The sequence below is a fragment of the Lonchura striata genome, chromosome W (assembly GCF_050655825.1).
Source record: "Lonchura striata isolate lonStrDom1 chromosome W, ASM5065582v1, whole genome shotgun sequence".
NCBI classification, from domain to species: domain Eukaryota; kingdom Metazoa; phylum Chordata; class Aves; order Passeriformes; family Estrildidae; genus Lonchura; species Lonchura striata.
Genome location: NC_140743.1, coordinates 38,488,889 through 38,560,829, shown reverse-complemented (window position 1 = coordinate 38,560,829; position 71,941 = coordinate 38,488,889).

Genomic DNA, 71,941 nt, shown 5'->3' with positions numbered 1-71,941 from the left:
GGGTTTTTCTGGGGAATCAAGTGTTGTTTGGATGTTGCTGCATTGCGGGGTTTCTCACAGAGGTTGGGGACATGGACATGGGGTTCAAACAGATAGTGTTCATGTGCTTCATTCCTTTGCTTGTTGCCTTGGGCAATGGGACAGGCTTTCCCATGAGACAACCAAGGGAAAAGGCGTGGGAGACTTTGGCAAAGGCAGCGGGTCTGGACAGCATTTGCCTGACCCATTCAGAACTGGGGAAACAATTTTTGACATGCTTGGTAGGTGTGCCAGTGAAGGAATGTCCAATTACAGGGGACACCCTTCCAAAAAGGTTCTGAAGTCCTTTTCGGATCCTATGGAGGGATGGCGTGTCTGGACACAGTTCCTTCCTGTGGCTCACTTTGAACCTCCAGAGTTGGAAATTTTTTGGATCGACAAAAATGGGATTTGGTACCGAATTCAATCCACTGAGAGTGGCAAAGATAGATAATCAGATAGTAGATATCATTCCAAATCAGTTCTTTCATAGAAATGCCTGGTGCAATCACACCAAAGTGATGAGCAAACTATCCCTTCAACACCCAGCCACTTTACCGAAGGGAGTGTTTTTTCATTTGCGGGGACAGAATTTGGCCTGCTATCCCTGCAAAAGTCAAAAGCAGTCCATGCAGCATTGAGGAGCTCTCATTGATAACACCTGATTTGAGAACTTTAAAGGAGCAGACACACAGGAAAGAGAAAAGGTCCTTTGAACAATATAGCCAAATTGTGATAATGATGTCTGTACTTGGGACAAGGCTCGGAGAATTGCAGTAGCAATTTTCTCACCCCAAAAACAGCATTGGGGGTGACCTTGACACAATTGGACCACATAGCATGCTGGATTGAGTAAACATAATCGTGCCATTTCGTCTGCACTGAGTGACATGTTAACAGATATCAGCAGTGCAAGACAAGCGGTACTTCAGAACAAGGCAGCAGTTGGTTATTTGCTGCTGTCACATGGGCACAGACGTGAAAAATTTGAGGGGACATGCTGCATGAACTTGCTTGATCATTCAAAATCTATTCATAAGAATATGAAACAAATGCAAAGTAGTATCAGCAAATAGAGAAAAAATAAACTTACAAGATTCTGGTGAAATGATTTCATTGGCTTTTTTAATCTTTCAACATTGTGGAAAAACTTTTTAAAATAGTGTTATATATTCTTATAGGGTTTGTAGTTCTACTTGTTCTGCCATGCATTTTCATGTGCATTCAAAGAGCCTTGAACAACATGGCAAAGCAGGTGTTTCTGGTTCAAACAGGGAGGGGAGATGTGGGAACTAAAAATGTCTCTCAGACATTTTTAGAGGTTCCAGGCCTTGGTCAGAAGCATTCTAGACCCTGGCAGACAGCTGAAAAACAACTGTGATTTTGAGTTTGAGCCATGGAATGAGTTACCAACTTTGGAGGTGGAACAAGCAATCACAAAAGATTAGATAGTATAGTATAAGTAGTTACGAAGTAGAGGGGAAATTTTTTTAGTATTGTACAGGGGGGTTTTAGCACATGTACAGGGGGGTTTTCACATTGTACATGGGGGTCAGAAGTTCTAAGATGGAGGAAAGTGGGCTGATCCTGTTCTTCCTCCTTCTTTTTCCTTGCCTCCATGTTCTTGGTGATGTTGGCACTCACAGATTGGTTTAGAGTAGAAAAACACTTGGCAACGTAGGTAGTAGGTATTGGGGAATAATTGCAAACATGTTATACGTAATATATATCTTATAAAAGATAGCAGCAACCCTGGGCGGAGGGAGAGACGAAGAAGACGGCAGATAGAGAGGATGACAGGGTATGTGTGTGCTTCTACCCAGGCCACTGATCAACTAGCCGCAGTCCAAGAACATAATCTGTTAGATTACTAGCAATAAACTGCCTTGAGACCGAACAGCTAAGCCTGCGGAGTTTTTCTTTGGAAGAATGGGTTGGAGGAGGAATTTCACCACGACATGAGGACCCAAAGCATGGCTGGGGTTCTCACAACCTAGAACTCCGGCCAAGTCCCTTTGCCTGACTCGTACTAGGCTTAGGAAGCTTGGTCTGCCTGCCGAGGTAAGGTCAAACATGTGCCGAGCCTTACACTCGAACTCCGGCCAAGTCCCCTCGCCTAACTCTCCTACCAGGATTAGGAAGCTTGGTCTCCCTGCCGAGGTAAGGTCGAACGTCCTGCCGAGCCTTACGGTCGAACTCTGGCCAAGTCCCTTTGCCTGACTCCTACTAGGATTCGGAAGCTTGGACTCCCTGCCAGGGTAAGGTCGAACGTTGTGCCGAGCCTTACACTCTAACTCCGGCCAAGTCCCTTCCCCTAATTCCTACTAGGCTTAGGAAGCTTGGTCTCCCTGCCGAGGTAAGGTCAAACGTCCTGCCGAGCCTTACACTCGAACTCTGGCCAAGTCCCTTGGCCTGACCCCTACTAGGCTTAGGAAGCTTGGTTTCCCTGCCGAGGTAAGGTCGAACAGGTGCCGAGCCTTACACTCGAACTCCTGCCAAGTCCCCTCGCCTGACTCTCCTCCTAGGATTAGGAAGCTTGGTCTCCCTGCCGAGGTAAGGTCGAACGTCCTGCCGAGCCTTACACTCAAACTAACGCCAAGTCCCTTTCTCTGCCTCCTACTAGGCTTTTGAAGCTTGGTCTCCCTGCCGAGGTATGGTCGAACGTCCTGCCGAGACTTACACTCGAACTCCTGCCAAGTCCCCTCGCCTGACTCTCCTGCTAGGCTTTTGAAGCATGGTCTCCCTGCCGAGGTAAGGTCGAACGTCCTGCCGAGACTTACACTCGAAGTCCGGCAAGTCCGTTCGCCTAACTTTCCTACTAGGCTTAGGAAGCTTGGTCTCCCTGCCGAGGTAAGGTCGAACATGTGCCGAACCTTACACTCGAACTCCGGCCAAGTCCCCTCGCCTGACTCTCCTGCTAGGCTTTTGAAGCTTGGTTTCCCTGCCGAGGTAAGGTCAAATGTCCTGCCGAGGCTTACACTCAAACTAAGGCCAAGTCTCTCTCTCTGTCTACTACTAGGCTTTTGACGCTTGGTCTCCCTGCCGAAGTAAGGTCAAACGTCCTGCCGGGCCTTACACTCGAACTCCAGCTAATTCGCTTCGCCTGACTCCTACTAGTATTAAGAAGCTTGGTCTCACTGCCGGGGTAAGGTCGAACGTCCTGCCGAGCCTTACACTCGAACTCCGGCCAAGTCTCTTCACCTAACTCTCCTACTAGGCTTAGGAAGCTTGGTCTCCCTGCCGAGGTAAGTTTGAACGTCCTGCCGAGGCTTACACTCAAACTCCAGGGAAGTCCCTTCACCTAACTCTCCTACTAGGCTTAGGAAGCTTGGTCTCCCTGCCGAGGTAAGGTTGAACGTCCTGCCAAGACTTACACTCAAACTAAGGCCAAGTCTCTTTCTCTGTCTTCTACTAGGCTTTTGAAGCTTGGTCTCCCTGCCGAGGTAAGGTCAAATGTCCTGCTGAGCCTTACACTCAAACTCGGGCCAAGTCCCTTTGCCTGACTCCTACTAGGCTTAGGAAGCTTGCTCTCCCTGCCGAGGTAAGGTCGAACGTCCTGCCGAGCCTTACACTCGAACTCCGTCCGAGTCCCTTTGCCTGACTCCTACTAGGCATGGTGAGCTTGGTCTCCCTGCTGAGGTAAGGTCGAACATGTGCCGAGCCTTACACTCGAACTCCTGCCAAGTCCCCGCGCGTGACTCTCCTACTAGGACTAGGAAGCTTGGTCTCCCTGCCAAGGTAAGGTCGAACGTCCTGCCGAGCCTTACACTCGAACTCCGGCCAAGTCCCTTCGCCTAACTCCTACTAGGCTTAGGAAGCTTGGTCTCCCTGCCGAGGTAAGGTCAAACGTCCTGCCGAGCCTTACACTCGAAGTCCGGCAAGTCCGTTCGCCTAACTTTCCTACTAGGCTTAGGAAGCTTGGTCTCCCTGCCGAGGTAAGGTCGAACGTCCTGACGAGACTTACACTCGAACTCCGGCAAGTCCCCTCGCTTGACTCTCCTGCTAGGCTTTTGACGCTTGGTCTCCCTGCCGAGGTAAGGTCAAACGTCCTGCCGAGCCTTACACTCGAACTCCGGCCAAGTCCTTTTCTCTTTCTCCTACTAGGGTTTTGAAGCTTGGTCTCCCTGTCGAGGTAAGGTTGAACGTCCTACCGAGCCTTACACTCAAACTCCGGTCAAGTCCCTTTACCTAATTCTCCTACTAGGCTTAGGAAGCTTGGTCGCCCTGCTGAGGTAAGGTCAAACGTCCTGCCAAGCCTTACACTCGAACGACGGCCAAGTCGCTTTGCCTGACTCCTACTAGTATTAAGAAGCTTGGTTTCCCTGCAGAGGTAAGGTCGAACAGGTGCCGAGCCTAACACTCGAAATCCTGCCAAGTCCCCTCGCCTGACTCTCCTACTAGGATTAGGAAGCTTGGTCTCCCTTCCAAGGTAAGGTCGAACGTCCTGCCGAACCTTACACTCGAACTCCTGCCAAGTCCCCTCTCCTGACTCGCCTGCTAGGCTTTTGAAGCTTGGTTTCCCTGCCGAGGTAAGGTCAAACTTCCTGCCGAGCCTTACACTCAAACTAAGGCCAAGTCTCTTTCTCTGTCTCCTACTAGGCTTTTGACGTTTGGTCTCCCTGCCGAGGTAAGGTCAAACGTCCTGCCGAGCCTTACACTCAAACTCCGGCCAAGTCCCTTCACCTAACTTTCCTACTAGGCTTAGGAAGCTTGGGCTCCCTGCCGAGGTAAGGTCGAACGTCCTGCCGAGCCTTACACTCGAACTCAAGCCAAGTCCCTTTGCCTGACTCCCAATAGGATTAGGAAGCTTGGCCTCCGTGATGGGGTAAGGTCGAACGTCCTGCCGAGCCTTACACTCAAAATCCGGCCAAGTCCCTTTGCCTGACTCCTACTAGGCTTAGGAAGCTTGGTCTCCCTACCGAGGTAAGGTCGAACGTCCTGCCGAGCCTTACACTCGAACTCCGGCCAAGTCCCTTTGCCTGACTCCTACTAGGCTTAGGAAGCATGGTTTCCCTGGAGAGGTAAGGTCGAACGGGTGCCGAGCCTTACACTCGAACTCCTGCCAAGTCCCCTCGCCTGACTCTCCTACTAGGCTTAGGAAGCTTGGTCTCCCTGCCGAGGTAAGGTCGAACGTCCTGCCGAGCCTTACACTCGAACTCCTGCCAAGTCCCTTCGCCTGACTCCTACTGAGCTTAGGATGCTTGGTCTCCCTGCCGAGGTATGGTCGAACGTCCTGCCGAGCCTTACACTCGAACTCCGGCCAAGTACCCTCGCCTGACTCTCCTACGAGGCTTAGGAAGCTTGGTCTCCCTGCCAAGGTAAGGTCGAACGTCCTGCCGAGCCTTACACTCGAACTCCGGCCAAGTCCCTTTGCCTGACTCCTACTAGGCTTAGGAAGCATGGTTTCCCTGCAGAGGTAAGGTCGAACGGGTGCCGAGCCTTACACTCGAACTCCTGCCAAGTCCCCTCGCCTGACTCTCCTACTAGGATTAGGAAGCTTGGTTTCCCTGCCGAGGTAAGGTCGAACGTCCTGCCGAGACTTACACTCGAAGTCCGGCAAGTCCGTTCGCCTAACTTTCCTACTAGGCTTAGGAAGCTTGGTCTCCGTGCCGAGGTAAGGTCGAACGTCCTGCCGAGCCTTACACTCAAACTAAGGCCAAGTCTCTCTCTCTGTCTACTACTAGGCTTTTGACGCTTGGTCTCCCTGTCGAAGTAAGGCCAAACGTCCTGCCGAGCCTTACACTCGAACTCCAGCTAAGTCGCTTTGCCTGACTCCTACTAGTATTAAGAAGCTTGGTCTCACTGCCGGGGTAAGGTCGAACGTCCTGCCGAGCCTTACACTCGAACTCCGGCCAAGTCTCTTCGCCTAACTCTCCTACTAGGCTTAGGAAGCTTGGTCTCCCTGCCGAGGTAAGTTTGAACGTCCTGCCGAGCCTTACACTCAAACTCCGGCCAAGTCCCTTCACCTAACTCTCCTACTAGGCTTAGGAAGCTTGGTCTCCCTGCCGAGGTAAGGTTGAACGTCCTGCCGAGACTTACACTCAAACTAAGGCCAAGTCTCTTTCTCTGTCTTCTACTAGGCTTTTGAAGCTTGGTCTCCCTGCCGAGGTAAGGTCAAATGTCCTGCCGAGACTTACACTCAAACTCCGGCCAAGTCTCTTTGCCTGACTCCTACTAGGCTTAGGAAGCTTGGTCTCCCTGCCGAGGTAAGGTCGAATGTCCTGCCGAGCCTTACACTCGAACGCCGGCCAAGTCCCTTTGCCTGACTCCTACTAGGCATGGTGAGCTTGGTCTCCCTGCCGAGGTAAGGTCGAACAGGTGCCGAGCCTTACACTCGAACTCCTGCCAAGTCCCCGCGCGTGACTCTCCTACTAGGATTAGGAAGCTTGGTCTCCCTGCCAAGGTAAGGTCGAACGTCCTGCCGAGCCTTACACTCGAACTCCGGCCAAGTCCCTTCGCCTAACTCCTACTAGGCTTAGGAAGCTTGGTCTCCCTGCCGAGGTAAGGTCAAACGTCCTGCCGAGCCTTACACTCGAAGTCCGGCAAGTCCGTTCGCCTAACTTTTCTACTAGGCTTAGGAAACTTGGTCTCCCTGCCGAGGTAAGGTCGAACGTCCGGCCGAGCCTTACACTCGAACTCTGGCCAAGTCCCTTCACCTAAGACTCCCACTAGGCTTAGGGAGCTTGGTCTCCCTGCCGAGGTAAGGTCGAACGTCCTGCCGAGACTTACACTCGAACTCCGGCAAGTCCCCTCGCTTGGCTCTCCTGCTAGGCTTTTGACGCTTGGTCTCCCTGCCGAGGTAAGGTCGAACGTCCTGCCGAGCCTTACGCTCGAACTCCTGCCAAGTCCTCTCGCCTGACTCTCCTACTAGGATTAGGAAGCTTGGTTTCCCTGCCGAGGTAAGGTCGAACATGTGCCGAGCCTTACACTCGATCTCCTGCCAAGTCCCCTCGCCTGACTCTCCTACTAGGCTAAGGAAGCTTGGTCTCCCTGCCGAGGTAAGGTCGAACGTCCTGCCGAGACTTACACTCGAACTCCGGCAAGTCCCCTCGCTTGACTCTCCTGCTAGGCTTTTGACGCTTGGTCTCCCTGCCGAGGTAAGGTCAAACGTCCTGCCGAGCCTTACACTCGAACTCCGGCCAAGTCCTTTTCTCTGTCTCCTACTAGGGTTTGGAAGCTTGGTCTCCCTGTCGAGGTAAGGTTGAACGTCCTACCGAGCCTTACACTCAAACTCCGGTCAAGTCCCTTTACCTAACTCTCCTACTAGGCTTAGGAAGCTTGGTCGCCCTGCTGAGGTAAGGTCAAACGTCCTGCCAAGCCTTACACTCGAACGACGGCCAAGTCGCTTTGCCTGACTCCTACTAGTATTAAGAAGCTTGGTTTCCCTGCAGAGGTAAGGTCGAACAGGTGCCGAGCCTTACACTCGAAATCCTGCCAAGTCCCCTCGCCTGACTCTCCTACTAGGATTAGGAAGCTTGGTCTCCCTTCCAAGGTAAGGTCGAACGTCCTGCCGAGCCTTACACTCGAACTCCGGCCAGGTCCCTTCGCCTAACTCCTACTAGGCTTAGGAAGCTTGGTCTCCCTGCCGAGGTAAGGTCGAACATGTGCCGAGCCTTACACTCGAACTCCTGCCAAATCCCCTCGCCTAACTCTTCTACTAGGCTTAGGAAGCTTGGTCTCCCTGCCGAGGTAAGGTCAAACGTCCTGCCGAACTTTACACTCGAACTCTGGCCAACTCCCTTCACCTAACTCTCCTACTAGGCTTAGGAAGCTTGGTCTCCCTGCCGAGGTAAGGTCGAACGTTCTGCCGAGCCTTACACTCAAACTTCGGCCAAGACCCTTTACCTAACTTTCCTACTAGGCTTAGGAAGATTGGTCTCCCTGACGAGGTAAGGTCGAACGTCCTGCCGAACCTTACACTCGAACTCCGGCCAAGTCCCTTTGCCTGACTCCTACTAGGATTAGGAAGCTTGGCCTTCGTACTGGGGTAAGGTTGAAACTCCTGCCGAGCCTTACACTCTGTGGGAACTCAAAATGTCTCTCAGACATTTTTAGAGGTTCCAGGCCTTGGTCAGAAGCATTCTAGACCCTGGCAGACAGCTGAAAAACAACTGTGATTTTGAGTTTGAGCCATGGAATGAGTTACCAACTTTGGAGGTGGAACAAGCAATCACAAAAGGTTAGATAGTATAGTATAAGTAGTTACGAAGTAGAGGGGAAATTTTTTTAGTATTGTACAGGGGGGTTTTAGCACATGTACAACGGGGTTTTAGCACATGTACAGGGGGGTTTTCACATTGTACATGGGGGTCAGAAGTTCTAAGATGGAGGAAAGTGGGCTGATTCTGTCCTTCTTCCTTCTTCTTCCTTACCTCCATGTTCTTGGTGATGTTGGCACTCACAGATTGGTTTAGAGTAGAAAAACACTTGGCAACGTAGGTAGTAGGTATTCGGGAATAATTGTAAACATGTTATACGTAATATATCTTATAAAAGATAGCAGCAACCCTGGGCGGAGGGAGAGACGAAGAAGACAGCAGATAGAGAGGATGTCATGGTGTGTGTGTGCCTCTACCCAGGCCACTGATCAAATAGCCGCAGTCCAAGAACATAATCTGTTAGATTACTAGCAATAAACTGCCTTGAGACCGAACAGCTAAGCCTGCGGAGTTTTTCTTTGGAAGCACGGGTTGGAGGAGGAATTTCACCACCACATGAGGACCCAAAGCAAGGCTGGGGTTCTCACATCTGGCGTCCCTGGGTGGGCATCAACAAAAAGAAGAAAAAGAAACATCAAACAACCTCCAACCTTCATTGGCAGAAAAAGAAAGAAGAAAAAAAAGAGAAAAAAAAAAGAAGAGCAGTACACACTCTCCGCATTTTCAAGAAGATAGGGAGCGGAAAGCTGAAGATAAGAACTTGACCTTCACCAAGGCATTTCGTCTGGAGGACAGCCAGGAGGAGAGAAACCAGAAGTGCACCTGGGATTTCTCGCCTGTGGCCTGCTGGACGATGAACAGTGCCATCTCCGGACTGACTTCATGCTGACTCAGCTTTTAGTGAGAATGGTTGAAATTAAGAACATGGGGAGGGAAGGCATTCTCCCAAGGACACACCAAAGATTTTTTTTTTTTAGCCCTATAGGGCGAAACTTCTACCCATCAGGTAGAGACAGACCAAATGAAATGAAAGCTTTGTTATCATAGGTGTGGTGTAGTCACTCGCACACAGATGTATATTTTTTCTTGGGATTGAATTTTTGGCAAAGGATCAATAAGTAACTTTATTACTGAGCCACAAAAGGACAAAAAGATAAGACTGCCGCAAAACTTTTGCTTTTAACAAGGACAATATTATAGCCAGCTCTACAGCACGGCACGTCCAGCCGGACAGCTGGGGTTTCTATGGGAGCACAAAGGGGGAAGATCGCCCAGCCAGCAGCTTGGGGCAGTTTTCCTCACCACAGATCCAGGGGAAGCAGGACTGCCTCCCATGGACAATCAGGGGATGGTCTGTCATCATGCCCTGTGTGTCCGGGTTCCCACTGTTCCTCAGTTTCCCTCGAACCTCAATCCCTGAGCTCCTCCAATGCAAATCCCCCAGACAGAGAGATAAGCCAAGCACAGCCGCAGCCCCTGGTGGGGGAAGGGACCAAGCGCTGCTCGAGTCCAAACCCGCGGTGAGAGGGGCAGCGGCGGCGGCGTCTCCACGGGGGAGGGTGCAGAGGGAGTGCAGAGCAGAGAGGGAAGAGGAGGGGAGAGGAGAAATCTTTCGTGGCTGCTCGGGCTGGGAGTTCAAAACAGCCCGCGGTGCGGGAGAGAGTTGGGGCAGCGGGGCGCGGGTGCAGCGGCCAGGCTTCCTGAGCGTCCCGTGGCGCGTTCGGTGTCGAGAATCCGTGAAGCCGCAAGATCGGCCACCCAAGAGGCGGGGGGGCAGCTCCCGGACCGCGGCAGCCAGTCCCGCTGAGGAAATAGCAGAGGGACAGCGAGAGGCGTCCCTTGCTGCAGCTCAGGCGGCGGGCACGCGCGTGAAGGTCGAGCAAAGCCCGAGAGCCATGGGTGCAGGGAATTCTCGCATCTGGAACGCATGGGACGGGCGCAGGCTGGGCGGGGCCGGTGCACGCGGGCTGTGGGTGCTGGGACAGTCAGGAGAGGGGCAAAGCGAGATGGGAAACATCGGGGCCGGAATGGGAACAGAGAGTGTGATTGCGTCAGCCCGGGGGGGACGGCGGTGGCTCTGAACCAGGCGCTGCGAGCCGGAGTTAGGCAAAAGCACGGCCGGGACCAGAGCAGGAACGTCCGCACCCCCGGGGTGACAAAGGCAGGGACGGGGCGTGGCCAGGATGACTCAGGGCACGGTCCGTCGCAGGTCCCATGGCAACAGCCAGCACAAACCCACAGCCACCCCTGTGAGTTTCAGACGGCCAGAACAGAATAGTTATTGCATCAAAAATTAGTTACATATGAATCAGTTGTTAGAAGAAATGTTAGACTGAAAGTTTATCAGGAATTAGTACGGGGTTTGCGAATGTAAATCAATTGTCGGAAGTACATATTGGAGAGCGGAGTGCATGGAACCATGGCGCGGGGTCTTTCGCATCTCGAGTGTGGCACAGGCACTGAGACCGTCAGCGGCGGCGGCGGCCGCCAGCCAAGTGCCCACAGGCTGTGCGGTGACCGCGCGGGGGGGGGAATCCCGAGCGCGGGACGCGGCGCGGGGCGCGGCGGCGGCGGGGAGCGGCGGTCGCGCGCTGATGACGTCAACAGAGCGCCTAACCACGCTGAGATGGGGACAGCCACCGGGGCCGGGCGGGACAACCCGAGCGAGACCGGAATGGTGCCAGGTTCAGTCGGGCGTGAGAGGGGACATTCCCGAGCCCACGGCCGTGGCCGGGGCCGGCGCGGCGGGGTGCAGTCGGGGCTGGTGTTCCTTCTCTCGTTCCCATGGCGACACAGACAGAGAGGGGTGAATCCAGAATGCACACTGCGTTTGTAGAAGTTAAAGCGAACGCAGAAGTGTCTGAGTGACAGGTTTCAGGCACGGGTCCAGTGCAGCCGACACTGGGTGTGAGCGAGGGCTGAGAGCAGGAGAGAGACACAGTCACCCCAATGCGGGCAGAAGCGGGGTGTGACTGTGCCAGAACTGCTCCCCTCCACACCACTCAGGCTCGTGCAAGCGGGGATTGGGCAGAGCCAAGGCAGGGATTTCCTCAGTCACTGCCTCTCCACAGCGGAGCTGCGGTGTGACAGATGCTGAGGCTTTTTCCACTGCAGTGCACATCCAAACATTAACAACAAATACACGGCACAGCCCAGAAACCACAGCAGCCAAAGTAAACAACTTTTTGCAATCACATCTATTACACCAAATGTCCCACAGCAATGATGAGATGGAATTCCAACATTCACCCAAAAAATAAGATACAGCTAAGTCGCCACTTGAAATCAAGGGTCTCCTTCGAACTTCTCCAATGTTTCTAAATGCTAACCCCAGATTTTTTAGTTAGGTGACAGAATTGATCAGCACATGCACCCATCCGGTGTGGTGAAGTGATATTGTTTATAGAACATAATGTGAAAAAGAGATAGTCTAATGAGAATTGAGATAGAGAATTGAATAGCATGAAACTTTAGTAATTTATTATGTTAAGGTTTAAGTTAAGTTGTATTTTAGCATTTTATTAATAATAGAATTGAACTTTATATATAGTTTAATTTAAGTTTAAGTTAAGTATTGTTTAATTAGAGTGTATCACTTTAAGTTTATCTTAGTTTGGGCCCTGAAAAAGTTAAGTTTATAAGCGTTTAATTGATAATGGATTTATATATTGTTAATTTGATATATATATGTAGGTTTCATAAAATTAATATAATTTAGGGATTTTTTTACCAATATTTTATATGTTAAGTTTAAGTAATGTTTAATTCAAAAAATTATTTTAAGTTTTTCAAAGGTTAAGTTTGTTCAATTAACAAAGTTTAGTTATTTTTCTTTAAGGATAATAAGGTTTTGATTGAAAGAGTTTATGAGATGATAATGAATATTAAGTTAAAGGGAAAATAGTCTATTGGATTCTTGGTTTTATTTTAGTCTTTTCTGTTTTATTGTAAGTTTATCAGTGTATAAGAGTCTTGGAGAAATTTATTCTGAGTTTTTCTGAGATCGATTTAATTGTTTAATGATCACTTGTTTATTTTGTTATTTCTTTGTGTAATGATACAAAGAGTGTTTGTTTCCAAATTCTTTCCTTTGAGTCTAACTATTTAAGTGTTTTATAAATGTTATTGTTACGAAATTTTATCATGTTATCAGGTGAAGCTCTGTGCTTTGTTCTTTCATAGCGAATTTTTGTATGTTTTATTGTTGTTTTTGTAATCTCATCCAGGTTACATGTCATTCTGAGGTTTAATTTTGGACTTTAACTATGTTGTGCATTTTTCTAGGTGAACTCTCTGGTTTGTTTTTATATTTCTTGTGAGTGGAATCATTGCATTTCTATGTTTTAACATTCTTGAATGTTTTTCAGAAAATCTCTGAGACAGATGCCTGAAGCATTTGACAGTCTTTTGTTAATTTTATGGTTTCTTTCAAATGAAAAAACATCTGTTTCCTTCAAAGGAGTTTCAAGAAGAATGAATCCTCGTGTCATTTGATCAATTTATTAGTTTGAACTTTGAGTGTTTATTTTATATGAAAATGTTATAATAAGTTGTTATGTTTTAGGTATCATATATGTAATGTTAGTATAAGCTTTATTTAAGATAGTATGTTAAAGAGCATCACTCCAATTTAAAGTTTGGGTTTTGGCCAGGCCCTGATTTTAACTTGGACGGATGAGTTTGCCAGCAAAATTCAGAGGTTTTTGCACAAAAATGAATGTTATATAGATCATTTTGATCCATCAATTCGATCCTACAAATTTGACAGCTGACACAGCTTTGGGGTGAGACTTGTCAGCCCTGCCCGGGAAGGGATGCCAATTTTCACTGGAAACAAGTGTTTCAGCTGTTTGCAGACTCTGAACCACTGGCACAATGTTTCTGATAATTATGCTTTGTTCAATTTTATATATGTTATTTAGAATCTTTCTTTTGAACTCTTTTGAATTGTTATTGATTTTGATAAGTTTTCTGCATTTTATTATTAAGATATTTTGTCTTGTTCTATATTATGTTTTATATTTTAACCTTCTTGTTTCAAAAGAGAAGAAGAGAAGGAGAGAAAAAAGAAAAAAGGTGTAAAGAGAGATGTCTTGGTTAGACAAGACAGGAGTCTGTGAAAGAGGGCAAAGCCTCCTGTGCAATGGAGAACGGCAAACCCCCCTCCCTCTGAATTACGAGGATCTTTAAATTAAAAGGCTCTCAGGCAAAGATATGGGAGTGGGAGTAACAATTCTTTACTAGGAGAAAACTAGACAACAATTTAAAAAGGAAAATGCAATCGGTACAAACAAAACTAGTGAAAGAAAAAGTCTAGAACCTGAGGAATGCCAGTATCAGGTTTTGCTGGGACAATTGCTTTCCCTTGCAATAGTTGATGAGTTGCAGCTGAAGTGGTGATCTTTAGAAGGGTATAATTTTCCTCTGAAGATCTGGTGGCAGTGGGGGCCGGTCTTCCTCTGCGCCGGGGTTGCCTCTGAGCTCCGCTGCCGTCGCCTCTGCGCGCGCCGGCTGCTTCGCTGCGGGTGCCGCCGAGGAGAGAGAGAGCGAGAGCTGCTTTCCCCGGGAATCCCGCGCAGAGAGAGAGAGCTGCTTCTCTCGGAGTCCCGCGAAGAAGAGGGAGAGCTGCTTCTCTCGGAATCCCGCGAAGAGAGAGTGAGAGAGCTGCTTCCCCCTTCTGGGTGGGACCCCTCACGGCGTTACATTTTTTCAGCCTTTCATTGAATCAGTCAAAGGTGTATACACAAACCATTGTCTCTGAGAGAGATAACAAAAAACCTGTCCAACCGGTTCGCCTTCGACAGATGGCAAATGGAATACAAGCTTATCTTACAACCCAGGACATTATCCACCCCTTATTCTATTTCCATCTGCACACCATGAAATCTTACACCCAGTTCTCTCTTAAGACTAAGTTTCCTTGTGGTACACAGCGGGTCTCCCCATCTTCCTGCATTACCCACCAAGTGTAACCAGGTCCTTGAGCAAAGACAATCCCACGAATGGGTTGGTCTTTGCCTGAGGTGGGATTAATCCAAACAGTTTTCCCTAAAATACCTTTCATATGTACTACAGGGACCTTATCTCCATCTACTGCGTGTAAGGGTTCTGACTGAGCAGGGCCAGCTCGATTGACAGACCCCCGGGTGTTGACCATCCAGGTTGCTTTTGCCAGGTTAATTTCTCAGTTTCTAAATGTTCCCCCACCGAGTGCCTTTAGGGTAGTCTTAAGGAGTCCGTTGCACCGTTCAACTTTGCCGGCAGCTGGAGCATGATAGGGAATATGATATATCTATTCGATACCATGTTCTCTGGCCCAGGTGTTGATAAGGCTGTTCTTGAAATGGGTGCCGTTGTCAGACTCAATTCTCTCAGGGGTGCCGTGTCTCCACAGGACTTGTTTTTCCAAGCCTAAGATGGTGTTCCGGGCAGTGGCATGAGGTACAGGGAAAGTCTCCAGCCATCCAGTGGTGGCTTCTACCATGGTCAGCACGTAGCGCTTGCCTTGGCGTGTCTGGGGCAGTGTGATGTAGTCAATCTGCCAGGCCTCCCCATACTTGTACTTGGACCACCGCCCACCATACCATAGGGGCTTCACCCTCTTGGCCTGTTTGATGGCAGCACACGTCTCACAGTCATGGATAACCTGGGAAACACTGTCCATGGTTAGATCCACCCTTCGGTCTCGTGCCCACTTGTAGGTGGCATTTCTGCCCTGATGACCGGAGGCATCATGAGCCCATCGAGCCAGGAACAACTCCCCCTTATGGTGCCAATCTAAGTCTATCTTTGACACCTCTATTTTTGCTGCCTGATCTACCTGCTCGTTGTTCCGGTGCTCCTCATTAGCCCGACTTTTGGGGACATGGGCATTTACATGACGGACTTTCACCGTCAGCTTTTCCACCCGAGAGGCAATGTCTTTCCATATATCAGCAGCCCAGATTGGCTTTCCTCTACGTTGCCAGTTGGCCTTTCTCCACCTTCCCAGCCAGCCTCACAGAGCATTGGCTACCATCCATGAATCAGTATAAAGGTAGAGCTTTGGCCACTTTTCCCTTTCAGCAATGTCCAGAGCCAGCTGAACGGCCTTGAGTTCAGCGAGTTGGCTCGATCCACCTTCTCCTTCGGTAGCTTGTGCAACTTGGCGTGTGGGGCTCCATACGGCTGCTTTCCACTTCCGGTTCATCCCTACGATGCGACAGGAACCGTCAGTGAAAAGAGCGTAGCAGGTCTCCTCTGCTGGTAGTTGGTTGTATGGTGGAGCTTCTTCAGCCCTTGCTACTTGTACCTGCTCCTCATCATCAGTGAGACCAAAGTTTTCACCTTCTGGCCAGTTCGTAATTATCTCCAAAATCCCAGGGCGATTCAGGTTTCCAATACGGGCGCGTTGAGTGATGAGGGCAATCCATTTGCTCCATGTGGCGTCAGTGGCATGGTGGGTAGTAGGAACCTTTCCTTTAAACATCCACCCCAGCACCGGTAGTCGGGGTGCCAGGAGGAGTTGTGTTTCTGTGCCAATTACTTCCGAGGCTGCTTGAACTCCTTCAAAGGCAGCCAAGATTTCCTTCTCTGTGGGAGTGTAGTTGGCTTCAGACCCTCTGTAACTTCGGCTCCAGAATCCCAGTGGTCGGCCTCGAGTCTCCCCAGGCACTTTCTGCCAAAGGCTCCAAGACAACCCATGGTTCCCGGCTGCAGAGTAGAGCACATTCTTGACCTCTGGTCCCGTTCTGACTGGGCCAAGGGCTACAGCATGAGCGATCTCCTGCTTGATCTGGGTGAAGGCTTGTTGCTGCTCAGGGCCCCAGTGGAAATCATTCTTCTTTCGGGTAACCAGATAAAGAGGGCTCACAATCTGGCTATACTCAGGAATGTGCATTCTCCAGAAACTTATGGCACCCAGGAAAGCTTGTGTTTTCTTTTTGCTGGTTGGTGGGGACATAGCTGTGATCTTGTTGATGACCTCAGTGGGAATCTGGCGCCGTCCATCTTGCCATTTCACTCCCAGGAACTGGATCTCTCGGGCAGGTCCCTTGACTTTGCTCTTCTTGACGGCAAAGCCAGCTTCTAGTAGTATCTGGATGATCCTCTCACCTTTCTCAAACACTTTTGCCGCTGTGCTCCCCCACACAATGATGTCATCAATGTATTGCAGGTGTTCTGGAGCCTCACCCTTTTCTAGTGCAGCCTGGATCAGTCCATGGCAGATGGTGGGGCTGTGTTTCCACCCCTGGGGCAGTCGGTTCCAGGTGTACTGCACGCCCCTCCAGGTGAAAGCAAACTGAGGCTTGCATTCTGCTGCCAGAGGAATGGAGAAAAACGCATTAGCAATATCAATGGTGGCATACCACTTTGCTGCCTTGGACTCCAGCTCGTACTGGAGTTCCAGCATGTCCGGCACAGCAGCGCTCAGCGGTGGAGTCACTTCATTTAAGCCACGATAGTCCACAGTCAATCTCCATTCTTTGTCAGATTTGCGCACAGGCCAGATGGGGCTGTTGAAGGGTGAGTGGGTTTTGCTGACCACCCCTTGGCTCTCCAGCTCCCGAATCATTTTGTGGATGGGGATCACGGCATCTCGATCCGTCCGATACTGCCGGCGGTGCACTGTCGAGGTCGCAATTGGCACGCGTTGTTCTTCCACCCTTAGGAGTCCTACTGCAGAGGGGTTTTCTGACAGTCCAGGCAAGGTGTTCAATTGCTTAATGTCTTCTGCCTCTACAGCGGCTATTCCAAAAGCCCACCTGAGTCCCTTTGGGTCTTTGTAATATCCGTTCCGGAGGAAGTCTATACCTAGGATACACGGAGCATCTGGGCCAGTCACTATAGGGTGTTTCTTCCACTCCTTCCCAGTCAGGCTCACCTCAGCTTCCACCAGAGTCAATTGTTGTGATCCCCCTGTCACACCAGCAATGGAAACAGGCTCTGCCCCCACATGTCCCGATGGTATCAGAGTACACTGTGCACCAGTATTAACTAAAGCATCATATTTTTGTGGCTCTGATGTGCCAGGCCATCGGATCCACACTGTCCAGAAGATCCGGTTTTCCCGTGCCTCTCCCTGGCTAGAGACAGGGCCCCTCTAACACTGGTTATCATTCCTTCTCTGGGCATACATACTAGAGGTCCCTTCAAGGGGGTCTGACAGATCGTACCCACAAGCTTGGTCACGGGAGGTTGAGGCTACCTTCACTTTGGTGGAACTCCCCCGGTTAGAGTTTCCCTCCTTGAGTTGACGGACCCGTGCTGCCAGGACAGAGGTGGGTTTCCCATCCCACCTCCCCATGTCTTCCCCATGGTCACGCAGGAAGAACCACAGATTAGCCCTTGGGGTGTACCCTCTCTCTCTAGCTGGGGATTGTTGGGTGCTGATTCTGGGGCCTGTGACTCTCACGGGTGCTGTATTAACCTTCCTTATCTCTTCCCTCATCTCCTCTTTAAACTCCTTAATCACAGCTGAGATATGAGCCTGCATTGGGCCATTAATCATACTCTCATAATTCCTAAGTTTGTTGGCAACAGAACCTATTGTCTCCCGGTGGGTGTCAGCATTGATCGTTGCAATGAAGGTGGCGTATTGAGATGGCCCAAGATTTGCCAGACTCCACAGCATTTGTCCCGTACACCTGACCTTGTCAGGGTCATTATTGTGTCGTCCATCCCTCCCAAAGAGTACCTCCAATACTGCCACTTCTCTCAGCTGTTGGATCCCTTCCTCGAGGGTCTTCCAGCGCATTCTATGATGGTGCTCTTGCATTCTCTCTCTGTGGATAAACCTCTCCCTGACACTCATTAAGAGCCGCTCCCAGAGAGAAAGGGACCCTGGTTCCCTTACAAAAACCTGATTTATACCCGAGTCCTGGGTTAAGGGTCCCAAGTTCCTTGCCTCACCACCGTCCAGCTGCACGCCTGTACCCATAAGATCCCAAACCCGGAGTAGCCAGGTAGCATAAGCCTCACGCCCTCGTCGCACAATGTCTTTATGCAGATTGCGAAGACTTTCGTACGTCAGGGACTCGGTGATGATAGCAATCTCTGGCTCCCCTGTGGGTTGTGAGGTTCCTCCATTCCTGTCCCTATCTGCAGGGTGCTCTGCTTTCACCTTAGACTTCCTTGTTTCTACCGGGGCCACTGCTGCTGACCGTGACTGCCCTTGTGGTTCAGCTGGAACCTGGACAGTTGTAACATCTGTGGGTTCCACAGCTGTACTATTAGACTGTCCCTCCTCAAGGCAGAGGGCCGGTTTCTCACCAGCTGGGGAAATGCACTCCTTCAGCATCTCTCGTATCTCCTTAACCAGAACCCTCACCCAATCTGGGCGGTTCATTTCTGAGGTGGGCTGTGGGGCAGGGTCAGGCTCTGGAGCAGCAGCATCTCGAGTCTGTGGTGTAGGTGTGAGGGTAGTTATCCAGGTTAATCTTCCCTTATCTCTGAATGCTAAATATAACAGGACTATCAGCAACACCACCCATTGTATGGTATCATTAGCACTTAAAAAGGATCTTAACCCTTTGAGAACTGGTGGAACAGACCCAAAAAGATGGTTAAAAGGTTGAGAGAAAGTTTGCCCAGGTGCTATTTCCTCGCAGTAGGTACCGTTATTAAAGTAACCCCAAAAACATACAGTTAACGTGTGATAGCTATGAATCCATGTACCTGCCTTCCAGAGGAAATTAAAGATCTATGAATTCCTCACCCAATTAACCCAGAAGCCAAACTTGATAACAGACACCGTAGCCTTAGTCATAGGACCCATTTTTAGATAAGGGTCTGCAAATGGGAAAAGTATAGCTACGATCACATGCCACCCAAACCAAGGTAAACTAGACCACATGGTGATGCTGAAGATGTTTTTACACACAACAAAACCAAATTACTTAAGAACTGTTAATCCTTTTTCCCTCTCAATGCCCTCGGGCCCCACGTTGGGCGCCAAATTCTGTCTTGGTTAGACAAGACAGGAGTCTGTGAAAGAGGGCAAAGCCTCCTGTGCAATGGAGAACGGCAAACCCCCCTCCCTCTGAATTACGAGGATCTTTAAATTAAAAGGCTCTCAGGCAAAGATATGGGAGTGGGAGTAACAATTCTTTACTAGGAGAAAACTAGACAACAATTTAAAAAGGAAAATGCAATCGGTACAAACAAAACTAGTGAAAGAAAAAGTCTAGAACCTGAGGAATGCCAGTATCAGGTTTTGCTGGGACAATTGCTTTCCCTTGCAATAGTTGATGAGTTGCAGCTGAAGTGGTGATCTTTAGAAGGGTATAATTTTCCTCTGAAGATCTGGTGGCAGTGGGGGCCGGTCTTCCTCTGCGCCGGGGTTGCCTCTGAGCTCCGCTGCCGTCGCCTCTGCGCGCGCCGGCTGCTTCGCTGCGGGTGCCGCCGAGGAGAGAGAGAGCGAGAGCTGCTTTCCCCGGGAATCCCGCGCAGAGAGAGAGAGCTGCTTCTCTCGGAGTCCCGCGAAGAAGAGGGAGAGCTGCTTCTCTCGGAATCCCGCGAAGAGAGAGTGAGAGAGCTGCTTCCCCCCTCTGGGTGGGACCCCTCACGGCGTTACATTTTTTCAGCCTTTCATTGAATCAGTCAAAGGTGTATACACAAACCATTGTCTCTGAGAGAGATAACAAAAAACCTGTCCAACCGGTTCGCCTTCGACAGATGGCAAATGGAATACAAGCTTATCTTACAACCCAGGACAAGAGAAAAGAAAAGAAGTGAAGAAGTGCCTGAAATAAGGCTGGAATAAGCAATGAAAATTTTGTATATTTTAATCTTTTGAGATTGTTCTTTTGTAGATTTGATTTCACTGATTGTCGAGGAAAATATGAGGAGAGTGCCAGACATTGGACGGATCAAATTGAAAAAATCAGTCAAGTTAATAACTTTGAGCAAGGATCGTGGTAATGTTTTCATGAAGTTTAAAATAGATCTTTGTTTTTATCTTACAGGCCCTCAAAAAGTGTTCTTATAGAGATAATGGCTCAGATCATTGCTAAGGCAAACACCGGATTGCTGACAATGTCAGGCAGAGATTTCTTAATCATTCATTTACATTTAAAGAAAGAAAAAATGTTTTGAGTGGACAATCCAAAGTCACAAGATTTTTCAATCACATTATTAGAATACCCAGAAGTTTGCACAGTTCATTTTTTAGCTCACAATACGTTAAATGCAAAAATAAGTTTTAGAGAAAAATCAAAAATAAGTTAAGAATTAATAGAAAAGATGACAGTGTTTACTGATAGTTCAAGGAAAACTCACAAATCACATGGAAAATTACAAAAATAGAGAAATGGGAATCAGATGCAAAAAATGGTAAAAGACTCACCATAAATTGTAAAATTAGTAGTAATAGTCAGGGTTTTTCAGTTATTTCAGAAGCCATCAATCTGATCACAGATTCAGTGTATATTGCAAATGTGGCCAAACAATTAGAGGAATCACTTTTAAAACATACGGACAATGAAGTTTTATATTCATATCTATTATGTATGAAAATAATCCTAAAAGACAGAGAACATAAATATTTTGTTATGCACATCAGAATGCATTCTTCATTTCTGAGGTTTTTAGTAAAAGTAAATGTTCAATAGACAGATTCACAGTGTCCATCTCACAAACACTGCCAGACATTTTTGAGCAAGAAAAATTGAGCCATGCATTTTTTCACAAAAGTATACAAACATTGATGGAATCCTTTCGCTTTCTAAAGGTCAGGCAAAGGAAATCATCAACGCTTGTCAGAGTGTCAGTTTGTACAGCGTCCTGTATTTACAGGAGTGACCAATTTGAGAGGTTTGAAAAAAGTCTTCAGCTGTGGCAAACTGATGTCACAAAATATGCATTTTTTGAGAAGCTTGAAAACATTTGTGTTTCAATTGATATGTTTTCACATTTATGTTTCAGTTCACACATTTTCAAGAGCAATTTTTGGATCATGACATACAGGAGAAACCACAGAATATATCATACCTTGAAATCCATTTGGATAAACAGACAAGGAGGAGGCAGGAGCAACATCTCACATGCAGTTGAACAAAGTTTTGTATGTGAATTGTCAGACATTTTACAAACAGTGCACGAGCAGTGCTAAAGGAAAATTCTTCAGTTTTGGTCAAAAACCCAGAGTCAGGACAAATTGAAAGTTCATTTACATTAATAACTTGGGGCAAGGGTTTTGTTTATGTTTCTATAGAACGAGGATCGAAGTGGGTGTCGGCAAGGCACGTGAAACCTTATCGGGTGCAGATGCCAGTGAACATGGACCAGAGAAGCAGAGAAGCAAGCACGCAGACAAAGATGGACAGCAACGCTGCAGACGTCTCGTCAGACAACGATTGGGAACTCAGAGACTTGGGGTTTTTCTGGGGAATCAAGTGTTGTTTGGATGTTGCTGCATTGCGGGGTTTCTCACAGAGGTTGGGGACATGGACATGGGGTTCAAACAGATAGTGTTCATGTGCTTCATTCCTTTGCTTGTTGCCTTGGGCAATGGGACAGGCTTTCCCATGAGACAACCAAGGGAAAAGGCGTGGGAGACTTTGGCAAAGGCAGCGGGTCTGGACAGCATTTGCCTGACCCATTCAGAACTGGGGAAACAATTTTTGACATGCTTGGTAGGTGTGCCAGTGAAGGAATGTCCAATTACAGGGGACACCCTTCCAAAAAGGTTCTGAAGTCCTTTTCGGATCCTATGGAGGGATGGCGTGTCTGGACACAGTTCCTTCCTGTGGCTCACTTTGAACCTCCAGAGTTGGAAATTTTTTGGATCGACAAAAATGGGATTTGGTACCGAATTCAATCCACTGAGAGTGGCAAAGATAGATAATCAGATAGTAGATATCATTCCAAATCAGTTCTTTCATAGAAATGCCTGGTGCAATCACACCAAAGTGATGAGCAAACTATCCCTTCAACACCCAGCCACTTTACCGAAGGGAGTGTTTTTTCATTTGCGGGGACAGAATTTGGCCTGCTATCCCTGCAAAAGTCAAAAGCAGTCCATGCAGCATTGAGGAGCTCTCATTGATAACACCTGATTTGAGAACTTTAAAGGAGCAGACACACAGGAAAGAGAAAAGGTCCTTTGAACAATATAGCCAAATTGTGATAATGATGTCTGTACTTGGGACAAGGCTCGGAGAATTGCAGTAGCAATTTTCTCACCCCAAAAACAGCATTGGGGGTGACCTTGACACAATTGGACCACATAGCATGCTGGATTGAGTAAACATAATCGTGCCATTTCGTCTGCACTGAGTGACATGTTAACAGATATCAGCAGTGCAAGACAAGCGGTACTTCAGAACAAGGCAGCAGTTGGTTATTTGCTGCTGTCACATGGGCACAGACGTGAAAAATTTGAGGGGACATGCTGCATGAACTTGCTTGATCATTCAAAATCTATTCATAAGAATATGAAACAAATGCAAAGTAGTATCAGCAAATAGAGAAAAAATAAACTTACAAGATTCTGGTGAAATGATTTCATTGGCTTTTTTAATCTTTCAACATTGTGGAAAAACTTTTTAAAATAGTGTTATATATTCTTATAGGGTTTGTAGTTCTACTTGTTCTGCCATGCATTTTCATGTGCATTCAAAGAGCCTTGAACAACATGGCAAAGCAGGTGTTTCTGGTTCAAACAGGGAGGGGAGATGTGGGAACTAAAAATGTCTCTCAGACATTTTTAGAGGTTCCAGGCCTTGGTCAGAAGCATTCTAGACCCTGGCAGACAGCTGAAAAACAACTGTGATTTTGAGTTTGAGCCATGGAATGAGTTACCAACTTTGGAGGTGGAACAAGCAATCACAAAAGATTAGATAGTATAGTATAAGTAGTTACGAAGTAGAGGGGAAATTTTTTTAGTATTGTACAGGGGGGTTTTAGCACATGTACAGGGGGGTTTTCACATTGTACATGGGGGTCAGAAGTTCTAAGATGGAGGAAAGTGGGCTGATCCTGTTCTTCCTCCTTCTTTTTCCTTGCCTCCATGTTCTTGGTGATGTTGGCACTCACAGATTGGTTTAGAGTAGAAAAACACTTGGCAACGTAGGTAGTAGGTATTGGGGAATAATTGCAAACATGTTATACGTAATATATATCTTATAAAAGATAGCAGCAACCCTGGGCGGAGGGAGAGACGAAGAAGACGGCAGATAGAGAGGATGACAGGGTATGTGTGTGCTTCTACCCAGGCCACTGATCAACTAGCCGCAGTCCAAGAACATAATCTGTTAGATTACTAGCAATAAACTGCCTTGAGACCGAACAGCTAAGCCTGCGGAGTTTTTCTTTGGAAGAATGGGTTGGAGGAGGAATTTCACCACGACATGAGGACCCAAAGCATGGCTGGGGTTCTCACAACACTAGAACTCCGGCCAAGTCCCTTTGCCTGACTCGTACTAGGCTTAGGAAGCTTGGTCTGCCTGCCGAGGTAAGGTCAAACATGTGCCGAGCCTTACACTCGAACTCCGGCCAAGTCCCCTCGCCTAACTCTCCTACCAGGATTAGGAAGCTTGGTCTCCCTGCCGAGGTAAGGTCGAACGTCCTGCCGAGCCTTACGGTCGAACTCTGGCCAAGTCCCTTTGCCTGACTCCTACTAGGATTCGGAAGCTTGGACTCCCTGCCAGGGTAAGGTCGAACGTTGTGCCGAGCCTTACACTCTAACTCCGGCCAAGTCCCTTCCCCTAATTCCTACTAGGCTTAGGAAGCTTGGTCTCCCTGCCGAGGTAAGGTCAAACGTCCTGCCGAGCCTTACACTCAAACTCTGGCCAAGTCCCTTGGCCTGACCCCTACTAGGCTTAGGAAGCTTGGTTTCCCTGCCGAGGTAAGGTCGAACAGGTGCCGAGCCTTACACTCGAACTCCTGCCAAGTCCCCTCGCCTGACTCTCCTCCTAGGATTAGGAAGCTTGGTCTCCCTGCCGAGGTAAGGTCGAACGTCCTGCCGAGCCTTACACTCAAACTAACGCCAAGTCCCTTTCTCTGCCTCCTACTAGGCTTTTGAAGCTTGGTCTCCCTGCCGAGGTATGGTCGAACGTCCTGCCGAGACTTACACTCGAACTCCTGCCAAGTCCCCTCGCCTGACTCTCCTGCTAGGCTTTTGAAGCATGGTCTCCCTGCCGAGGTAAGGTCGAACGTCCTGCCGAGACTTACACTCGAAGTCCGGCAAGTCCGTTCGCCTAACTTTCCTACTAGGCTTAGGAAGCTTGGTCTCCCTGCCGAGGTAAGGTCGAACATGTGCCGAACCTTACACTCGAACTCCGGCCAAGTCCCCTCGCCTGACTCTCCTGCTAGGCTTTTGAAGCTTGGTTTCCCTGCCGAGGTAAGGTCAAATGTCCTGCCGAGGCTTACACTCAAACTAAGGCCAAGTCTCTCTCTCTGTCTACTACTAGGCTTTTGACGCTTGGTCTCCCTGCCGAAGTAAGGTCAAACGTCCTGCCGGGCCTTACACTCGAACTCCAGCTAATTCGCTTCGCCTGACTCCTACTAGTATTAAGAAGCTTGGTCTCACTGCCGGGGTAAGGTCGAACGTCCTGCCGAGCCTTACACTCGAACTCCGGCCAAGTCTCTTCACCTAACTCTCCTACTAGGCTTAGGAAGCTTGGTCTCCCTGCCGAGGTAAGTTTGAACGTCCTGCCGAGGCTTACACTCAAACTCCAGGGAAGTCCCTTCACCTAACTCTCCTACTAGGCTTAGGAAGCTTGGTCTCCCTGCCGAGGTAAGGTTGAACGTCCTGCCAAGACTTACACTCAAACTAAGGCCAAGTCTCTTTCTCTGTCTTCTACTAGGCTTTTGAAGCTTGGTCTCCCTGCCGAGGTAAGGTCAAATGTCCTGCTGAGCCTTACACTCAAACTCGGGCCAAGTCCCTTTGCCTGACTCCTACTAGGCTTAGGAAGCTTGCTCTCCCTGCCGAGGTAAGGTCGAACGTCCTGCCGAGCCTTACACTCGAACTCCGTCCGAGTCCCTTTGCCTGACTCCTACTAGGCATGGTGAGCTTGGTCTCCCTGCTGAGGTAAGGTCGAACATGTGCCGAGCCTTACACTCGAACTCCTGCCAAGTCCCCGCGCGTGACTCTCCTACTAGGACTAGGAAGCTTGGTCTCCCTGCCAAGGTAAGGTCGAACGTCCTGCCGAGCCTTACACTCGAACTCCGGCCAAGTCCCTTCGCCTAACTCCTACTAGGCTTAGGAAGCTTGGTCTCCCTGCCGAGGTAAGGTCAAACGTCCTGCCGAGCCTTACACTCGAAGTCCGGCAAGTCCGTTCGCCTAACTTTCCTACTAGGCTTAGGAAGCTTGGTCTCCCTGCCGAGGTAAGGTCGAACGTCCTGACGAGACTTACACTCGAACTCCGGCAAGTCCCCTCGCTTGACTCTCCTGCTAGGCTTTTGACGCTTGGTCTCCCTGCCGAGGTAAGGTCAAACGTCCTGCCGAGCCTTACACTCGAACTCCGGCCAAGTCCTTTTCTCTTTCTCCTACTAGGGTTTTGAAGCTTGGTCTCCCTGTCGAGGTAAGGTTGAACGTCCTACCGAGCCTTACACTCAAACTCCGGTCAAGTCCCTTTACCTAATTCTCCTACTAGGCTTAGGAAGCTTGGTCGCCCTGCTGAGGTAAGGTCAAACGTCCTGCCAAGCCTTACACTCGAACGACGGCCAAGTCGCTTTGCCTGACTCCTACTAGTATTAAGAAGCTTGGTTTCCCTGCAGAGGTAAGGTCGAACAGGTGCCGAGCCTAACACTCGAAATCCTGCCAAGTCCCCTCGCCTGACTCTCCTACTAGGATTAGGAAGCTTGGTCTCCCTTCCAAGGTAAGGTCGAACGTCCTGCCGAACCTTACACTCGAACTCCTGCCAAGTCCCCTCTCCTGACTCGCCTGCTAGGCTTTTGAAGCTTGGTTTCCCTGCCGAGGTAAGGTCAAACTTCCTGCCGAGCCTTACACTCAAACTAAGGCCAAGTCTCTTTCTCTGTCTCCTACTAGGCTTTTGACGTTTGGTCTCCCTGCCGAGGTAAGGTCAAACGTCCTGCCGAGCCTTACACTCAAACTCCGGCCAAGTCCCTTCACCTAACTTTCCTACTAGGCTTAGGAAGCTTGGGCTCCCTGCCGAGGTAAGGTCGAACGTCCTGCCGAGCCTTACACTCGAACTCAAGCCAAGTCCCTTTGCCTGACTCCCAATAGGATTAGGAAGCTTGGCCTCCGTGATGGGGTAAGGTCGAACGTCCTGCCGAGCCTTACACTCAAAATCCGGCCAAGTCCCTTTGCCTGACTCCTACTAGGCTTAGGAAGCTTGGTCTCCCTACCGAGGTAAGGTCGAACGTCCTGCCGAGCCTTACACTCGAACTCCGGCCAAGTCCCTTTGCCTGACTCCTACTAGGCTTAGGAAGCATGGTTTCCCTGGAGAGGTAAGGTCGAACGGGTGCCGAGCCTTACACTCGAACTCCTGCCAAGTCCCCTCGCCTGACTCTCCTACTAGGCTTAGGAAGCTTGGTCTCCCTGCCGAGGTAAGGTCGAACGTCCTGCCGAGCCTTACACTCGAACTCCTGCCAAGTCCCTTCGCCTGACTCCTACTGAGCTTAGGATGCTTGGTTCCCCTGCCGAGGTATGGTCGAACATCCTGCCGAGCCTTACACTCGAACTCCGGCCAAGTCCCTTTGCCTGACTCCTACTAGGCTTTTGAAGCTTGGTCTCCCTGCCGAGGTAAGGTTGTATGTCCTGCCGAGCCTTACACTCGAACTGTGGCCAAGTCCCCTCGCTTGACTCTCCTACTAGGCTTAGGAAGCTTGGTCTCCCTGCCGAGGTAAGGTCGAACGTCCTGCTGAGCCCTACACTTGAACTCCGGCCAAGTCACTTTGCCTGACTCATACTAGGCTTAGGAAGCTTGGTCTCCCTGCCGAGGTAAGGTCAAACATCCTGCCGAGCCTTGCACTCGAGCTCCGGCCAAGTCCCCTCGCCTGACTCTCCTACTAGGCTTAGGAATCTTGGTCTCCCTACCGAGGTAAGGTCGAACGTCCTGCTGAGCGTTACACTCAAACTCCAGCCAAGTCCCTTCGCCTGACTCCTACTAGGCTTAGGATGCTTTGTCTTTGTATTTGCTTCCTTACTTGCTTGCTTACTCTGCCTGCTAGGACATGCCTCCTGCCTGCCATAACACCTATCCAGCCTGCCAGGACCTGCTCCCTGCCTACTAGGACATGCCCCTGCCTGCCAGGACCTGCCTGCTTGCTTGGACATGCCCCCCTCTTTCCAGGTCCTATGCCCTCTCTGCTAGGACATGCCCCTGTCTGCCAGGACAGTCCTCCTTTCTTGCCAGGACCTGTCCCTTGTCTGTTAGTACATGCCCTACCTGCCAGTACATGTCCCCTGCTTGCCAGGACATGGCCCCTTTTTGCCAGGACCTATGCCCTGCCTGCCAGAACAAGCCCCCTGGCTGTCAGGACATGACTCCTGCCTGCCTGTCAGGACATTCCTTCTTCCTGCCAGGACATGCCCCCTGCCTGCCAGGTCATGCCCCTTGCCTGTTAGGATATGCCCCTTGTCTACCAGAACATGTCCCCTTCCTGCCAGGACCTGCCCTCTGCCTGTCAGGACATTCCTTCTTCCTGCCAGGACATGCCCCCTGCCTGCCAGGTCATGCCCCTTGCCTGTTAGGATATGCCCCTTGTCTACCAGAACATGTCCCCTTCCTGCCAGGACCTGCCTCCTGCCTGCCAGGACCTGCCCTCTGCCTGTCAGGACATGCCCCTGCCTGTTAGGCCATGCCCCTGCATGTTAGGACATTCCCTGCCTGCCAGGACATGCCCCCAGTCTGCCAGGATATGACCCCTGCCTGCGAGGACATGACTTCTGCCTGCCTGCCAGGACATGCGCCCTTCCTCCCAGGACATGCCCATGCCTGCCAGGTCATGCCCCTTGCCTTTTTGGACATGCTCCTTGTCTTCTAGAACATGTCCCCTGGCTGCCAGGACCTGCCTCCTGCCTGCCAGGACCTGCCCTCTGCATGTCAGGACATGCCCCTGCCTGTTAGAACATGCCCCTGCCTGCCTGCCAGGACATGCCCCTGCCTGTCTGCCAGGACATCCTTCCCCACCTGCCAGGGACGTCCCACCTGCCCGGCTGTGGACAACCCCCTTGTCCTGATTGCCAGGGACTTTATCCCTAGAGAATCTCCACATGCCCAGAGGAGGGCCTTTACCTCTAAGGAGACACCTCAGTCACTCCTCTATTCCACTCACTTCCCCCCGTTCCCGGCCGACCCCTTCGCAGGAGTCCGGAAACGCGGTACTAGCGGGTCCCTCTCACTTCGGGGGTCCGAGCTGCCGGCCCCCGTCTCACTCACTCACTCACTCACTCACTCGCTTGTCTCCCGGTTTTTCTCACCAATCTGTCGTCCCTTCGCGTTGCTCCTCTGCGTGGCTCATCTCACGCTGATCCTAGGGTCCAGTAGCCAGCAAATCCCGAGGGTCCCTTGAAGCCGGTGGTCGAGCTGTCCAGGAGTCCTGGGTTCCTCTTCGAGTGTGGCTATCCCGGACGAGCCCCCAAATTGAAATGAACAGGTTTTATGCCTTTATTAGTGTTCAGCTCTTTATTTAAAAGTCAGCTCAGCGGGGGCGGGGGTTGTAGCTTCTTCCGGTAGCCAAAGCGTGAGGAGGCTGCAGAGTCTGTCCCTGGAGTATCCGTGGCACACTGGTAGCTGGAGGTGAAGAGGTGTGCAGTCTGTATCTGAAGTCCCGATCAGCAGACCGTCCTCTCTCCTTTCCTCCTGGCACACTGGTAGCTGAAGGGTGGGGGGATGTGCAGAGCCTGCTGCCGAGATCCAGCAGCAGCTGCCCCCTCTCCTTCCCTCCTGGTAACACCAGGTAGATTGTCTCCTTCCTTTTGCCTGCTTCCCACAGCCCAGTCCAATCTGGTCCTCTGCAGGTTATAGTGACAGGTTAAACACAGACTAGGGATGGGGTTCCCTTTTCCCCAACCAGCACACCCATCCAGCCCCCTCCACTGTGCCCCTCTTTTTCATTTTGGGGTGTTTTTCATCCCCAAAACCCCCTCCCATGATTCCACTGGCTTATTTTGCATCCTAGTCCTAGTTTGGGTGGGGGTGTAGGTGATTCCCAGGAGCGATTAGCTAATTAACATTTCAATGTCAGTACTTAGTTCGAGCCAAGTGTCCCAGCCAGGCTGTTTTGTTCATAAAAGTGGGTATGTATGACAGCGCCCGGCACAAGCGAGATAGCTCTCCAAAATCTTGTGCCCCGAGCTGGAGTTTGTCCCACAATTTTATTCACAAAGGTGTTCTATATGCAATACATTACACAACTTTTCTATGCATATTCAGCCCCTGGCCCCGCCTGTCTTCGCCTCTCATGCTAAATAGGTCCACGCCCTTCTGGGCATGCATGGTTTTTTGCGGTGATCTTTAGGGGGTCTCTGGTGGTCTTTTGAGGCTGATACCATAGTCTTCCTCTGCATTGAACTTTTGAACTCTTCTCCTCTGCGCATGCACTTTTGGTCTTCTGCTGTCTTATCTGGATAAGTCCATCATCCTTGACACAGGGGCCTCCTTATCTGAGTTCTTTGCATTCCTGGTCTTCTCTGGTATTTGTCTTTTTGCAAGAAGCTTTAAAGATTTTTTTTTTCTCTCTCTTCTCTCTTTCCTATGTCTTTTGCGCCATGGCAGAGGTTTCTTAAAATTCAACACATGATTCTACAAACATGATACATTCATTTTTGATACATTCATTTTGTTAGCTCAAGTGATCTCTGGAAAATCTCTTATTTCAGTCCCCCCTTTTCTTAAAACATAGTAAATTCTTTTACTACAGGGGTCCTGGTCTAGATTTTACTATTATGACAGTTTTCTTTTAGCAGGATTCCATGAGTTCTAGAGAGTGAAGTCTGAATGGCCACACGTTGTAACATATTCCAATTCCACAAGAGTGTTAAATTAGACATTATTAGACTTATAGTAACTAATATTAATAAAACAATAATGGGGTGACACAGAGTGTTCATGATCCCCGTTACAGTCGGTGACCATCCAAATAGTGCATCCCACCAGTTATGACTTCCGTCTTGTTTTATTTTTTGCAGGACTCTGTTTATTTCAGTTACGTCATGATGGACTGTAACCAGAGTTCTCTGCCCATTCTTGTGAATCTCTTCTATAATTTTGATTAGATCTTGATGTTTCATTAATTGTTTTACCAGTGCCAAAGTGGCAAATGCCCTGATCAGTGTCAAGGCATATGTCTTGAGCACTAATTAGATTACTCTCACAGATGAATCCCTGTTGTTCTCGAGCAATGCAAGGCTCTAGGTTAATGGTTTGCCATTTCCCTTGGTTTTTCCAGGCCCATGCCCTTTGTTCTGAGGGGTATAGTACTGACTTTTCATGACCCAACCCTAGAGCAACAATGGGGTCAATAGTGTGAACCGTGGCATTACGAATAGTGAGCACAAAGGCAGTAGCAGTGTTAGTGGTAGGATCATATGTAAAATTTACCATGGTCCACCAACACTGGAGGTCTCTCTCAAAGTCTGTAGCACTGTCCCAGACAACTTTTCGTATTTCAGCTGGAAACACCCCTTCACTCCCTTCCCTTATGATTAAAGCAGCTGTTGACTGTATCCATAATTGCGCTTTTATACAGCTAAGGGCTAAAGATATGTTCTCTTGTGCTCCTTCTAATGCATCTACCAGTAAGCTATGGTCTTGATCTTCAAAGTCTCTCCATTTTGGCAGCACTTTTGAGACTTGCCACTGACTATTTCCTAGTGCTAATAGAGATGACTGTAAAGGCTGTTTTAATTTTGTCAGATCGCTAGTTGCTATAGCTAATTTATTCATTAATATTTCGGAGTCAATCCCATTCAAAACTCCTAACCCGGTCCCTAATATCCCAGTTAAATCCCTTTGCATTCTATCTCGGAGGTGTACTTGTTTTTGTAGCCACTTTGTCCATCCTTCGAAGGATGACCTTAGGAAAGGGGAGCAGGCTGGCTGAACTGTCGAGATATTAGCTTGCATTAACAGTTCAACACGTTTAAGGGACCATTCTGGGTTAAATAACAGTTTTTGTTGACCCGTATTCCTTATAACATATGGCCCGATTTCATAAACTCTGGGTTCAAGATTGAATGGTATATTTTGGGTTTGCGCTTGAGTGCTGGAGTGGGTTGTAGTAGGTTTGGCTATAGCACTTATTGTAAATTTGAAAGACAGCCCAATAGTGTCACGGGCCCAGAGGCAAACCACATCAACAGTTTGTCTTAATTTGAATTTGTACCAACAGTCTAATTCACTTGGATGATTGCAGATCTTCTGGCGCTTATTCACACTGATTTGGGTTACTTTATTGTGGGTAGTCCCATTAATCATCCGACACCCTATTTCAATTACCTCTCCTATGGTCCCTTGAAGTGACCACAACTTCTGTTTTTGCCACTCTTGTTGTGTATATATTTGTTTACTGTGCATGACCAGAGTTGTTAGATTTAAACCTTTTAAATCGGAAGACTTCCCCATGGATCCCGTGTATTGAGTAAAGGCTTGGGACCAAAGACATTTAGCGTTGTTCTGACTAGGTTTACCTTCTAATTGTTGGAATACAGCTATGATTGTAAACAACATTTCAGCAAGAGTCCCCACCCACCATGATACATTCATTTTGTCCGAGTAAATTTTAGTTTCAGTTCACCATCACCTGGTGTTACCTTCCAAGTGTCTTCCGGAGCTTTCTTAACCCAGCTGTGGTGAATCCACGTGTTTTGTTCTTTAATCTTGATTGCACTGAAGGTTGTAAGGAGTACTTGGTATGGTCCCTCCCACTGTGGTTCTAGGGCTTTCTCTGTAAGAGACTTAACATATACATAGTCTCCAGGTTGTACGTCATGTACCGGTGCATCCAGCCCCGCACCCCGAGTTCCGGCCACATATTTCTCGATTGCTCTAAGTTGTTTATTTAGAGCGATCATATAGGAGGTTAGTGATACGTCCTGGCCAGACGTTCCCTTCTGCACCCCATATGGTCTCCCATAAAGCAATTCAAAGGGACTCAGTTTTTCTTTGGTCCTGGGTTTGGTTTGAATCCGCAGTACTGCTAATGGGAGGGATTGAGGACACGGCAAATTAGCCTCCTGTCCCAATCGTACAATTTGTTGTTTGATCAAATGATTCATTTTCTCTACTTGACCACTTGATTGTGGGTTATATGGGGTGTGAAGTTCCCAGTCTATGCCCAAGTATTGGCTCACCTGTTGTACTAATTTTGCAATAAAATGTGATCCTCTGTCTGAGGAGATTGTAGCTGGGACCCCAAATCATGGTATGATTTCTTGTACCAATACCTTAGTTACCTCCCAAGCTTTAGAAGTCCTGGAGGGAATGCTTCTGGCCATCCTGAAAAGGTATCTGTTAAGACCAGTAAAAACTTATATCCCCCTTTTCTTGGCAATTCCGTGAAATCAATCTGCCACTGTTGCCCTGGCCCCTGGCCCTTCCCAATCTGGCCAAGTTTTGGTTTGGGAATATTCTTGGGGTTTGTCTGGAGGGAAAGGTCACATTGTCGAGTCACTTGAGTGATAGTGGCTTGTAAATGTCTAGCTATGATCCTTTCATTCAGATATTTATACAGAGCATCAATTCCCCAATGTGTTTTCCGGTGCTCCTCCCTTACTAGGGACCATAATAAATAGGAGGGTATGACTAACTTTCCTTCTATGGTGGCCCATCCCTCTGGATTATAATCCCCTTTTTGCTCTTGAATCAATTTTGCATCCAATTTATTGTATTTTGGTTTACCTTCAAGGGAAATTTGCCCATCTGGAATCAGGGCTGCCTCAGTTATTACCTCAATTTTTGCCGCTTCTTTTAAATCTAAAACGGTAAACCAAGTTAATTCGGGTGTTAAGCAAGTTAATAACGTGTAGGGATTGGCCACCACAGGATACAGATCTTCAGTTACCTTTTTTACAGCTCGCAGATCTTGTACTAACCGGTATGACCCATCAGGTTTGCGGACTGGTAGGATAGGGGTATTAAAATCAGACTGACATTCCTTTAATAATCCTAGACGCAAAAAGTTCTCAATTACTGGGCTAATCCCTTCTCTATCCTCCCTCCTCAAGGGATACTGTTTAACTCTGACCGGTTGCTTTCCTTCTTTTAGCCGGATCTGTACAGGGAAGCGTTTTTCGCTCTTCCTGGTACATCAGAGGCCCACACCCCAGGGAATACCTGATCCATTACCTCTTTATTAATTTCAGTTTCCCTCGTGACTTCGTTAGTGGTCAATATCAAACTTAATATTTCTACATATTTTTGATTGTTTTACCTCCAGGGTCATTTCCCCATTTTTAAATGTAATGGTTGCTCGTAATTGTGCTAGCAAATCTCTGCCCAAAAGTGACTCAGGGGAGTTGGGCATATATAGGAATTTGTGGATTCCCCACTGCTTTCCCAGTTTGTATTTGAGTGGCTTGAAGAAAAATGCCTTTTCAGTTTGGCCAGTCGCACCCGTAACTATAGCATAATCATCTCCTATGGGCATCAAAGCTGTATTTAGAACTGAGTATGTTGCCCCAGTGTCAATTAGGAATTTTACTTCTTTCTCCATTTCCCCCAGCTTCAGATTTATAACCAGAGGGCCTGCTGGGGTAGTCTCCTCCGGTCCCCCCTAATTTTCCTGCACATGGGCCACTACTCCCCCCCTTTGATTCCCTTGACCATTTTGTTTCCATTCTGGACAGTCCCTCTTCCAATGGCCCTGTTTCCGACAGATTGCACATTGATTTCTGCCCAACCGGGGGGGCCTTGCCTGGATGGCCCCTGCCTGCTTCCATGTTTTCCTCTCTGCTCCTCCTGTACTATTGCTACTAAATTTTTCATCCCTCGCTTATATCCTTCTTCCCTGTTGCTAAAGACCCTCCAAGCTTCTCCCAGTAGAGTTTCTAAATTCCGGGCGTTTTCTTCTCGAACCTTTTGGAGTTTGCGCCTAATATCCCCTGTGGACTGCCCCAAAAATAGATTAACTAGTCGTTGTATCCCCACCTCAGATGCAAGTTCTAATTGTGTATAGCGCCGCATTGCATTTCTCAAACGGTCTAGGAACTCTGTATGGGATTCCGAGGGTCCCTGTTTAATAGCATATAGAGCTGACCAATTTATGGTTTTAGGCATTGCTCTTTCCACTCCCAATACCACCCAGTCTTGATATTTCTTTAGCTTTTGTCTCTCTTCTGGTTGGTTGGGGTTCCAGCCCGGGTCTTGAAGTGGAAAATGTTCCCTTAGATCTACTTGTTGTTGTCTAAAGTGGTCCGCTACCAGATCTCCTGCTGTTTTTAGAACCAACTGCTTTTCTGTTTCAGTGAATGCATCTAATAACAATTGAATGTCACCCCAGTCTGGGCTGTGTTGCTTCATAATGTATCGTAAACGTTTGGCAGTGTTGACTGGGTCATTTCGGTAATCTCCCGCGACCCTTTCCCATGCTTCCAAATCAAGGGTGGAGAATGGTACCTTAACTATTACCTTTTCTCCCTCCGATGTTACTGTTTCTTGTAAAGGAGCTTGCAATATTTGTCCTCTGGTTCGAGATGCAATTGGGCTGCTTATGGGGGTTGGAGTGTGTGTTCTTTCTGAAGGAAGAGAAGGGGTAGGTGGAACAGGTGGTGTAGGTGGTGTATGTGATGTAGGTGATGCAGGTGATGCAGGTGGTGTGTGTAGTGTAGGTGTTGCAGGTGATGCAGGTGGTGCTGATGCCTCTCCTAAGTTCTCACCCCTTCCTTCTTGCCTTCCTAAGCGAGGACTAAATAGATTGCTTGGATCTTGTTCTTGTTCTAGTGCTGTGCGATAAACTTTATCTATCCTGGTGCACCTCTGGCCTATACTACAGGCTGAGCAGCACCGTTTAAGTTTCCTCGTTTTGCCTGTTTTCTTTTTCAAGAGCTAGAACGAGGGGATCAGAGGGGGCTCTGATGCCACAGTCCCTTTGCCAATCAGGGTTATTTCGGAGGGAGAAAAACATATCACAATAAGAAACTTCCTCCCATTTCCCTTCCCTTCGTAAAAATAGCATTAGCTGTAACAAGGTATTATACTCTAATGTACCTGTAGGAGGCCATCTGGCCCCCTCCTCTAGGCAATAGAGTGGCCACCAATGGGAGCAATATTTGATTAAACTATTTTTATTTTCCACACCTTCTTTGCCTGCTATTTCTTTCCAGTGAGCTAAGATGCATCCTAATGGACTGGCCTTGGATACTTCTGTACTTTCCTTTGCTCCCATTATGTCTCCTTAACTTATTTTAATCACGTATGTAACTTGTTGTTTGCCCCTTCCTGCACAAATTACAAATTCCTATGAGTTTAATCCAGACCACTGGGGAGGAAAAAAAGAAAAAAGAAAATTTTTTTTTTTTTTTGTTAGTTAGAACTCAGCAGCAGATGCTCTTGATTTGAACGGCAGTATCACCGCATAACAAACACTTAGTAACCAGTGATGCTTGTAAGTGGTGCTTGCAAGTCCTAACTTGTACTAGTTGCGCTAGTAGCTAGCCGTGTTTAAAGCAATTTTATCAACCGCAGCTTGTGCACGCCCACTGCGCTATTGGCCAAACTGGGCTTAGAGCACTTTTTTTAGCTCTGAGCTGCGCTCTCACTCACCAGAGACAGCCCTTGCCCTGCATGCGCACTGCTTACCCCACTAAGCAGATGTGCCCGTCTGCTCTATCAGACAGTGCTGGCTGAGAGCTGCCTCACCCCCGTGCTTTCTAGCAATATCGCAACGCCGCGCCGCGTTCAGCTATCCTAGCACCGCCACGTCTCACCCCCGCACTTTCCAGCAATATCGCAACACCGCGCTGCGTTCAGCTATCCTAGCACCGCCGCGTCTCACCCCCGCACTTTCCGGCAATATCGCAATGCCGTGCCACGTTCAGGTATCTTAGCACCGCCACGTCTCACCCTCTTAAACTCACACAGACACCCACACGGATGCAAGCACGCACGTCCGGACGTAACAACTACATCACACTGAAACTGGGATTTCTCCCTCTCCCCAAGCCGCTCTATCGACCACGGGGAAACCTTTTCCCCCCGTCCAGCTGCGCAATCAGTTTTGGGGGGGAACCTCTCCGCCGACGATCTGCTTGCAAGCCCCTTTGGCAAACCTGCGCGCAAAAACGTCTTAATGCGACTTATCAGTGCCGTTCCTTAACAAAAGAAAATAATACATACCGCTTTTGGTCCGCTTATCGACGGGCCGTGGTCTGCTCTCCGTAGTATACAGCCGAGGCACAGAGTCCCTCCGGGGAAGTGCCCCGCGGCGCCTGAGGGTATCTGCCCCCAACTGGACCCACAGGTGAGCAGAGAAGTCCCTTCGTGGTCGCCAAATGAAGCGATACGCGGAATAAATAAATAGACTCCACAACTCGATGTAGTTATGAAGTGGGTATGTATGACAGTGCCCGGCACAGTGAGATAGCTCTCCAAAATCTTGTGCCCCAAGCTGGAGTTTGTCTCACAATTTTATTCACTAAGGTGTTCCATATGCAATACATTACACAACTTTTCTATGCATATTCAACCCCTGGCCCCGCCTGTGTTCGCCTCTCATGCTAAATAGGTCCACGCCCTTCTGGGCATGCGTGGTTTTTTGTGGTGATCTTTAGGGGGTCTCTGGTGGTCTTTTGAGGCTGATACCATAGTCTTCCTCTGCATTGAACTTTTGAACTCTTCTCCTCTGCGCATGCACTTTTGGTCTTCTGCTATCTTATCTGGATAAGTCCATCATCCTTGACAGAGGGGCCTCCTTATCTGAGTTCTTTGCATTCCTGGTCTTCTCTGGTATTTGTCTTTTTGCAAGAAGCTTTAAGGAATTTTTTTTTTTCTCTTCTCTCTTTCCTATATCTTTTGCACCATGGCAGAGGTTTCTTAAAATACAACACATGATTCTATAAACATGATACATTCATTTTTGATACATTCATTTTTGATACATTCATTTTGTTAGCTCAAGTGATCTCTGGAAAATCTCTTATTTCATTGGTCCCAAAATGAAAGCAAATTCAGTTCCTTCATAGTAAAATTTGGTTTTTCTGTTGATAGCCAGCATACAAAACGCAGTAGGAGCTTATTTGGGAATGATACATTGTTTAAAATATTGTTAAGGTGTTTTAGTGTGCTCTTTTGTTCCACCTGTTATAAATGAAACCTGTGAGAACCCCAGCCTTGCTCTGGGGTCTCATAAGGTGGTGAAATTCCTCCTCCAACCCGTGCTTCCAAAGAAAAACTCCGCAGCCTTTTGCTGTTCAGTCTCAAGGCAGTTTATTGTTAGCTATCTAAAAGATTGTCTTCTCGGGCTGCAGCTGCTTGGTCAGCGGCCTGGGTAGAGGCACACACACACACTGATATCCTCTCTATCTGCTGTCTTCTTCTCTCCCCCCGCCCAGGGCTGCTGCTATCTTTTATATGATATATTACGTATTACATGTTTATAGTTTTCCCCCAATACCTACTACCTATATTACAAAGTGCTTTTCTACTCTAAACCAATCTGTGAATGCCAACATCACCAAGAATATGGAGGTAAGGAAAAAGAAGGAGGAAGAACAGGATCAGCCCACTTTCCTCCATCTTAGAACTTCTGACCCCCATGTACAAACTCTTATAAACTTAACCTTTTCAGGGCCCAAACTAAGATAAACTTAAAGTGACATACTCTAATTAAACAATACTTAACTTAAACTTAAACCAAACTATATATAAAATTAAATTCTATCATTAATAGAATGTTAAAATACAACTTAACTTTAACCTTAACATAATAAATTACTAAAGTTTCATGCCATTCAATTTTCTATCCCAATTCTCATTATATTTCTTTTTCACATTGTGTTCCACAATCAATATCCTTCATCACACCGGCTGGGTGTATCTGCTGATCAATTCTGTCACTTAACTAAAAAATCTGGGGTTAGCGTTTAGAAACATTGGAGAAGTTTGGAGAAGACCCTTATGATTTTAAGTGGCGACTTAACTGTATCTTATTTTTTGGGTGAATATTGGAATTCCATCTCATCATTGCTGTGGGACATTTGGTGCAATAGATGTGCTTGCAAAAGGTTGTTTATTTTGGCTGCTGTGGTTTCTGGGCTGTGCCGTGTATTTGTTGTTAATGTTTGGATGTGCACTGCAGTGGAAAGAACCTCGGCATATGTCACACCGCAGCTCTGCTGTGGAGAGGCTGCGACCAAGGAGATCCCTGCCTTGGCTCTGCCCAGCCCTCACTTGCATGAGCCTGAGCGGTGTGGAGGGGGAGCAGTTCTGGCACAGTCACACCCCACTTCTGCCTGCATTGGGGTGACTGTGTCTCTCTCTCTTGCTCTCAGCCCCCGCTCACACCCAGTGTCGGCTGTGCTGGACCCGTGCCTAAAATCTCTCCCTCTCAGCCACTTCTGTGTTCACCCTGACTCTTGCAAATGCATGCGCAGCCTGGATTCACCCATCTCTGTCTGTGTTGCCATGGGAACGAGGGAAGGAACGCCAGCCCCGAATGCACCCCGCCGCGCCGGCCCCGGCCACGGCCGTGGGCTCGGGAATGCTTCCTCCCCTCTCCTGATTGGACCTGGCATTGCTCTGGTCCCGTTCTGGGTCATCCCACCCGGCCCCGGTGGCTGTCCCCGCTCTCAGCGTGGTTCAGCGCTCTGCTGACGTCATCAGCGCGCGATCGCTGCTTCTCGCCGCTGCTGCGCCCCACGCCGCATCCCCGCGCTCGGGTTTTTCCCCCCGCGGTCGCCGCGCAGTTTGTTGACGCCTGGCTGGCGGCCGCCGCTGCCGCCACTGACACCGTCTGTGCCTGTGTCGCGCTCGAGATGAGAAAGACACCACTCTACCGTTCCGTGCACTCTGCTCTCCAATTTGCACTTCCGATAACATTTGTGCATTTCTTCTGACAATTGATTTACATTTGCAAACCCCGTACTAATTCCTGATAAACTTTTGAACATTTCTTCTAACAACTGATCCATGTGTAACTGATTCTTGTTGCAATAACTATTCTGTTCTGGCCATGTCTGAAGCTGGCAAGGGTTGGTTGTGGGTTTATGCTGGCTGTTGCCATGGGAACTGCAACGGACCCACACCCTGAGTCATCCTGGCCACTCCCCATCCCTGCCTGCGTCACCACGGGGGTGTGGCCACTCCTGCTCTGGTCCCGGCCGTGCTTTCGCCTAGCTCCAGCTCGCACCGCCTGGTTCAGAGCCACTGCCGTCTCCCCCCGAGACTGACGCAACCACCTTCCTGTTCCCATTCCGGCCCCGATGTCTCCCATCTCGCTTTGCCCCTCTCCTGGCTCTGTGCCAGCACCCACAGCCCACGCGCGCCGGCTCCGCCCCGCCTGCGCCCATGCCACGCATTCTAAATGCGAAAAATCCCCTCCACCTGTGGCTCTCGGGTTTCGCTCAACCTTCATGCGCGTGCCCACCACCTGAACTGCAGCGAGGGACGCCTCTCGCTGTCCCTCTACTATTTCCTCAGTGGATCTGGCTGCCGTGGTCATGGAGCTATCTTCCCGCACCTCTTGGGAAGCCGTTTTTGTGGCCTCATGGATTCTCGACACCGAACCTGTCACGGGATGCTCGGGATGCCTGGCAGCTACACCCGCGCGCCCCGCCACCCTCTGTCTGCGCTGTTCCCGCTGCCCCCCCTCTCATCTGCACCGCGGGCTGTTTTGAATTCCCTGCCCGCCCAGCTACAAAAGATTTCTCCTCTCCCCTCCTCTTCCCTCTCTGCTCTGCACTCATTCTGCACCCTCCCTCACCGGAGACGCCACCGCCGCTGCCCCTCTCGCCACGGGTTCGGACTCGAGCAGTGCTTGCTCCCTTCCCCCACTGAGGGCTGCGGCTGTGCTTGGCTTATCTCTCTGTCTGGGGGATTTGTGCATTGGAGGAACTCAGGGATTGAGGTTCAAGGGAAACTGAGGAACAGTGGGAACCTGGAGACACAGGGCATGATGACAGACCATCCGCCTGATTCTCCACGGGAGGCAATCCTGCTTCCTCTGGATCTGTGGTGAGGAAAACTGCCCCAAGCTGCTGGCTGGGCAATCTTGCCCCTTTGTCCTCCCATAGGAGCCCCAGCTCTCCGGCTGGACGTGCCGTGCCGTAGAGCTGGTTGTCATATTGTCCTTGTTAAAAGCAAAAGTTTTGCGGCAGTCTTATCTTTTTGTTCTTTTGTGGCTCGGTAATAAAGTTGCTTATTGATTCCTTGCCAAAAATTCCATCCCAAGAAAAAATATACATCTGTGTGCAAGTGACTACACCGCACCTACAATAACAAAGCTTTCATTTCATTTGGGGCTATCTCTACCTGATGGGTAGAAGTCTCGCCCTATAGGGCTAAAAAAAAAAAATCTTTGGTGTGTCCTTGGGAGAATGCCTTCCCTCCCCATGTTCTTAATTTCAACCATTCTCACTAAAAGCTGAGTCAGCATGAAGTCAGTCCGGAGATGGCACTGTTCATCGTCCAGCAGGCCACAGGCGAGAAATCCCAGGTGCACTTCTGGTTTCTCTCCTCCTGGCTGTCCTCCAGATGAAATGCCTTGGTGGAGGTTAGGTTCTTATCTTGAGCTTTCCGCTCCCTCACTTCTTGAAATTGCGAAGAGTGTGTGTGTATGCTCTTCTCTTTTTTTTTCTTCTTTCTTTTTCTGCCTATGAAGGTTGGAGGTTGTTTGATGTTTCTTTTTCTTCTTTTTGTTGATGCCCGACCAGGGACGCCATGTGTGAGAACCCCAGCCTTGCTCTGGGGTCTCATAAGGTGGTGAAATTCCTCCTCCAACCCGTGCTTCCAAAGAAAATCTCCGCAGGCTTTTTCTGTTCGGTCTCAAGGCAGTTTATTGTTAGTTATCTAAAAGATTGTCTTCTCGGGCTGCGGCTGCTTGCTCAGCAGCCTGGGCAGAGGCACACACACACACTGATATCCTCTCTATCTGCTGTCTTCTTCTTCTCTCCCCCTGCCCAGGGCTGCTGCTATCTTTTATATGATATCTTACATATTACATGTTTATAGTTTTCCCCCAATACCTACTACCTATATTACAAAGTGCTTTTCTACTCTAAACCAATCTGTGAATGCCAACATCACCAAGAATATGGAGGTAAGGAAAAAGAAGGAGGAAGAACAGGATCAGCCCACTTTCCTCCATCTTAGAACTTCTGACCCCCATGTACAAAGTAAAAACCCCCCTGTACAAGTGTTAAAACCCCCCTGTACAATACTAAAAAAATTTTCCCTCTGTTTTGTAACTACTTTTACTATACTATCTAACCTTTTGTGACTGCTTGTTCCACCTCCAAAGTTGGTAATTCATTCCATGGCTCAAACTCAAAATCACAGCTGTTTCCAACTGTCTGCCAGGGTCTAAAATGCTTCTGACAAAGGCCTGGAACCTCTAAAAATGTCTGAGAGACATTTTGAGTTCCCACAGAAACCAGCCAAATTAATATGAAAATTAATTTTTTTATTTTGCAATAAAATTTTATCTAGCCAGCCACAAGGAAAGAACAGAGCCGAGCCCGGGGTCGGCCCTGGGTGTGCAACTAGGAGTCAGCCTCAGCAGAGGTTTTCCCCCATGCCCACACTCTTCCATCCTGACCCGAGCGGTTTTTATAGGGAAAATTCTGCCTGAGGCCAAGATTTCAGCAATCAGTCTTTTCTTCTATTCAGAGTCCATAGGTTAATAAGATTTTCTTTTTTGGTGATGAGGAGGAATAATTCAGTGTCTGGAGTAGGTGAATCCCTGATGAGATTTACGGGAAGGCTGGGAAGGCTGCATTCACATGTATCTGAGGATTTCCATGATATCTATCTTGGGCCGTTTATGCGATGATCAGCACCTGATGATCAACACCTGGAGTCCCGACATGGCCCATCTCGTGGCCGAGCCACATCCTTTTACTTGTAAGTCAGTTTCCAATATACACCCAGTCTCGCCTGCAAAGTTGGGGGGGGGAACTAATACAAACGGGCATAATCTAACAAGTATCCAATATTATATATTTCATACAAGGAATGGTGTGAATTATATTTGCTACACATAACACACCGATACTTTTGCACACATTATTTTAATCGTATCAATGGTCTATCCTCCACCAGACTTTGTAACACAACACACATTTTTGAATTCCTGCCGTCAGCACGGGAATCTGTGCGGGGGGGGGGGGGGGGGGGGGGGGCGTGCCATGCCGCCGTCAAAGTAGCTCCTGCTCTTTTTCCTCAGCTTTTCTGGGGCAGGGGGCTTACCCCGCCACTGTGCCAGAGCTGCAGACCCCCTCCCGTCACTTCCCTACCCCGGGAACTGGGTGCTGTCAGAGCGGCTCTGCTCTGCCCCACACAGCAGCCCGCCAGTTCCTAGCTACGCGCGCAGGATTCTGGCTTATCCCATGCAGGCAGCTCCCACAGTCACTATGGTAACCCCTCCCAGCTAGACTCGGTCCCTGGAAAACACGATGGAAGGGCTTACCAGTCCTGTGAACTGTGGGGTTCGTCTTTGAACTCGTCTGGGTTACCTCTCCAGCCGGCTCGCCTGGGGTACGCAGGCGAGGTCCCTGACCTTTCCCTGTCACTCAAAGCCTTTAAAGGCAGCTAGAGTAATAGGGCAGTTGACTGTCCCAATGAGCTTTTGAGATCCTTTGAAAGAGAGTCTCCAGCTCCTGCGTGGGCTCTCAGGAAGCACACATTGGGGACCAACTGATATTTCCCCCCTCTCAGCCCCTAAATTATCAGGCTAGCCAAGAGATCTGAGGCTTTGAGGGGAGGAATATCAGGAGAGAGGCAAAGATTTCCAAAAGAGGCTCTTACCCCGATGTATGTTGTCCAGCTCTCTTTATTCTGTGATGTCCAAGGGAAAGAGTGGTGCAAAAGAGGACAAACAGGAAATGTCAGGGGTTTATCTAGGCTTTGGACAGGGAGGGCTTCTTGGCTCTCTGCTAACCCTGTCAGGGTAGGAAGGAGGAGTCCAGGGTTATCTGATCAGAGTCACAGGGGTCCCGAGGAATGGGGGGAAAGCATGTCCTGAGCACAATGTAACAGTTCACTTTGACTTTAGCAAGGCTTTCAATAGTGTTTCCTATAACAGCCTCATAGACAAAATTGATGAAGCACAGATGTGGTGGTTTGACCTTGGCTGCATGCCAGATTCCCACCAAAGCCATTCTACAACTCCCCTTCTCATCTAGACAGGGGAGAGAAAATATAACAAAAGGCTCATGGCTTGAGATAAGGACAGGGAGAGATCACTCACCAATTACTGTCACTGGCAAAACAGACTTGACTTAGAGAGATTAACTGAATTTATTATTAATAACAGAGTAGGATAATGAGAAATTAAAAAAAAAACAATCTTAAAAACACCTTCCTCCCACCCCTCCCTTCTTCCCAGGCTCAACTTCACTCCCTATTTCTTTATCTTCTCCTCAAGAAGCACAGGGGGATGGGAAACACAGGTTGTGGTCAGTTCATCAAATGTTGTCTCTGCTGCCCCTTCCTCCTCATACTCTTCTCCTGCTTCAGTATGTCTTGGGATTGTTTTTTTATTCCATACCATTTTTATTTTGTGTTCAGGGTGATCGCTGTCCATCCCCTCCTCATCTCCGCGATATCGGATGGGTGGAGACCAAGTCTGGTATTTCCTGCGAGAGTTGAGGGCAGGGACGGTTTTCTCTTCCGGTGGGGTGATCGGCTTGTAGGCCACATAGCGTGGTGTCTCTGACTAGAGATACTGTTGCCTTACAAATTTTGCCTGTTTCTTTTTGCTGTTTTTTCCTTCAACACTGACTAGGCTTACTGGCTTGCTTCTCTGCTGCTTCAGAGCCTAGAGACAGTGCGTGCTGTGCCGGGACCTGGGAGCACCCCAGAATTCACAGAATGACTAGGCTGGAAGAGACCTTCAAGATCATCGAGTCTAAGCCATGCTGAAGCGATACGCGGAATAAATAGACACCACAGCCTGATGTAGTTATGAAGTGGGTATGTATGTCAGCGCCCGGCACAAGCGAGATAGCTCTACAAAAACTTGTTCCTCGAGCCTCGGTCTGACCCACATCTTTATTCACAAAGGTGTTCCATATGCAATGCATTACACAACCTTTCCATGAATATTCGACCCCTGACCCCTCCTGTCCTCACCTCTCATGCTAAATAGGTCCATGCCCTTCTGGGCATACATGGTTTGCTGTGGTGGTCGTGCAGGAGTCTCTCAGTGGTCTCTGAGGCTGAAGACTGTGGTCTTCCTCATGATTAAACTTTTGAACTTTTCTCCTTTGCGCATGCGCTTTTGGTCCTTTGGTGCTTATCTGAGTACTTCGGTCAGTCTTTATAAGCTTGGAGACAGAGGAGCCTCTTTATCTGGGTTATTTGCATGTCCTGGTCTCCTCTGGTATTGTTCTTTATGCAAGAAGCTTCAGAAATTTCCATTTTCCTATGCCCTTTGTACCATGGCAGAGGTTTCTTAAGTAAAAGGTTAAAATTCAACACATAATTCTACAAGCTAAAATTTAAATGCTTAATTCATTTTGTTAACTCAAGTGAACTCCAAAAATCTCCATTTCCATCCTCCCTTTTCTCAAAGTATAGTCAATTATTTTACTACAGGGGTCCTGATCTAAATTCTGACCTACCATCATGACAGTTCTCCTTCAGTAGGATTCCATGAGTTCTAGAGAGTGAAGTCAGAATGGCCACATGTTTTAACATCCTCCAATTCCACATGAGTGTTAAAATAGACATCATTAAACTTATAGTAACTAAAATTAATAAAACTATAATGGAGTGATATAAAATGTTCATGATCCCAGTTGCAGTTGGTGATCATCCAAATAGTGCATCCCACCAGTTATGACTTGTGTCTTGTTTTATTCTTTACAGGAATCTGTTTATTTCAGTTATGTCATGGTTGACAGTTACCAGAATTCTCTGCCCATTCTTTTGAATCTCTTCTACAATTTTGATTAGATCTTGATGTTTCATTAATTGCTTTACCAGGGTGTCTGAGACTGAGAGGCAAGATGTTTTCTATTGCCATCTGTGTAGCAGTTGTCCTCTGGGCAGTTTTCCTTATCCCCTGTTAATGGGTCCATCAATGTCTTGCCACATGACTCAGAGATAACTCTCTCCAAGAGCCATTTTCTGTTTAACAGGTGATCAAGGACCCCACCGCATGACTCAGAATATCAGCCCATTGTGAGATGCTCTGCCCAGGGGGGGAGGAGCTAAGCATTCCTGTCACCCTGATTCTAAAGACTTTCTAAAGCCTTCTGAGTTTACATTCCTTTGGAGAACTTTCCCACACAATTTCTGTAAACAACATATTGTTTACATTCTTTTATAGGGGTGGAGAACACTTGATGTACTAGTAGTTTGTCCAATGTCTTTGGAGAGGTGGCCCATTCACTCTCCAATCCAATGTCACCCTTAGGAAGGTATAAAAGACAGAGTCAGATAATAAACGTTCCTTTTTTACCTTGCAAGCAGCAGGTAGCTCGCGTCGTGCTTTCACGTGTCCTACAGCGACACATTCCCACCTAGATATATCCTGGGATTTTTAGACAGAGAGGCAGCCTTCCCACAGGTTTCCAAGAGGACACAGCTGGGGTTTTCCACTAGACCGACTACATCTTTTCTACAGGACCACTGCTCAAACAGAAACCACATCTGCCACTCCAAGAGGACTGCAGCCACTCCAATTTGGACTGCTACCAACACGCTGGCCAAAGGGGTGTCAGGTTGTATTCTGACTTTGTCAGTGGTCTTCCTTTTGTATTATTGCATGTATTTTGTTTCTTTTCCCTTTTCCCAATAAATTGTATTTCTGACTTGGAGTGTCTCACTGGTTTTGCTTTCAAACCAGAACACAGGGTTAAATTAATTCCAATGGGTGTAGGTGGTAACTCGTTATATGTTGTGCAGTTTGATTTTATTAACTGGTGCGATACGACTGGTGCTGAATATACAAAGTCACACCCAGTAACCTTAATAAAGTTGCAAATACAATAATTGGAATTATTCTTAATAGATAAGGGGACCTTATTCTTATCAATTTTTATGACATCACACACAGTCCTTAAACACACACAGTCATCACCTATATATACTAGTACCGTTTGTTGGTTGGTGTCTGGGTGGAAATCAAAGTGGCAAATGACTTGGTCAGTGTCAAGGCATATGTCTTGAGCGCTAATCAAATTACTCTCACAGCTGAATCCCTGTTGTTCCTGAGCAACGCAAGGCTCTAAGTTAACGATTTGCCTTTTCTCTTGGATTTTCCAAGCCCATACCCTGTGTTCTGATGGGTATAATACTGACTTTTCATAACTTAACCCTAAGGAAACAATGGGATGAATAGCATTAACTGTGGCATTATGTATAGTGAGCACAAAGTCAGTAGCTGTGTTAGTGGTGGGATTATATGTAAAATTTACCATGGTCCGCCAAGATTGGAAGTTTCTCTCAAAGTCTGTAGCACTGTCTCAGACAACCTTTGGTACTTCAGTTGGAAACACCCCTTCACTCCCTTCTCTTATGATTAAAGCAGCTGTTGACTGTATCCATAACTGTGTTTGTATACAGCTAAGGGCTAAAGATATCTTATCCTGTACCCCCTTTAACGCATCTACTAGTAAGCTATGGTCTTGATCTTCAATTCCTCTCCATCTTGGCAGCACCCTTGAGACTTGCCACTGACTGTTTCCCAATGCCAATAGAGATGATTGTAAAGGATGTTTTAATTTTATCAGGTTGCTAGTTGCTACAGCTAATTTGTTCATTAATATTTCGGAGTCAATCCCATTCAAAACCCCTAACCCGGTCCCTAACATCCTGGTTAAATCCCTTCGCATTCTGTCTCTGAAGTATACTTGTTTTTTCAGCCATTTTGTCCATCCCTCAAAGGATGACCTTAGGAAAGGGGAGCAAGCTGGCTGAACCATCAAGATATTAGTTTGCATTAACAGCTCGACATGTTTAAAGGACCATTCTGGGTTAAATAACAGTTTTTGTTGACCTGTATTCCTTATAACATATGGGCCGATTTTATAAACCTTAGGTTCAAGTTTAAGTGGCATATTTTGGGTTTGTGCTTGAGTGCTGGGTTGGGTTGTAATGGGTTTGGCTATAGTGCTTATTGCAAATTTGAAAGACAGCCCAATAGTGTTGCAGGCCCAGAGGCAAACCACGTTGATAGTTTGTCTTAATGTGAGGTTGTACCAACAGTCTAATTAATTTGGATGATTGCAAATCTTCTGGAGCTTATTCACACTGATTTGGGTTGCTTTACTATGAGTAGTCCCATTAATCATTTGACACCCTATCTTAATTACCTCCTCTATAGTCCCTTGTGTCGGAATCTGTGGTATTGATGATTCCGAGATTGTAAAAAGTCTCTGTCTTTCAGCCCCACAGCCAAAGAAGAAGTCATGATTCATCTGTGCTGTTTTTCAAGTTTGTTTATTACTGCTTATCTATAACATGTTCTGCTGCCCTGCTGCAGGTCTGTCCTGCAGGACAGCGTGCGGGGCTCTGCCCCTCAGTGGGATGTTACAAACATTATATACCAGAAACTACATGTGCTATATTTACAATAATGTGCCAATATCTATCATCTACATTGAACAGTGTGTCCCCAACCTAAACCAATAGAAAAATGCCAACACTACAGTGAAACATGGAGGGCATGAAGAAGGAGAAAAAGCACAAAACACACCCAATTTCCTCCATCTTGTCCCCTTTGAACCCCTAATCTAGAAACCTAAAATTTTACTTTTGCACCCGTGCCACACTTAATTATTACTTATATCAAACACTCAGAGCTTGTAATTCATCCTGTAAGATGGAAAACTCTTTTCCATGGACAGAGATCAGACAGTGTCTCTCGGGGCTCTGTACAGAGGGGTTCCTGACCCCCTGCCAGGGTCCCAGGCCTTCCAGGGCAGCCAGAGGGAAGCTCTGCATTCCCACACCTTGAAGTGGCCACAACCTCTGTTTCTGCAACTCCTGCTTTTTATATATCTGGTTACTGTGCATGACCAGAGTTGTTAGATTTAAACCTTTTAAATCGTAAGGTTTCTCCATGGATTCAGTGCCTTGAGTAAAGGCTTGGGACCAAGGCCATTCAGCATTGTTCTGGCTAGGAGTACTTTCTAATTTTTGGATTACAACTATGATTGTAAACAATACTTCAGCAAAGATCCCCACCCACCATGATACATTCATTTGCCCAGGTAAGTTTCATTTTCAGTTCACCATCACCCAGTGTTATTCTCCAAGGGGCTTCTGGAGCTTTCTTAACACGGCTGTGGTGGATCCAAGCATTTTTTTCCTTAATCTTGATTGCAGTGAAGGTTGTAAGGAGCACTTGATACGGTCCCTCCCATTGTGGTTCCAGGGCATTCTCTGTAAGAGACTTAACATATACATAGTCTCCAGGATGTATGTCATGTACTGGTGCATCGAGCCCTGTACCCCGAGTTCCAGACACATATTTTTCAATTGCTCTAAGCTGTTTATTTAGAGCGACCATATAGGAGGTTAGTGACATGTCTTGGGTAAACATTCCCTTCTGCACCCCATATGGTCTCCCATAAAGCAAGTCAAAGGGACTCAGCTTTTCTTTAGTCCTGGGTTTGGTTCAAATCTGCAGTAGTTCTAATGGGAGGGATTGAGGCCATTGCAAATTAGCCTCTTGTCCCAATCGTACAATTTGTTGTTTGATCAAATGATTAATTTTCTCTACTGCCGCGCTCCCGCCCCAGGTCCCTTTCTCTCAACCCCGGCTAGCTCTCCTTCTGGGGCGAGAGGGGCGATTGAGGCACCCTCCGCTGGTCCCAGCTGGGCTTTGGAGAGTGCTTTTGTGGGTTCTGGGCAGCGCTAGCAAGCCTCGCGGTAGAAAGGAAGAGAGGATCCGGTTGGGGGCGAAGTCCAGGTTTATTGCAGCCCAACGGGGCCAAATATCCCAGAACAGTGCCAGCCAACGGGAACGAGCACAAGGTGCTTGCACCGGCTTATAAACTGTAAGGGAGGGGAAGACCGGTAACCAATAGGGATAGAGGTAGGGAGTGGCTCCTGGATGGGGTGATGCACATGTGGACCAATGGGAGAAGGATACGGGAGGGGCCCCAGGCCCTCGCCCAATCACCAGGTGCCCTGAGTAGAAGCTTCTAGATGGATGGGAAGGGCCGCCTGATGACGGACAAGGTGCCTGGGAGGGGGCAAGGGAATGGCTCGGCAGTAGTAGGGAGGATTGACACATGAGGCAGGGCGGGAAAACTGGGGACAAAACCAAATTGACCCTGGGGGTACAAAGGAATAAACCAATACACGATACAGTGATAATAAAACATACAAATAACGCAACTCCACATCTCCCCCTTTTTTGTTTAAAAAGAAAGAGAGGGGAAGAGGGTAAAATAAGTCTTTAAACAGGGGCTTCACAGTCTCTGGGCTCATCTTGAAGCCAGATGTTTCCTTCTTCTGGAAATTCTTCTTCTTGAAACCCTTCCTTGTTCAAGGGTTCCAGTTCGTAAGGTGCTGTCAGTGCAGCGTGGTTGACGCTGATTTTGGAGTTAATTGCTTTTAAAATCAAACTTTTCACCACGCTAAAGCCTACAATAAACACAATGAGACCCAGCAGCAGCAAAAGCCCAGTTTTTAAAATTGATTGAACCCACCCAGAGAGTCCCCATCCTTCAAACAGCGACCCCAGCCATCCTGCAGACTCTTTCTTAAGGTGATGAATCATGTCCTGCATTTTGTCGATAGAAGTGCGGACGTCCTCAGCCCTGGAACTTAAGTTCATGCAGCAAAGGCCGGCAAATTCCTCACATTTATGATTGTGGAGCAATAAAAGAAAATCAATGGCAGCACGGTTTTGAAGGGTAGCCTGTCTCGTTATTTCCTCATCTGCTAGGAGGTCGCCTAGAGCAGCTGACGTAAGATTGGCTTGTTTAGCTACCCAGCATTCAAGACCAGCCAATTCGTTGAATGCCTGAGCGATTGATAACCACGGTAAAAATGCGGTGGTAACAACGCCCTTTGCCTTTGACCAATGGGTGACCTCATCGTTACAATTTGCATCCCAATCCATGAGTCCTGTGTCTCTTTTTTTCCTTGCTAATTGTCCTGTCTGATTTAGTGTTTTCCAATGAGCTATTTGTGTTTTGTTGGGAGTAAACAAGCTCAACTGCCCAAATGTGCATGGACCTCCGACCAGATGAGGAGGGATGCCTGCCCAAGCCCGATTGCCACAAATCAAAAACACTTCTTTGGGGAGAGAGTGGGGTTTATTATCAGGGGTAGAGAAGCCTGGAATTTGTAATACTCGCTCACACCAATTTTTTGCCTGGTATTCGGGGATATTTTGTTTGATTTCTCTTTTGGGATGGGCGAAGGGGTTAGAGGACACGAAAAAGTGGACACAGGTTGTCTTGGTTAGACAAGACAGGAGTCTGTGAAAGAGGGCAAAGCCTCCTGTACAATGGAGAACGGCAAACCCCCCTCCCCCTGAATTACCAGGATCTTTAAATTAAAAGGCTCTCAGGCAAAGATATGGGAGTGGGAGTAACAATTCTTTACTAGGAGAAAACTGGACAACAATTTAAAAAAAGGCAAATGCAATCGGTACAAACAAAACCAGTGAAAGAAAAAAAAGTCTAGAACCTGAGGATTGCCAGTATCAGGTTTGCTGGGACAATTGCTTTCCCTTGCAATAGTTGATGAGTTGCAGCTGAAGTGGTGATCTTTAGAAGGGTATAATTTTCCTCTGAAGATCTGGTGGCAGTGGGGGCCGGTCTTCCTCTGCGCCGGGGTTGCCTCTGAGCTCCGCTGCCGTCGCCTCTGCGCGCGCCGGCTGCTTCGCTGCGAGTGCCGCTGAAGAGAGAGAGAGCGAGAGCTGCTCCTCTGGGAATCCCGCGAAGAGAGAGAGAGAGAGCTGCTTCTCTCGGAGTCCCGCGAAGAAGAGGGAGAGCTGCTTCTCTCGGAATCCCGCGAAGAGAGAGAGAGAGCTGCTTCTCTCGGAGTCCCGCGAAGAAGAGAGCGAGCTGCTTCCCCCCTCTGGGTGGGACCCCTCACGGTGTTACATTTTTTCAGCCCTTCATTGAATCAGTCAAAGGTGTATACACAAACCATTGTCTCTGAGAGAGATAACAAAAAACCTGTCCAACCGGTTCGCCTTCGACAGATGGCAAATGGAATACAAGCTTATCTTACAACCCAGGACATTATCCACCCCTTATTCTATTTCCATCTGCACACCATGAAATCTTACACCCAGTTCTCTCTTAAGACTAAGTTTCCCTGTGGTACACAGCGGGTCTCCCCATCTTCCTGCATTACCCACCAAGTGTAACCAGGTCCTTGAGCAAAGACAATCCCACGAATGGGTTGGTCTTTGCCTGAGGTGGGATTAATCCAAACAGTTTTCCCTAAAATACCTTTCATATGTACTACAGGGACCTTATCTCCATCTACTGCGTGTAAGGGTTCTGACTGAGCAGGGCCAGCTCGATTGACAGACCCCCGGGTGTTGACCATCCAGGTTGCTTTTGCCAGGTTAATTTCCCAGTTTCTAAATGTTCCCCCACCGAGTGCCTTCAGGGTAGTCTTAAGGAGTCCGTTGCACCGTTCAACTTTGCCGGCAGCTGGAGCATGATAGGGAATATGATATATCCATTCGATACCATGTTCTCTGGCCCAGGTGTTGATAAGGCTGTTCTTGAAATGGGTGCCGTTGTCAGACTCAATTCTCTCAGGGGTGCCGTGTCTCCACAGGACTTGTTTTTCCAAGCCTAAGATGGTGTTCCGGGCAGTGGCATGAGGTACAGGGAAAGTCTCCAGCCATCCAGTGGTGGCTTCTACCATGGTCAGCACGTAGCGCTTGCCTTGGCGTGTCTGGGGCAGTGTGATGTAGTCAATCTGCCAGGCCTCCCCATACTTGTACTTGGACCACCGCCCACCATACCATAGGGGCTTCACTCTCTTGGCCTGTTTGATGGCAGCACACGTCTCACAGTCATGGATAACCTGGGAAACACTGTCCATGGTTAGATCCACCCCTCGGTCTCGTGCCCACTTGTAGGTGGCATCTCTGCCCTGATGACCTGAGGCATCATGAGCCCATCGAGCCAGGAACAACTCCCCCTTATGGTGCCAATCTAAGTCTATCTTTGACACCTCTATTTTTGCTGCCTGATCTACCTGCTCGTTGTTCCGGTGCTCCTCATTAGCCCGACTTTTGGGGACATGGGCATCTACATGACGGACTTTCACCGTCAGCTTTTCCACCCGAGAGGCAATGTCTTTCCATATATCAGCAGCCCAGATTGGCTTTCCTCTACGTTGCCAGTTGGCCTTCCTCCACCTTCCCAGCCAGCCCCACAGAGCATTGGCTACCATCCATGAATCAGTATAAAGGTAGAGCTTTGGCCACTTTTCCCTTTCAGCAATGTCCAGAGCCAGCTGAACGGCCTTGAGTTCAGCGAGTTGGCTCGATCCACCTTCTCCTTCGGTAGCTTGTGCAACTTGGCGTGTGGGGCTCCATACGGCTGCTTTCCACTTCCGGTTCATCCCTACGATGCGACAGGAACCGTCAGTGAAAAGAGCGTAGCAGGTCTCCTCTGCTGGTAGTTGGTTGTATGGTGGAGCTTCTTCAGCCCTTGCCACTTGTACCTGCTCCTCATCATCAGTGAGACCAAAGTTTTCACCTTCTGGCCAGTTCGTAATTATCTCCAAAATCCCAGGGCGATTCAGGTTTCCAATACGGGCGCGTTGAGTGATGAGGGCAATCCATTTGCTCCATGTGGCGTCAGTGGCATGGTGGGTAGTAGGAACCTTTCCTTTAAACATCCACCCCAGCACCGGTAGTCGGGGTGCCAGGAGGAGTTGTGTTTCTGTGCCAATTACTTCCGAGGCTGCTTGAACTCCTTCAAAGGCAGCCAAGATTTCCTTCTCTGTGGGAGTGTAGTTGGCTTCAGACCCTCTGTAACTTCGGCTCCAGAATCCCAGTGGTCGGCCTCGAGTCTCCCCAGGCACTTTCTGCCAAAGGCTCCAAGACAACCCATGGTTCCCGGCTGCAGAGTAGAGCACATTCTTGACCTCTGGTCCCGTTCTGACTGGGCCAAGGGCTACAGCATGAGCGATCTCCTGCTTGATCTGGGTGAAGGCTTGTTGCTGCTCAGGGCCCCAGTGGAAATCATTCTTCTTTCGGGTAACCAGATAAAGAGGGCTCACAATCTGGCTATACTCAGGAATGTGCATTCTCCAGAAACCTATGGCACCCAGGAAAGCTTGTGTTTCCTTTTTGCTGGTTGGTGGGGACATAGCTGTGATCTTGTTGATGACCTCAGTGGGAATCTGGCGCCGTCCATCTTGCCATTTCACTCCCAGGAACTGGATCTCTCGGGCAGGTCCCTTGACTTTGCTCTTCTTGATGGCAAAGCCAGCTTCTAGTAGTATCTGGATGATCCTCTCACCTTTCTCAAACACTTCTGCCGCTGTGCTCCCCCACACAATGATGTCATCAATGTATTGCAGGTGTTCTGGAGCCTCACCCTTTTCTAGTGCAGCCTGGATCAGTCCATGGCAGATGGTGGGGCTGTGTTTCCACCCCTGGGGCAGTCGGTTCCAGGTGTACTGCACGCCCCTCCAGGTGAAAGCAAACTGAGGCCTGCATTCTGCTGCCAGAGGAATGGAGAAAAACGCATTAGCAATATCAATGGTGGCATACCACTTTGCTGCCTTGGACTCCAGCTCGTACTGGAGTTCCAGCATGTCCGGCACAGCAGCGCTCAGCGGTGGAGTCACTTCATTTAAGCCACGATAGTCCACAGTCAATCTCCATTCTTTGTCAGATTTGCGCACAGGCCAGATGGGGCTGTTGAAGGGTGAGTGGGTTTTGCTGACCACCCCTTGGCTCTCCAGCTCCCGAATCATTTTGTGGATGGGGATCACGGCATCTCGATCCGTCCGATACTGCCGGCGGTGCACTGTCGAGGTCGCAATTGGCACGCGTTGTTCTTCCACCCTTAGGAGTCCTACTGCAGAGGGGTTTTCTGACAGTCCAGGCAAGGTGTTCAATTGCTTAATGTCTTCTGCCTCTACAGCGGCTATTCCAAAAGCCCACCTGAGTCCCTTTGGGTCTTTGTAATATCCGTTCCGGAGGAAGTCTATGCCTAGGATACACGGAGCATCTGGGCCAGTCACTATAGGGTGTTTCTTCCACTCCTTCCCAGTCAGGCTCACCTCAGCTTCCACCAGAGTCAATTGTTGTGATCCCCCTGTCACACCAGCAATGGAAACAGGCTCTGCCCCCACATGTCCCGATGGTATCAGAGTACACTGTGCACCAGTATCAACTAAAGCATCATATTTTTGTGGCTCTGATGTGCCAGGCCATCGGATCCACACTGTCCAGAAGATCCGGTTTTCCCGTGCCTCTCCCTGGCTAGAGACAGGGCCCCTCTAACACTGGTTATCATTCCTTCCCTGGGCATACATACTAGAGGTCCCTTCAAGGGGGTCTGACAGATCGTACCCACAAGCTTGGTCACGGGAGGTTGAGGCTACCTTCACTTTGGTGGAACTCCCCCGGTTAGAGTTTCCCTCCTTGAGTTGACGGACCCGTGCTGCCAGGACAGAAGTGGGTTTCCCATCCCACCTCCCCATGTCTTCCCCATGGTCACGCAGGAAGAACCACAGATTAGCCCTTGGGGTGTACCCTCTCTCTCTAGCTGGGGATTGTTGGGTGCTGATTCTGGGGCCTGTGACTCTCACGGGTGCTGTATTAACCTTCCTTATCTCCTCCCTCATCTCCTCTTTAAACTCCTTAATCACAGCTGAGATATGAGCCTGCATTGGGCCATTAATCATACTCTCATAATTCCTAAGTTTGTTGGCAACAGAACCTATTGTCTCCCGGTGGGTGTCAGCATTGATCGTTGCAATGAAGGTGGCGTATTGAGATGGCCCAAGATTTGCCAGACTCCACAGCATTTGTCCCGTACACCTGACCTTGTCAGGATCATTATTGTGTCGTCCATCCCTCCCAAAGAGTACCTCCAATACTGCCACTTCTCTCAGCTGTTGGATCCCTTCCTCGAGGGTCTTCCAGCGCATTCTATGATGGTGCTCTTGCATTCTCTCTCTGTGGATAAACCTCTCCCTGACACTCATTAAGAGCCGCTCCCAGAGAGAAAGGGACCCTGGTTCCCTTACAAAAACCTGATTTATACCCGAGTCCTGGGTCAAGGGTCCCAAGTTCCTTGCCTCACCACCGTCCAGCTGCACGCCTGTACCCATAAGATCCCAAACCCGGAGTAGCCAGGTAGCATAAGCCTCACGCCCTCGTCGCACAATGTCTTTATGCAGATTGCGAAGACTTTCGTACGTCAGGGACTCGGTGATGATAGCAATCTCTGGCTCCCCTGTGGGTTGTGAGGTTCCTCCATTCCTGTCCCTATCTGCAGGGTGCTCTGCTTTCACCTTAGACTTCCTTGTTTCTACCGGGGCCACTGCTGCTGACCGTGACTGCCCTTGTGGTTCAGCTGGAACCTGGACAGTTGTAACATTAGTGGGTTCCACAGCTGTACTATTAGACTGTCCCTCCTCAAGGCAAAGGGCCGGTTTCTCACCAGCTGGGGAAATGCACTCCTTCAGCATCTCTCGTATCTCCTTAACCAGAACCCTCACCCAATCTGGGCGGTTCATTTCTGAGGTGGGCTGTGGGGCAGGGTCAGGCTCTGGAGCAGCAGCATCTCGAGTCTGTGGTGTAGGTGTGAGGGTAGTTATCCAGGTTAATCTTCCCTTATCTCTGAATGCTAAATATAACAGGACTATCAGCAACACCACCCATTGTATGGTATCATTAGCACTTATAAAGGATCTTAACCCTTTGAGAACTGGTGGAGCAGACCCAAAAAGATGGTTAAAAGGTTGAGAGAAAGTTTGCCCAGGTGCTATTTCCTCGCAGTAGGTACCGTTATTAAAGTAACCCCAAAAACATACAGTTAACGTGTGATAGCTATGAATCCATGTACCTGCCTTCCAGAGGAAATTAAAGATCCATGAATTCCTCACCCAATTAACCCAGAAGCCAAACTTGATAACAGACACCGTAGCCTTAGTTATAGGACCCATTTTTAGATAAGGGTCTGCAAATGGGAAAAGTATAGCTACGATCACATGCCACCCAAACCAAGGTAAACTAGACCACATGGTGATGCTGAAGATGTTTTTACACACAACAAAACCAAATTACTTAAGAACTGTTAATCCTTTTTCCCTCTCAATGCCCTCGGGCCTCACGTTGATGCGCCAAATTCTGTCTTGGTTAGACAAGACAGGAGTCTGTGAAAGAGGGCAAAGCCTCCTGTACAATGGAGAACGGCAAACCCCCCTCCCCCTGAATTACCAGGATCTTTAAATTAAAAGGCTCTCAGGCAAAGATATGGGAGTGGGAGTAACAATTCTTTACTAGGAGAAAACTGGACAACAATTTAAAAAAAGGCAAATGCAATCGGTACAAACAAAACCAGTGAAAGAAAAAAAAGTCTAGAACCTGAGGATTGCCAGTATCAGGTTTGCTGGGACAATTGCTTTCCCTTGCAATAGTTGATGAGTTGCAGCTGAAGTGGTGATCTTTAGAAGGGTATAATTTTCCTCTGAAGATCTGGTGGCAGTGGGGGCCGGTCTTCCTCTGCGCCGGGGTTGCCTCTGAGCTCCGCTGCCGTCGCCTCTGCGCGCGCCGGCTGCTTCGCTGCGAGTGCCGCCGAAGAGAGAGAGAGCGAGAGCTGCTCCTCTGGGAATCCCGCGAAGAGAGAGAGAGAGAGCTGCTTCTCTCGGAGTCCCGCGAAGAAGAGGGAGAGCTGCTTCTCTCGGAATCCCGCGAAGAGAGAGAGAGAGCTGCTTCTCTCGGAGTCCCGCGAAGAAGAGAGCGAGCTGCTTCCCCCCTCTGGGTGGGACCCCTCACGGTGTTACATTTTTTCAGCCCTTCATTGAATCAGTCAAAGGTGTATACACAAACCATTGTCTCTGAGAGAGATAACAAAAAACCTGTCCAACCGGTTCGCCTTCGACAGATGGCAAATGGAATACAAGCTTATCTTACAACCCAGGACACAGGTATAAGCAAAGGAGGAGCCGAGTAGTTTGAGTTCCTCGGGCTCCTTCTCCATCAGCGGGAGTGCCCCGACCCATTTTCTCCATAGCTCTGGTTTGTTCATGGTATGGGCAACGAAGATACGTGCCTTAGATTTTATGGGTGGAGCAGAGGCATTTGGAGGGAGGGTGAACGGAAAGCTTTTTAGAGGATATGGGATCCCCACGAGACAGGATAGAAAGGGGCTGGAAGCAGAGGTGGTAGACAAACATAAATGATCTTGGTTGAGGGATTTGGCCAGGGTGGTCCACACGTTTGCTGGGGGCTGAGGAACAATCCAAGCATGCTGGGGTCTTATGGCGATGGTGACGCCAAGGAGGATGAGGCTCATAGTTGACAGCATCCTGGGTAGTTTCAGGGTGGAGTGCGTGTCTAGAAAACAACTGAAATATAAATTAATATTCGAGGTAGGGGAGGTCCAACTCAAAGGGGAACGGAGAATCCCAGGAGCCAGAGAGGGAAGAGGGGGGATCAGGTGAGGGGGACCTTCTCCGCCGTCTGAGGGCTGCGTGCCCAACCTGAGGAATTTCTGGCTCTCTTTTCTTGGTCTTAGGAATATATGGTCTGACGAACTTCGAAGGGACCCATCTCAGGCCTGAGGGCGTGGATACGCAAGCGTACCCCCGTCCCCAGGTGACCAAGTCATAGGGTCCCTCCTGCCGCCAGGTCTCAGGGTCTTTAATGAGAACTGGCGGCTTCTCCCTGACCTTGCTCTGCTCATAGGAATTAAAGTGCCTCGCGATGGGGGGGTTGAGGCACTCGAAGGAACAGTTTAAGAAATTGATGGTAAAAAGGGCCCGCGCCAACTGAACCTGGGGGGACTCATTTTTAGCTGATGACTGTTGTTGCTTAAGCATTCTTTTAATGCTTTGATGAGTCCGTTCCACCACGGCTTGACCTGATGGGGAATAGGCGATGCCAGTTTTATGTTCTATTCCCCATTGCTGTAGGAAGCCTGCGAATTCCTTGGATTTGTACCTGGGGGCGTTGTCTGTTTTGATCAATTTTGGGACACCCAGCATGGACAAGGCTTGTATTAGGTGTTTCTCAACGTCTTTGGCCCTCTCCCCTGTGTGGGCAGAGGTGAAAACTGCTCCAGAGAAGGTGTCTACGGAGACATGGACGTACTTCATCCTCCCGAAGGAGGGGATGTGAGTAACGTCCATCTGCCACACCTCACAAGACTTTAGACCTCTAGGGTTAGCCCCTGCGCTCACCGATGGTAGTGGGAGCGACTTACAGGACGGGCATGTGGCCACAATGGCCCGGGCCTGGTCACGGGTGAGATGGAATTGCCTCACCAGGCCGGGCGCATTTTGATGGTAGAGCTGGTGGCTTATTTTCGCTTGTTGAAACTTATCTGGGAGCAGCGCCAGCTGTGCGGGGACGGCAGCGAGGGAATCGGCACGCCGGTTACCCTTGGCCAAGAACCCCGGCAGGTCGGTGTGTGACCTGATGTGCATCATGTAAAATGGTTGCTCTCGGTGGGAGACTAACCTTATCAGCTTTGAGAGCAACCTATTAAGGGCATCGTTGGAGACACCTTGCAGGATTGCATCCTGTGCTCTAGACACTACACCCGCTACATAGGCCGAATCGGTAACCAAATTAAAAGGTTCAGAGAACCGCTCGAAAGCTCTAACGACTGCGGCCAACTCAGCTACTTGAGGGGATCCTTCCACCTCAACAACATCCGCCTCCCACCGCTGAGTTTGAGGATCTTTCCAAGTCACTACTGACTTGTGGGACCCTCCGGACGCGTCCGTAAAAACTGTTAGAGCCTTTAAGGGTTTTTTACTCTGAATCTGTTTCGTTGACAGAGTGAATTGGATTTCCGAATTGAAAATTTTGTGGGCCGGTCTCAAAACGGAAATTTTTCCGGTGTAGCTGTCCAGTGCAAACTGCAATGATTCGTTTTCTTGCAGCAGGTGTTCCAACATTGCCTTTGTGAATTGGCCCGATTCCAATTTCAAGGGAATGTGGATGTACGCAAAGTCACACCCCGCCAGCTCCCGAATCCGCGTTCTCACCTTGCGGATTAGCTCTGCCACCAGCTCTTGTGGCAATGTCATTCTTTTGGATCGAGAGTGACTCAGGAATACCCACTCTATGATGGAGAGTGGGTCCCTTTTGTCCTGATCCTTGCCCTTTCCTAGGGTGTCCGTCCATTAAAAGATGACGCCGTGGAGGTGTGGCAGTCTGCCCAATATGATAAATCTGAAGGGCAGGCCCGGATCGTATCTGTGAGCCTGCCTGGCAGACATTGCCTCCTGAACCTTCTGTAAAGCAGCTTTGGCCTCTGGAGTGAGTTCCCTGGGAGAACTGGGCTCTTCCCCGCCTTTCAATAAATTGAAAAGAGGGGCTAGGTCTTCGTTGTTGATACCTAACCAGGGTCTCACCCAGTTTAAAGACCCGCAGAGCTGCTGCACGTCGGCTAGAGTCCGAATTGAATTTTTTATGGCCAATTTCTGCGGAACAATGGTCCACTTGTTTATTTCCAAACCCAGGTACTTCCAGGGTGGCATCCTTTGAATCTTATCTTCTCGCAACTCGAACCCTACAGCAACCAACGCACTGGTTGTCAGTTCAAGCACGTGTGTAAGTAAATCGCCGTTGGGGACACAAATAAGAATATCATCCATATAGTGCTGGATGATCACGCCCTCGGTGGCTGCACGCACAGGGGACAGCAATGAAGAGACGTACCACTGGCAGATGGTTGGGCTGTTTTTCATGCCTTGGGGGAGACATTTCCAGTGGTATCTCTCCATTGGGGCTTCTCGGTTGATGGAAGGAACCGAGAAGGCGAACCGTGGTGCGTCATCAGGGTGTAGGGGAATTTGAAAGAAACAATTCTTGATGTCAATTATGGCCAATTCCCAATTTTCGGGTAACATCATGGGGGACGGCATCCCTGGTTGGAGAGGACCCATGTCTTCTATTACATTGTTGATGGCACGGAGGTCGTGGAGGAGGCGCCACTCGTCTTTGCCAGGTTTTTTCAAGACAAAGACGAGGGAATTCCAGGGGGATGTTGTTTCCTGGATATTCCCTTTGGCGAGTTGCTCCTCCACGAGCTCCCGGAGCGCTTTTAATTTTTGTTTATTGAGCGGCCACTGCTCTACCCACACTGGTGTGTCTGTAAGCCAATTAAGTTTCCGGGTAGGACGCTCCTCAGTGACCGCTGCCCGAAAAACCTGGGGGGTCGGGATGTCAATTGTGACCCCCCACTGGGACATCAGGTCTCTCCCCAACAAGGGTTCCGTATAATCTAAAACGATCGGGCGTAAATAAGCCGATTGCCCGTTCGGCCCCTCAAATTTTACGATGTTCTTAGATTGTTTAGCCAATTGAGAACCCCCTACGCCTTGAATTTTTCCCGCCACATTTTGCAATTCCCAGCGTGACGGCCAATCCCGTGCGGGAATGACCGTCACATCTGCCCCTGTGTCTAGAAGTCCGCTTAGATGTTTGTGCTCCCCATCCTTCCACATGTAACAGGAAAGTTTTGGTCTTTCCTTCCCTATGACCTGAGCCTGGCACACCTGATAATCCTTCTTTGCTGATTTTTTCCATAGATCCTCAGGGTGTGCCGGAGGCCCAGGTACTGGAATAGCCTGGGCGATGACTTGGCCCCTGGGAAGGAAGACCGGAGGATGGGAGCAGTGCAGCCACACCACTAATTGCTCAGTGTTTTTAGATGTTAGGGACGGTGCAATTGTGATGTCGAGAGGCGTGAACTTTGTGTCCCCAAGAACGATGTACTTACTGTGGATGTTTCTCCAGGTTCCCGGGTCCTTGGTGTCAACCTTGACGAAATGCCAATCGCTGTCCTTCAGATAGTGAGCCTCGGTCAGGGCCAACCTATATGGGGAGAAATTAGATTCGATGTTAAGTATTGGCCTGGGCTGGTCCGGGTCTCGACCCAGCCAGGCGGTGGAGATGAAGTCCACGTCCTCCCTCATATAGGTTGGTTCGTCAGCCATAGTCCAGTCCGGCGTATTGTCCTCAGGTGGGCATTGAAGGTGATCGTCCCTCCCCTCCTCAGTTGGTATGAGTCCCACCGTATTTATGTTGTCGCGCAGGGAGGGACTGCGCTGGTCACTCAGTTTTTTTGTTTCCCTCCAGGGTTGGAGGCACTCCTCCCCTGTCGCTGTTGCTTATACTTAAAAAATTCCTCCCTCAGTGGGCATTGGGAAGCCCAATGTCCCTTCTGCCTGCACAAATTGCAGGGCTGGTGGTGTTGGTTTCCCCTCGGGGGTGCTCCTATGGGGCGGCAGTCTGAAGAAGGGGTGGTTGGGGCCGTCGCGGCTTCGGCAAATGCTACTCTCCTGGCTGGTGTTTTAGAAGTCCTTAATGTGTCCTGAGCAGGAACCGTCACCTTCCTTGCGCAGACCTGTAACATGCTCTGAAGGGTAGGCTCAGGGTCCAGGGGTAGGCTGAGGATTGCTTGCCGGCAAGCGTCGTTAGCGTTCTGTCTTGCTACCGTAGCAAGCATCCCCTCTCTCAGTTTCTCGTCTGGGACCTGAGCCTCCATAGCATGATGTAGACGGTCAACAAAGGTGACAAAAGCTTCAAAGGGTTCCCGCTTAAGGGATAAGAAGTTAATTGCCGTTCCACTAGGCCTCAACTTAAAGAACGCTTTCTCCGCTGCTCTGGTGCTGACCTGCAGCGCCTCTCGGGGAATTTTCTCCGCCTGCTTAGTCCCCAGTTGCCAATCCCCCTCCCCGCACAAGTGGTCTAAAGATATTACTGCCCCATCCTCATCCCTGGAGCTACCTGCATCGGCCCAGAGGTCAGGCAACCCCTCCCTTATCTCCCGCTTCCATTCAGACTCCCAAATTAGAAATTCTCCGTGGGTGATGAGACAGGAGAATAGGGCCCGAATGTCCGCGGGGACGTACTCGGTGGAGGAGAGGGTTGCCTTCAACAAGCCTCTAAAATATTCGCTCTCCCTGCCGAATTTCTTCTGGGCTTTGCAGAGCTCCTTGATGGTCTGCTGGGGGATGGGGGACCACTGTGCAAGGGGCCTACCTCCCCGCCGCGGGGTATAGGTGACTGGTGCGGCCGAGAAGGTAGGCAGGGATTGGGGCGGATCGGGGTTCCCACGCTCCCCCCCCCCGGAACCGAAAGCGTGGGAACCGGAAGTGGGGTCGTGGGAACCAGGGGACGAGGCGGAAGAGGCGTGGTCAGGAGCAGGGGGAGTGGTGTGTTGGGGACTCCCCTCCCCGGGGGAGGAGCTGAGGGGTGGGATGTTAAATAATTCATGGGAGGAGGAGTCTGCAGAGGGTGGAGGAGGGAGATGGGCGGAGAAGTCGTGGGACCGGAAAGGGTTGGTTGGCCGGAAGGGGTTTTGGGAGGGGGGAGGACAGGGATCATGGGAAGAAGGGGCACAAGTGGCGGGAAAAGCCATGCGGTCTCCGCCATCTTGTGTCCTTCGGAAGGGGGGAGAAGGGAAGCCATTTTGTGGGGTTTGGGGATGGTGGATGGGGGATGAGGGATCTTCGGGGGTCTGGGATAACCGAAAACAAACAGAGTTCCTACGGGACGGGGCTGTACAGCGCGGGGAAGAAGGGGTACGGGTAGAGCCAGGGACAGTGCCTGCACTGTCCTGTGGGGAGTCAAGGATATTCCCAGAGGGGCCAGAATCTGCCTGCGGACTACGCCGGGATGCCCATCTGAGAATACCTGACTTCGGGAGAGAGGGAGAGGGAAGTAGAGTAGGGTTTTTCGAACTAACGTTAGAACCGGGGATCGGTTTGTCTGCTGATGGCTGTGGCAGACCTTCATAATGATTTTTAATAATATCTCTAATTTGTAGGGCCAAATGCGTGAACGTAGAGAGAGAGAGATCCGACTGCCGTAGGATCTCCCTCCCTACTTGGTCCCAAAAAGGGACTTGATATAATTTAGTTGCCGAAATATCCGGGAAGGTCTGCGACAACCACCGGACAAACCGTTTAATTTCAGATTTTTTAAACTTCTTTCCCCCCACTAAAAGGATGCCCACAACTTGGGAATAAATTCTCTTCTGTGGCGCGGACAGCTTCGCACCCATACTGCCCGTTGGTAAAGTGCGCCACAAAATCTACGGTTGGGAAAAATAAAAACGAAAAGCAGAAGACTACCCCACCCGCTTTGCCAAGTCCTTACGGCTTCCCACACCCGGGAAGGGAAGCACCGAAAGCAAAGGGATCTTTTCCCCAAACCCTGGGAAAAAGAATCGACCAAAAAAGACCAAAAAAGGACAAGGAAAGCGCTAGGGGCCCCTATACTTACCAACCAGGGGTCCAAGAGGGTGGGGCAGAAACGAAAAATCCAACCGTAGAGTCTCCCCGCGATAGGAATCCGACTCCGGCGGTGCGTTCCGGAGCTACCGGTCCTTTCCCCGGGAGCGCCACCCACTAAAACGTGGGTCTGCTCCCACCGGGGTAGCTGACGGCCAAGAGGACGTCGCTTCGGGTCTGCGAGACCCTGAAAGTCCTCCGACGAGGGGTCTAACGCAGAGGAAAGGCCCCACGTTCGGCACCAGCTGCCGCGCTCCCGCCCCAGGTCCCTTTTCTCAACCCCGGCTAGCTCTCCTTCTGGGGCGAGAGGGGCGATTGAGGCACCCTCCGCTGGTCCCAGCTGGGCTTTGGAGAGTGCCTTTGTGGGTTCCGGGCAGCGCTAGCAAGCCTCGCGGTAGAAAGGAAGAGAGGATCCGGTTGGGGGCGAAGTCCAGGTTTATTGCAGCCCAACGGGGCCAAATATCCCAGAACAGTGCCAGCCAACGGGAACGAGCACAAGGTGCTTGCACCGGCTTATAAACTGTAAGGGAGGGGAAGACCGGTAACCAATAGGGATAGAGGTAGGGAGTGGCTCCTGGATGGGGTGATGCACATGTGGACCAATGGGAGAAGGATACGGGAGGGGCCCCAGGCCCTCGCCCAATCACCAGGTGCCCTGAGTAGAAGCTTCTAGATGGATGGGAAGGGCCGCCTGATGACGGACAAGGTGCCTGGGAGGGGGCAAGGGAATGGCTCGGCAGTAGTAGGGAGGATTGACACATGAGGCAGGGCGGGAAAACTGGGGACAAAACCAAATTGACCCTGGGGGTACAAAGGAATAAACCAATACACGATACAGTGGTAATAAAACATACAAATAACGCAACTCCACACTCTACCTGACCACTTGATTGAGGGTTATATGGGGTGTGAAGTTCCCAGTCTATGCCCAAATATTGGACAACCTGTTGCACTAATTTTGTGATAAAATGTGGTCCTCTATCTGAGGAGATTGCTGAGGGAAGGTTATGTTCCAGCACGGTGTGGGTGGAGGGAGGCAGAGATCTCTGAAGATTGCTCTTGGGGAAAGAGGTTTATTGTGGGTGCAGGAAGGCCCAAGCTTCGTGCTCCCAGGCGTAGCACGTGGCTGGGCCTCAGAGGGTGGGGGAGGGGAGAGACAAAAGAAGGGTTCAGGAGAGGGGAAGCCCCAGGGGGGGACGAAGTCCAAGAGACCGCATGGCCCCTCGGAGCTCCCTTTTCAGGGGCTCCTAGATGGGCCAGGACAAGGCATGGGCCAATGGGGTTACAGATGCTGATGTTTTAGGGGCAGGTACAGAGGTGTGGGATGAGCCACAATCTTTTGGGGGGTGGGATGGAACAGTCCATTTCACTCCAGGATTCATCCAAGGGCAGAAGTGACATCCGGCTAGCTGAGAGAATAATCATATCTATCTATCATCTGCAACAATTGTGGCTGGGATTCCAAAGCATGGTATGATTTCCTGTACCAATACCTTAGTTACCTCCTGAACTTTAGAAGTCCTGGTAGGGAATGCTTTTGGCCATTCTGAAAAGGTATCTGTTAGCACCAGTAAAAACTTATAGCCCCCCCTTTTCCTGGCAATTCCGTGAAATCGATCTGCCATTGCTGCCCAGGCCCATGACCCTTCCCAATCTGGCCAAGTTTTGGTTTGGGAATATTCTTGGGGTTTGTCTGGAGGCAAAGGTCACATCACCATCATCTCTTCCCATCGGGTTTGCCTGCATTCACAACAGTCAAGTCACCTGGGTGATAGTGGCTTGTAAATGTCTAGCTATGATCCTTTCATTTAGATATTTGTATAGGGCATCAATTCCCCAAAATGTTTTCTGGTGTTCTTCCCTTATTAGAGACCATAATAAATAGGAGGGTATAATTAATTTTCCTTCTGTGGTGGCCCATCCCTCTTGGTTATATTCTCCTTTTTGATCATGGATCAGTTTTTTTATCTAATTTGATGTATTTTGGCTTACCTTCAAGGGAAATTTGCCTGTCTGGAATCAGGGCCACCTCAGTTATTACCTCAATTTTTGCTGCTTCTTTTGCTTCCCTATCGGCCAGCTCGTTCCTTTCTTCCAGTTCTGAGTTTATCTTCTAATGAGCCTTAATGTACCTAATTGCTACTTTCTCTGGCACCTGGACTGCTTCTAGAAGTCACAGTATTTTGGATGCATGTTTAATGTTTTTTCCTTAAGAGTTCAGCAGTCCTCTCTCTTTCCAAATAGCTCCATGAGCATGCACTACTCCAAATGCATACTTTGAGTCTGTATATATGTTTATTTCTTTCCCTTTTGCCATTTCTAAGGCCTGAGTTAGAGCAACTATCTCAGCCTTTTGTGCAGAGGTATTCGTTGGCAGGGGTCCAGATTCTATTACCTCCTTGCAGGTAGTAATTGTGTCCCCAGAGTGCTGTTTTCCACTGATGATATAACTGTTTCAATCAGTAAACCAGACTTCTGCATTCTCGAGAGGGGTGTCCTTCAAGTCAGGGCAGCTGGAATAGGTGGCCTTGATGGTCTCCAGGCAGTCATGTTCCACTGGTTCCCCTTGGTTTACACTGAGGAAGGAGGCTGGATTGACAATGTTAGTCACCACTATCTCCACATCATCTTGCTCCACCATAATAGCTTGGTATTATGCTTTATGCAAGAAGCTTCAGAAATTTGCATTTTCCTATGCCCTTTGTACCACGGCAGAGGTTTCTTAAGTAAAAGGTTAAAATTCAACACATAATTCTACAAGCTAAAATTTAAATGCTTAATTAATTTTGTTAACTCAAGTGAACTCCAAAAATCTCCATTTCAGAGTGACTCCCTGCCCAGCCTTGCTGTTCTCTACTACTGCTTCAGGGCTTCTTAATACACTGTAACCCAACACCTGGACACCCTGTAGCTTCCAGCACGGCTCTGGAGTTTCTGCTACCTTTTGTTTGCCACTCCTGGTTGTGCCTGCCTCTGCCATTCCAGCTGCTGCTCCAAGGTTCCTGCTACAGCCCATTTTGCCAACTGGAGGGGCACTGAGATCAGCTGCCCCTGTGAGGTTGTTGTCTTGGTTTGAAAAGACAGGAGTCTGTGAAGGAAGGCAAAACCGTCCTGTGAAATAGAAAATGTAAAACTCCTCCCTCCGAATTACCACAATTTCAAAATGAAAAGTCTCTCAGGCAAAGATATGGAAATGGGAATAACAGTGCTTTACTAGGAAAAAAATAAATATTAAAATGTAATTAGTACGAACAAAACTACTGATAGAGTCAGAAACCTGACACCCTGAGGAGTCAGGGTGTTGGTAATAGTCCAGGTAAATGGTGGCTGATCCTCCTGGAGTGGCAGATGAAATGCTGCTGAAGCGGTGATCCTGTAGAAGGGTGTATTTTTCTCTGAAGGTCTGGTGATAGAGTAGATGGGCCTGGTCTTCTCTGGGGATCCAGCAGAGAAGAAGCTGCTCCTCTGGGAATCCAGTGAAGAGGCTGCTCTGATGTCCCAAAAAATGCTGATTTTATGCAGGTAGGACTTCTTGGCTCCTCCCTCTGGGTGGAGCATCTCACAATGGGATGATGTAACTTTATCAGTCATGCAGTGAGTCATTCAACAGCCCATTAACAGAAGATATCTCCCCGGAGGGAGACATTGTTCTTGGAAGAGATAAGAAAACTGCCCAACCTCCAACAGATGGCAAATAGAATACATGCTTATCTTACAAGCCAGGACAGTTGTATAGGAAACCCCTTTTGCATCTCTTCCATCTGCGCATCTGTCATTGCCCACATGGAGAGAGGCGGCTGAGCTCGAAACACAGCGCCCCCTGCAGCTGTGGGGGAAATCATCGCACCTGCCCTGCCCAGGCTGGAGCCAGCAATGCCCTGCTGGCTGTGAATGTAACTGCACCAAAGGGGAAGTGCCTGCAGCCAATAGAAGGCTGCTATTGTGTTAGTGGTTTTGTTTGTTGTTGCTGCTGCTGTTGTTTGTTTGCCTTGTTATACATATACATATACATATACATATACATATACATATACATATACATGTACATGTACGTATACGTATACGTATACGTATACGTATACGTATATGTACTAGCAAAAAACTGTTCTTCCTTTTTCCTATATATTTGCCTGAAAGCCCCTTAACTTCAAAGTTATAATAATTTGGAGGGAAGGGAGTCACATTTTCTATTACAAGGCAGGTTCCTGCCTTCCTTGGCAGACACCTGTCTTTCAAACCAAAACACAGTGTGTGGTCACTCTCATAGGAGACAGTCTTCCATGAACTTCTCCAACATGGGTCCTTCCCATGAGCTACAGTCCTTCATGAACTGCTTTAGCATGGGTCCTTTCCATGGGATGCAGTCTTTCAGGAACAGGGTGCTCCAATGTGGGTCCCCCATGGGGTCAGAAGTCCTGCCAGCAAACCTTTTCCAGTGTAGGCTTCTGTCTCCACAGGATCACAAGGTCCTGCCAGGACCCTGCTCCAGCACAGACTTCCCATGGGGTTATAGCCTCCTTTGGGTGCATCCACCTGCTCTGGTGTGGGGTCCTCCATGGGCTGCAGGTGGATATCTCCTCCACCTTAGACCTCCATGGACTGCAGGGGGACATCTCTGCTCTGGCACCTGGAGCACTTCCTCCCCCCCCCTTCTTCACTAACCTTGGTATCTGCAGAGCTGTTTGTCTCACTTACTCTCACTCCTCTCTTTTCTGGTTGCTGTTGCGTAACAGTATTTTTTCCCTTCTTAAATATCACAGAGGCACTACCATTGTTGCTGATTATCTCAACCTTGGCCAGTGGTAGGTCCAACTTGGAGCCAACTGGCATGGAAGCTTCTAGTAGCTTCTCACAGAAACCACCTCTGTAATCCCCACTACCAAAACTTTATCATGAAAACCCAATACAACAGACTAGGTGCATGGACAGTGAGGTGGATTGAAAACTGGATGAACTGCTGGGTTCAAAGACTTGTGATCAGTGGCACAGAGTCTAGTTGGAGACCAGTCACTGGTGGTATGCTCTAGAGTTTGGTCCTGCCACCAGTGCTGTTGAACATCTTTATGACTTGGACAGTGGAGCAGCGTTGCCTCAGAAAGTTCACAGATAACACAAACCCATAAGGAGTAGCTGATGCACTAGATGGTTATGGTGCCATTCGGAAGGACCTTAATAGGCTGGAGGAATGGGATAACAGGAATCTCATGAAATTCAACAAAGGGAAATATGAAGTTATACACCTGGGAAGTATCGTAAAAAATGTGGCAAACACCGGATGCAGGAAGAAATAACAATGTCTGGCTCCAGATCAGAAGGCTGAGGATCTGCTTTATTAAAACTATACTATATTACATTAATATACTATTTAAAGAGATACTATACTATTCTACATACATACTTCTTACTTACCTATCTAACTACCAAAACCCGTGAGTGACTGCTGTGAGTCCGAGACACAGCTGGATCCGATTTGCCATTGAACCCAAACAACCTTCACCAGAATCCAGTCAAGCAATCACTTCAGGTAAACAATCTCCATACCACATTCCACATGGGGAAAACAAAGGAGCAGAGATAAAGACTGTTTTCTCTTCTTTTCTCTGTGCTTCTCCTGAGAGACAGAATTATGTCTCTCTGTCCAGAGAATGTGAATGTCACAGCGAAGAAATATCCCCATATGCCAGTGTGGGCTGGATCCAACCATCTGGAAAGCAGCTTGGCAGAGAAGGACCTGGAAGCCCTGGTGGGCAATGGAACATAAGCCCTTGCAGCAAAGGCCAAAAACATCCTGGGCTGCGTTAGGAACATTAGGAAGACTGCTGCTAGCAGATTGAGGGAGGTGATCATTCCCCTTCTCTCACCATTTTGGCACTGGTGAGACACATCTGGAGTGCTGTGTCCTCTTCGGGATCCCACAATACAAGAAAGACATGGGCATACTGGAGAAAGTCCAGTGAAGTGTCGCTGAGATGATTAAGGGACTGAAGCACCTGACATACAGGTACAGGCTGAGAGCTAGAATTGTTTATCTTGAAGAAGAGAAGGCTCAGGGGGTTCCTATGAGTCCTTTATCTCATGGCAGTGACAAAAGAAGATGAAACCAGACTCAGTGTTACCCAGTGATGACCCACAAAGTGAAAATCAGAAAATTGCATTCAAACATAAAACTTTTCTTACTGTGATAGTGGTTAAACACTGGCATGGGATGCCCACAGAGGTTGTGGCATTTCTATCCTTGGACATATTCAAAACTTGACTGGACATAGTCCTGGGCAGTTTGCCCTAGTTGACCTTACTTTGAGCAGGGCATTGGACCAGGTGATCTCCAAAGGTCCCTTTCAATCTCAACTATTCTGTCATTCGGAGAATACAGGAACCAAGCATTAGGGGATATGACTTGACCTCTCTGACTATTTCTTATTCCAAGAGTATGTTAGTAAATTGAGAAAGGTGACAGGAAAATCCATGTTATATGAGCCAGATTTCCACCTGTAGTCACTTTCTATTGCTCTGTGCAGAATATTGAAGCTCTGGATATTTCTCTTCCCCTAAGCAAAGTGGAGAAGCCTGGGTGCAGGACTAAAAGCTTTCCCCAAAACTGTTGCAATAATAATCAGACGAGACTCAGTTTCTTCATGCAGAAAAGCTGAATCTTTATTGCATAGCTCATATTTTTATATGATTATCAGAAGGCACTGTGTTAGATCTAATTGGTTAACAATATACTGACATTCAGTTAATTGGTTAGTAAATGGCATTTTGCGTGTCCATCAAATTTTTCTATTTCTAGATTTTTTACATATTTTTTTCACTGATTCTCATGGGACAGATTTCTTGTTTTTGCAGGTGCAACTTATTTTCAATCACAATAATAGATTGTTATGCAAACTGACTTTCATTCTTATGATTTTTTCACATGGGAAGCTACAAGCTAGCTGCTCGCTTAGCCAGAGTAGCAGGGCCTAAACCATATTTTTACAAGGCCTTTCTTTTGTAAGGTATCACCTATATGCAACACAAAACCAAATGCACTCAAAGTACAACAACAGCAGCCTACTGTATATGCACCGATATCAAAGAGTCATAGAATGGTTTGAGTTGGTATGGACCTCAAAGGTCATCTAGTTCTAACCCCCCTGTTACAAACCGGTTTAAACACAGAAGAGTAAGGAAAACTAAGTCTCTGTGAATAAAATGGATCAAACCCAGAAAGGTTCAAAATATACCCAAAAAACATGATTTAAACCAAATGAGATTAGATGTTGGTGCCAAAAAAAAATTATATTTTATTTATTAGTAAAAAAGGCAAAGGAAAGAAAGAAAAAGAAAGAAAGAAAGAAAGAGAAATAAAGAAAGAAAGAGAAAGAAAGAAAGAAAGAAAAAGAAAGAAAGAAAGAAAAAGGAAAAGAGGTGTGTATGGGGGGTAGGGGGACAGGGGGAATGACAGGGGTTAGGTAGAAGCATATCACCTTTTCAAGGGTCCCAACAACGTCTTGTTGCTCCCCTCCATGTGGTCTTGGTAGTGAGAGTCCCCTGCCACCCCACCACTGCCAAAAAGTATAGAAGCCAATGGATTAAGATGCATTTGGGCCAGGTGAGAGCACCCAGGTGCCTCCCCTGGGGAGGGCAAGCTTGACACTGTCCCTTGCAACACTGTGGATCTGTTGCATCATGCTGCAGTGCTCTGGTGCAGGGTCTGAGGACCTCTTTGGGGGAGTGTTTGATGGGCCATGACACTTCCTCTGCTGTCCTTCACGTGGATGCAGCTTTTCCCAGGGTGAAGGGGCCCCACAGCTGAGCTCCTCTGCACAGTGGAGGATGGGCCTTCATTGCCCCAAACAGAGGCTTTTTCACTACACACCCAAAGCTCCTCTCCCTCCCACCCTTTGGTGTGAGGCTCTGTTCGAGCCTGGAAGCTCATAGCCCTGGGGCTGTGGTCTCCATCCCGAAAGTGCTAAGCTTGATCCCTCTGTGAATGTATTCTTCTCCTCCCCAGTTACTTTATCTTATCTCCATCAGCAAGTAGTCCAGGGCCCCATTCAAGGTTTTGGTGGTTTTCTCTCAGCTTTTGTAAAGTTTTGCTATAATAGGCAAAAGTTCTTCATGAAGATATTTAAGCCATAAATTATAACATTTCTGTTTCTGACACCCCGTCGATGGGCAGGGACACCTTCCACTAGACTAGGTTGCTCCACACCCTGTCCAACCTGGCCTGAGCACTTTCAGGGATGGGGCATTGTCATGGTTTTGTATGAGAGACATTTAGGGAAAGTGATGCAAAGCTTCCAG